This window comes from Anolis sagrei, chromosome 1 (assembly GCF_037176765.1).
Source record: "Anolis sagrei isolate rAnoSag1 chromosome 1, rAnoSag1.mat, whole genome shotgun sequence".
In the NCBI taxonomy this organism is placed as follows: Eukaryota; Metazoa; Chordata; class Lepidosauria; order Squamata; family Dactyloidae; genus Anolis; species Anolis sagrei.
Genome location: NC_090021.1, coordinates 277,472,931 through 277,545,019, shown reverse-complemented (window position 1 = coordinate 277,545,019; position 72,089 = coordinate 277,472,931). Strand labels below are relative to the sequence as shown.

Genomic DNA, 72,089 nt, shown 5'->3' with positions numbered 1-72,089 from the left:
CAATAATTCACTGATCTGTGGTCCTGCAATCATTTATTTATTTATTTATTTACTTTATTTGTATACTGCTCTTCTCAGCCCTTAGGCGACTCAGAGCGGTTTACAACAGTTTAGATATACACAATACAAAATCATTAGGCATTTAAATGCAATAGCATCACAAGTCATTAAACATCAGCATCAATACATCAATACATCAATATAACAAATCCATCAGGTTTAATCAGTGGAATCATTTTTCCACTTATCCCCATAACCCTGACTCCCCATACTTCCACTGTTCCATAATTTTGCCATTCCATCATCTTAACTTTAAAAATTCAAATATTTTTGTAAATTATATAATAAACAGCTTGCTAATAATAATGACAAGGTGGTGGTGATGGGGTGGGGTGGGGAAAAGTAGTACAGGAGGAGAATCTCTCCCTTTCACATCATTTCAATGCTGGCATGCCCGCACAGAAGCAGAACAAACCCATCACGCAAGGTAGATGATAGAAATACTGCAGGATTGGCAGCTATTGATGGGTTTTTGCTTGTCAATGCTGGGGGTGGATTAATTACAGCAAGGATACAAACTGACAGTGGATGCAAATGGACACATCCTCTAATAGGGACTTGCTTCAATGGTGGTTTGCCTCTCTTGTGCAATTAAGTTTTAGTGGAAACTTTTAAGGAGCTACCCAAGGTGCTGAACCAACTTTATGGGCAATTAGAATTCTAGAATCATTGTGTTGAAAGACACCTCGTGGGCCATCCAGCCCAACCCCTTGTCAAGAAGCAAGAAAAAATCGCATTGAAAGCACCCCCGACATATGGTCATCCAGCCTCTGCTTTAAAGCCTCCAAAGAAGGAGCCTCCACCATTCTTTGTAAAACTTCAGACTAAAACTCAAGCTGAATCACTGACATTGAAGGCTCTAGCACCAGGAACAGGCCCGTAGCCAGGATTTCGTTTCTGGGGGGGGGGGGGGGGGGGCTGAGTCTGAGTGAAAGAGGGTCTACCCTAGTCAACCTTTTGTATCATTACCCCAATACCCCCATGCATATGGGATATATTGAGTATGGTGATCAGATCATGATATGAATAAACATAACAGTTTAAATAATGTACCAGCCTTTTCGCGAACCACCATGAGAATTTCGGGGGGGGGGGGGGGGCTGAACCCCCTCAAGTGCCCCCCCCCCCCCGGCTACATGCCTGACCAGGAACATTACAATCAAGTAGTAAACAGTGGTAAGAGTGTAGGTTGAAAATGATCAAGGGTCTGGAGAACAAGCCCTATGAGGAGTGGCTTAAAGAGCTGGGCATGTTTAGCCTGAAGAAGAGAAGGCTGAGAGGAGACATGATAGCCATGTATAAATACGCGAGAGGAAGTCATGGGGAGGAGGGAGCAAGCTTGTTTTCTCCTGCCCTGGAGACTAGGACGCGGAACAATGGCTTCAAACTACAAGAAAGGAGATTCCATCTAAACATTAGGAAGAACTTCCTGATTGTGAGAGCCATTCAGCAGTGAAACACTCTGCCACAGAGTGTGGTGGAGGCTCCTTCTTTGGAAGCTTTTAAACAGAGGCTGGATGGTCATCTGTCGGGGGTGCTTTGAATGCAATTTTCCTGCTTCTTGGCAGGGGGTTGGACTGGATGGCGCATGAGGGCTCTTCTAACTCTATAATTCTATGATTCTATGAGGACCTTTGGGTGGGATGCAGCTGTGCATAACATTTGCAGAAGGAAACATATCAAAATAGCACGAGACTCAAAAGGGCTGGTTTAGAAAAAATAATTCAGGGTGACCCACACAGAGAAAGACATGCTGATAACTGTGTAGCTGTTTTCTAAAATCCATGTTACCTCTAGGGACCATATTAGACAAGAAGAGACAGCATGTTCCCAGAACACTCTCCTTTGCCTCATGGTAAACAGGGGCTGCTGCTTCTAGATTTCTCTTGCCTGCTTGTTTGTTTCCGCTGCTAGTTTCCAGTTTCAAAAATAACAGTGACACCCTTAGCTTAGAAGCCAGCTGCCTTCTGTGGCATTAATTTGTAAGAGTGCCATACTTGTCTGTTCCCAGATCCCCTCCCAATGAACACCGGCTGTGCAGCCTTACTGCTTGGCGTTAAGAGGTCCCAGATTTCTGGCAGGATTATACAGCAATAAAGAACTCCTTTCTCTCCCCTCAGCACCATAAACTTGATCCTGCTTCTGTTTGGTGACTCCTGTGAGAGGGCTGGAAATTAAGCAACAGGCAGCCTGAGAAATCCCGGTTTGTAGTTAAAGGTTACTGTGCGAATTATACAAACTTGCATGCAAAAGGTCATGCAGACAAGAAGAATATCCTTCAGCTGTCCAAATTTGGCATGGAAAGTCCCAATTATTCCTCCATCAACCCACTGTTCAGATGTTTTTAAAATGTCCATTTTTCTTTTCTATTCCCATTTTCCCTCACTGTCCTCAACTTTCTTAAATTGCTGCAACCTAAGTTCAAAGTACAAAAGTAGTTTATATTCAATTAACTCAGCATGGTGGAGAGTAGCAGAGTAGTGAAAGCTTGCTGTTCCCAGTAGACTTAGGCAAAAGCAAATTGCTGCAGCATCTCCTAGGCTGTGCATTTACCCCCATTAATAGGTAAAGGTAAAGGTTTTCCCCTGACATTAAGTCCAGTCATGTCTGACTCTGCGGGTTGGTGCTCATCTCCATTTCTAAACTGAAGAGCTGGCATTGTCCATAGACACCTCGAAGGTCATGTGGCTGGCATGACTGCAGAACTTGCTCATCAGAAGGTTGCTGGTTTGAATTCACGGATAGGGTGAGCACCTGTTGTTAGCCACAGCTTCTGCCAACCTAGCAGTTCGAAAATATGCAAAGTGAGTAGATCACTAGGTACCACTTCAGCGGGAAGGTAATGGTGCTCCATGCAGTCATGCTGGCCACATGACCTAGGAGGTGTCTACTGACAACGCCAGCTTTTCAGCTTAGAAATTGAGATGAGCACCACCCCCCAGAGTCAGACTCGACTAGACTTTATGTTATTGGGAAACCTATCTATCTATCTATCTATCTATCTATCTATCTATAAGGGTGGTGGTGGGGGGGGGGTATGAAGAAAAAAAAGAAAACATGGTTTGTTTTATTGGGTTTCTGATATGCACGAGGGAGATTGCCTAGAAACTCAACCTGACTGAAAGCTTATATTTGTATTGTTCAGAAGTCTATAAGATGAAGGCAGAGGTGAAGAGACTCAGATGGTATTAATCTTCAAAGCATCACGAATTATTCCGAAAGCAAATAACATCATATGAGCAACTCATGGCCTTCCTGGTCTTGCTGGACTCCAAGATCTGTCATCCCTGACCATTGGCCATTTCTGGTTTGGGGGTGATGAGACCTAAAGTTCAACAACAACTGGAGGACTGCAGTTTGCCTTCTCCTGATCAGTAGAATGGTTCTCCTGTCCCTGAAGCAACTAGCCAAGTTGGTTGCTTCAAGACATCTGTCTCTTTTTCTGGCTATATTCCATTTCCAAACAATTTCCCATCATTTCTTAGCTAAGCATGTGGAGTGTGTTGGCCACTAGGAATGATCAAATCTTCAAAATCAACTGAGCAAGCAACTTCAGCAAGTGCAAGAAATACGAGCAGATCATTTTTGCCCATTAGTGAGCAATCAATTCACACAGAAGATACTAATCAATTCACTCACTATTCACATCACATACCACTGTTTGTCACAGCATATTTGATGTTCATGCAGACCTCACAGTGTCTTATCATTTTAACAATGCAATACTCATCCTCAATTCCAAGTGAGCAAAAGTCTCTCATTTTGTGTCTTGTCCATCTCCACATTCAGTACAAACTCCTTTTTCTCTTTAGTGCTTCATAGCTCTGACCCATGATGATTTTATATTGTTCTTTCCTCTCCATGGCACTCTCCTCTCAATTCTATCTCATTCCTAACTTTCTGAAGTCTCCCCTTTGAGTTTTCATTGGGTTTGGATTTCTGACACTCTATGATCCGTATTTGGGTGACTTCAGCTTGCATAGCCAGGGGTTAAATGAATACTTTTTCATATATTGTGAAAGGAAGTATCCAGTATTTCCCTGAATACATCCATGTAGCCAGACTTTAGACTTCAGAAAAGTATATGGATTTATATATTTTTTCTAGAATGAAGAAGTTCACCACTGAAAGACAAGTGCAAGATATAAACTAGGGCAATGGTACTTGGAGCTAAAGGGTTCGGGGATGAAGCCAGTCACCTACTAAACTTCTTCTCAGTCTTCTGCACAGACAGATATACATCTACACTGGCCAAGACAACCAACTTATGTTGATAGTTTACAGATGAGGAATAGAGATATATGAGTAGCATATGATAATCCTTCTATGTAGTTTTATTGGAAATTTGATACTATTAAAAGGCATGGAGATCAAAATGCCCCCCTCCTTACTTTCTTTTAAAAAACAGCTTAAAACTTTATATGCTCTCAAGCATACAGTGGGGAGGAGGCATAAAATTTGGAGTATGAACAAAATAAAATGGAATGAACATGACACTCTGGTTAGGCTGGCTTTTAAATTGTTATAATCTGATGTTGTGAATAGTTTAATTTTGAAGTCTTGTTGTGTAATGTTTGGTGTCGTAATTTAACGTTTGTGATTTTCTGTTTAAATTTTTACAGTTTCTGTTTTTTGGATATTGGTATTGAATGTTTGCCTTTGTTTGTTGGAAACCACCCTGAGTCCCTACAGGGAGATAGGGCAGGGTACAAATAAAGTTTATTATTATTATTATTATTATTATTATTATTAGCATTATTGACACAAAAACACAGTATGTAACAGCAAACGAGAGCTATATGCTGGATTTCGTATCACAAAATCATAAAATCCAGCATATAGATCTTGTTTGTTGTGATAATAATATAATAATAATAATGATTTTAAAAACCCTTTGCAAATCATTGTGTTAGGAAAACTTTGTTGAATATTTCAAGTAAACATTATATTCCAAAACCCTGTTAGGGATGTCAGTACAAGAAGCATTTTATAGATTTGAGAAAAGTGATAATGAAAGATGGCTAATATATCAAGATTTATTGAAATGGGTAAATGGCCAATCTAAACTCAAAACAAGGGAAGAGCTGATGGCAGGGGATTAGAATATGAACTGTACAGACACTTATGGGAAAAATATAAAATAGACTTAAAACTATTTGGCTATGAACAAAACAAGTGACTTTGAGTTACAACTATATACTGATGACAATTTAATTAGTAAAATCTACATATTTTATTGAAAATGGAAACAGAAGTAATTAAAGACTGCATGGTTAAATGGGAGCAGAATTTTGTCTATAGTATAGAACTGGAAAAATGGGGGAAAATATGAGAGAAGGGTTTAAAATTTACAGTAACAAATAATCTATAAAATAATGTTTAGATGGTATTTAACCCTCCAAAAATATCAAAAATGTATAAAGGGGAAAATAATAAATATTAGAAATGTGAAGTTTATGAAGGGTCTTTTTACTATATGTGGTGGACCTGTAAAAAGGCTAAATCATTCCAGATGAAAATTTATGGGGTAATCCAAGAAATTCTTAAAACAAGAATCAACATCAAGCCAGAACTTACATAACTAGAACTATTGGATGATCAAATAAAAAAGGAACACGAGAGAATACGGCAGTACATTAACAGTGGCAAGAATTTTATATAGTCAAAAATGGAAAATGACAGAGATACCAACTGTAGAAAGTTGGGCAATCAAGATGTGGGAAATAATATAAATGGACAAATTAACAATGTTGTTGAAAGATTGGGCACATTTTCAGAAGTATGGAAACAATATTATAAATACATTTTGGAGGGAAAGGGAAATACTTTGTGTACAAGTTTGGAGACATAAAATATTGGAATATTAACTTGTAAATGTTAAAACATGGAAAAACAGACTGGTTCAAGATTGGGAAAGGAGTATTGCAGGGTTGTATACTCTCACCCAACCTATTCAACTTGTATGCAGAACACATCGGGCAATGTGCGGGGCTTGACAAATGCAAGGCTGGGGTGAAAATTGCTGGAAGAAACATTATTTATTATTTATTTATTTAAAAGTTTTGTATACCGACCTTCTCACCTCTCTTGAGGGACTCAGACCGGTTTCCAACCATAATATCACATACAGTCAATAAAACATCATAATTCATATTACAATAAAACATTAAAACAGCAATTACATTCAATAACTACAATGGTCAGTCATCACACTAAAATCATTGTTCATCATCCTCCATCCATATCTCAGGGTGTTGGCTCACTCGTCGAATGCCTGTCTCCATAACCACGTCTTCACTTGTTTCTTGAATGTCAGGATAGAAGGGGCGGTTCTGATCTCCAGTGGGAGAGAGTTCCAGAGTCGAGGGGCCACCACCGAGAAGGCCCTGTCCCTCATCCCCACCAGGCGCGCTTGTGAGGCCGATGGGACCGAGAGCAGGGCCTCTCCAGACGATCTTAATAATCTTGTTGGTTCATAGGGGAGAATACGTTCGGAGAGGTAAACAGGGCCGGAGTCGTTTAGGGCTTTATAGGTTAACACCAGCACTTTGAATTGTGCTCGGAAGCTAATTGGCAGCCAATGGAGCTGGTGTAACAGCGGAGTGGTGTGCTCCCTGTACCCAGCACCTATTAGTAGTCTGGCTGCCGAGCGTTGGACTAGCTTCAGCTTCCGGGCAGTCTTCAGAGGCAACCCTACGTAGAGAGCGTTGCAGTAGTCTAAATGGGATGTAACCAAAGTGTGGACCATTGTGGCCAAGTCAGACTTCCCAAGGTACGGGCGCAGCTGGCGCACAAGTTTTAATTGTGCAAAAGCTCCCCTGACCACCGCCGAAACCTGGGGCTCCAGGCTCAGCGATGAATCTAGGAGAACTCCCAAACTGCGAACCTGCGCCTTCAGGGGGAGTGTGACCCTGTCCAGCACAGGCTGTTCGGCCTTTCGACTGACCAGGAGTACCTCTGTCTTGTCTGGATTTAGTTTCAATCTGTTGTCCCTCATCCAGTCCGTTACAGCAGCCAAGCACCTTGGACAGCCTCCTTAGTAGCAGGTGGAAAGGAGTGACAGAGTTGGACATCATCTGCGTACAGATGACACCGTACCCTGAAACTCCGGATGATCTCTCCCAACGGCTTCATGTATATGTTAAACAACATAGGGGACAGTACTGAACCCTGCGGGACTCCACAGTACAATGGCCGATGGCACCACTTTGATGGCCGAAAGTGAGGAGGAGCTGAGGAGCCTTCTAACCAAGGTGAAAGAAGAAAGTGCAAAGGTTTAACTGCAAAAGTTGGGTTGCAGTTAAACCTTTAAAACAACCAAGATTATGGCAACAAGAATGATTGACAACTGGGAAATAGAGGGAGAAAACATGGAGGCAGTGACAGACATTGTATTTCTAGGTGCAAAATTTACTGCAGATGCAGACTGCAGCCAGGAAATCAGGAGACACTTACTTCTTGGGAGGAGATCAATGTCCAATCTTGATAAAACAGTGAAGAATAGAGACATCACACTGGCAATGAAGATCTGCATAGTTAAAGCAATGGTATTCCCCATAGTCACCTACGGATGTGAGAGCTGGACTTTAGGGAAGGCTGAGCGAAGGAAGATAGATGCTTTTGAACTCTGGTGTTGGAGGAAAGTTCTGAGAGTGCCTTGGACCGCCAAAAGATCCAACCAGTCCATACTTCAGGAAATAAAGCCTGACTGCTCATTGGAGGGAAGGATATCAGAGGCAAAGATGAAGTACTTTGGCCACATCATGAGAAGAAAGGAAAGCTTGGAGGAGACAGTGATGCTGGGGAAAATGGAAGGAAAAGGGAAGAGGGGCTGACAAAGGGCAAAATGAATGATGATATCCTTTGAAGTGACTGGTTTGACTCTGAAGGAGCTGGAGGTGGCAGCGACCGACAGGGAGCTCTGGTATGGGCTGGTCCATGAGGTCATGAAGAGTTGGAAGCGACCAAACAAATAAACAACAAACAATAACAAAATGTTAAAACAAGCAGAAGTAAACAATTTTCTGGATATAAAATGGAAAAAGTGTTACATTTATAGAGAAAGGGAAGCTGGAAATCCACTTTTAAAACTAATTTATGTATGAGGGTAGTTTTAGAGTTGTTGATAGAAATGTATGTTTATTGGGCTGTCATTATCTAAGTATGCCTATGTTTATATATTTATAAGTATTGTTACTTTTCATTGTGTGTGTTTTTATTGTTAAAATGTTAATTAAAAATAACCAAAAAAGAGTTAAAACCCTTGAATATCTACTGTAGACCTGTAGATTCTTCTCTTCACTAGCTCTTCTGCAACTTTAGTTCCTTTAGCAAAATGCCATCCCTTTCTTCTGAAGTAAACTTGGCTGAGAGGTGATTGTGTGTTATTTACACTTAAAGGGTTACTGCCAACTCCTCTATTTTTCCTTTACTTTTTTGAGCAGTAGGGACTGGGAGCAATGGGCATTCAACTTGCTTTCAGAGGAGGGAACTACTTTTTATCACGCTATTTGGTATGGCCAATCTGCACCTGATCTGTTATCGCAGCTTTCAAGCTTGGAACTTGGGCAAATATTTAAGCACATGAGCAAGACCGTCATATGGCTGGGCAAATGGCTCAACAGCTGTGGGATTCTAATCCAAGGTTTTTTTTTTAAATAAATGAAAAGCTTAATTGTAAGGCTAGTAGAGTAAAAAAAATGCTACACAAAAGAAAGAACATACTTATATTCTTCTAGACATTAAGTACTGTATTAGAATTCTAATGTTATAGGCCAAGATAAATGCAGTCTCCACTGAAGATTGTGAGCTAGGCTTTGGTGAAGCCAAAGGGGAAGGAGAGAAAGATTGTGGCAGGCAGACATGGCAAGGCTCCTTCTAATGTTAGATTAAAGTGATGAGAGGATGAAGTCCAGAAATAGGTCCCCTTTCTGCAATGTGTGTGCTACTCCATGAGTGGTGGCATAGAAATCAAATTAACAAAGCTATCAGTCAATCCAATACTGTAGTCAGTTCGCATTGAGACAGAACTCCTGATCCCTGGCTTCTTTTACTGAATTACTCAAGCAACTTCTATTAGAAACATTTGTAAATTCAGCCCGTGATTGGGGAAGAAGTGTCTTTAGGTCTTGGCCTAATCTGGAGTTGAGCCATTGATAATATGATCCTGTCTCTGTCATAGGATCATTGCCACATAGGAATATACAGCCATCTTTTTTATCTCTGGGAAGAGGAACTGGTCTGAGGAGAAGGGTGCCAATCAACCAAGGAAACGTGCTGTTTTTGGCACACCTGAGAGCACAGGAGTAGGGTGTTGACCATCAACATTGCTGCCCAAACACGAAAAGAAAAACAAGAAGAGACATGTGAGAGAATAATTTTCTCTTGGATCACTGCTGTCTAATAGGATAAAACTGAGATGAGAACTCCCTTTTGCTGAGAACTTGGGAATTTTGATAGCCATTTAAACAGGACTATGACTCTCCGTTGTTTTTCAAAATTCTCAATTTTTCCATCCCATTTCTGAAGATGTTTGTCAATTTTGATAAGTTTTTTTAATTAGACAGCAATAACAACAGAATATGGAAATGATACTTTTCAAAGTGCTGTAAAAATGAATTTCACAGATATCCTTTCTACCAGCATTGAGTTCTACTGGTTAATATTCATATTTCTGTTACATATGTGCCTCTAAATTCTCTCCCTCTTTCCTACTGGCTAAATTTCCATTATAGACTTCTTTTTATTCATGACAGTTTCCTCTTCTTTTCATCCATGGTTGTGCCTTGTACCTTCATGATATGACTACAACAACAATATTGTCATGGTGACGTCAAGTCTCTCTTTTAGACAAAACATAGCAGAAGAACAAAGGACTCAAATAGTTTGGACAGGTACCTTTAGGCTGTCAAATTTTCTCTTGTGTCACTAGCAGTGCCATGGGATTAAGCATTTCCTCTCAGATGGCACCCCAAATATCTGTGTCCTGAAGCAAGCAATCTTGCTCTTTCAACACTGTCATCTTTGAAATGAATTTCTGAGACGTAATTCTGGGCTTCAAGAGAAACAAAATACTACTGCCTGCCTCAGGCTGACCTCTCCTGTCTGCTAGCTTAGAGAATCAGGGATGTAGCATGTTTCAATTTAGGAATGCCATTGCTTTTGCATTCATAAGGTGCATCAGCAAAGAACTGCCTAATTACTAGTGGATTTAATAAAATTTAGCTATGGATACCATTCCCAATGGTAATTCATTATGGATATCAAACTATTATGTGCAAAACATTAGATCAGTTACCAATACTGTACCATTGCTCTCATGCTGATGGAGCTCTCTACATTTGTAAAACATGTTTTTCCCCCTTGACCAGCTTTTACACAATGGCAATGCCAAAATAAACCCAACCTACCACTTTTTGTCTTTACAAAGGTTATACCAACTAAGCTTAGTTGAAGTCCAGCATAAACAGTTTTTACCCAAGGCCAAAGACATATTGAAGGAATGGTTTCTCTATCAGGGTAAGCATTTTGGAAAGATATTCCCAGGTGCTCAGTGGTACACTCTGTAACTTACTCTAAAGTTGGCACACCTTTAGAAATATATTTTCTTTAATTTTGTAGTGTTTGAATTGTATTAGAACTACAAATCATTTCTTAACCCTAACCCTAACCCATTCCTTTTCTCTTTTTTTCAGGTTACATGTCACAGCCCAATCCTTGAATGACATACACACTTCAAATATTGACTTTTGGTTGGAAGCCTCTCTCTTGAAAGCTACACATTAGTTAAGAAGGCTCAAGGCACCATTTGAAATAGAACGAACTACAGGGCTGCACTACTAGATCTTGGGAAACTTATTTTGCATGCTTGATGTTGTTATGTGCCTTCAAGTTGACTCTGACTTATAATAACCCTATCATATGACATTCTTGGTGTTATTTATTTGGTGAGGGGGTTGTCTATCTCTTAAACTGAAATAATCTAGTGGGCTTCCATGACTCTGAGGGCATTTAAATCCTGGTTTCTTAGGGTTTGAGTCTAACACTCAAATCACTACATCATGCTGACTATAAATCTCCCAATCCCCTAGCCAGGATGGGATGAGCTTTCAAGTTCAGCAACTTGATTGACTCCAATGCATAGAAAACATTGCCTTCTTTGTCAACACAGCAGGCAGTTTTCCAATAAGACCCAACATGCTCAGGCCTGGCCGGAGATGTTTTGCTGTCCGAGGCAAAGCAGCATAACTTAAGGTGAATGGTCTCTCAGTATTAAAATAAAGTTTCTTATACTCAGACCTGACCCTTCAATACTACTTTGTAAAAATACTGTTAACAGAGTCTAAGCATCAGAAATAGCATTGAAGGACCACTTCCTAAATGAGATGATTAGAGCATCCATATCTCATTCAACAGTGACTGTGCCACATGTTCTTCTAACCAAGATAAGTATGAGATAGTTCTTTTCAGTTAAATAAGAGAGGGAGAATAGAAGTAAAGGGAGAATAATTGCATTAGGAATAAGTATATAACATTTGCAGAATAAATAATGCTACCTATAATTATGACAAAGTGAGAGGGAAGCAAGATGTACAAAGCCAAATAACTTAAAATGGGGGTTATGAAACCAGAATTTAGGTGATCTGGGAGGATTTTTTATTACTACCTTCCTTTTGATTTTTTTTGGTCATGGCAAATTGTGAAATAAAAATTTAGTCTTTTAAAACTGTTCATTACATGTTTCTATCCATACTAGTTTATGTAAAGGAAATCAATATCTAATGCAATAAAGTAAATTGTATGCAAAATTTGGGGTGTTTTCATTAGGACTCTCAAATGGGTTCATGGCTCTTAAAATGTTGAATACCACAGGATCAGATAACCTGTCAAGTCAGACAATAATTCTTCAGGCCTTACTCAGATTACAGTGCACACACACACAAAGTATGAATCCTACCCTAGATCAGGCCCAAGATCCATATCTTTCAGCACTAGTCTTAGGGTGAATCTACACTGTAGAATTAATGCAGTTTGATGCCATTTTCAGTACTTTGGCTCAATGCTGTGGAATCCTGGGAGTTGTAGTTTTACAAGGTATTTAGCCTTCTCTACCAAAGAGTGCTGGTGACGCACTGAGGATATCATAGCATTGAGTCATCGTAGTTAAAGCGAGGTCAAACTACATTAATTCTATAGTCTAGATGCACCTGTGGTGGGAACAAGCTAGGTCAGTGAAGACATCCTCTGGTCAGTGGTATCATAAAGCACATAACCTATAAGATTTCAGGACATCCATGGGCAAGCTACATGTGGGCAAGATAGCAAACCTTACTAATGAAGAAGAACACATGAATCAGAAAAGGTTGCAGCAGCTTGCTTTTGCTCAAATCCACTGTGCCCCCTCTTCTGCTTTCCTCCCTACTGAACTGAGTGCCAATTACTTCTGCACTACTTTTGCACTTACTGGGCAGCAACTGAACTAGGCTGAAGACAAAGGGAGAAAGTGAGATTTGGGAGGGGGGAGAAAAACTGGGATATTTTAAAAACAACAGTAATAGTGGGACAACAGAGGGTTATTCCAAACCAGGACATTTGAATGTCCTCCAAACCAGGACATTTGGAGGTTATGAGTACCAGCACTGCTAGTAGCTCCTGTGTTTACAGAAGGGTACTGTTAAAAACTCAAGAACTGCAGCAAAGACAGAACAGAAACACAGCTCAGCACAGTAGTAAATAGGAATTTGTAGTCATTGCCTGTTCCACGAACACAAAACTGTTTAAGAAATGTGTGGGAAAGGGATAGGGGCAGGATATTTTATTGTTCCTCCCTTTGAAATCATATCAATATGACTTATATTGACCAGTTGTATAATGTGAAATTCTTCAATGAAGAAGGAGTGAGGAAATCCCTTCTTGGCACTCTGGAACATCTGAGACCAGAGGTTGTACTCAAGTTTTCCGGTTTGGGGAGGGATATCCAAATGGAAAAAAGAAAACAGAATCATGGGTTGAAGGTTTGCAGTAGTTTTGTACACCCGGTCATTCTGGAACAGTATGTCTCCCTGCATGATCACCAGAATCTCAAACTAGATAACATATTTTTCCGGAAGCTTAAGTAGTTCTAACTGCTGTGTTAAATAATAATTGCTGTAATTCCTTCTAACCCTTTGGACTTCACATTAAACACACACTAAGCAAGATGGGATCCATAAAAATGAATGTTGCCATTAGTGAGTCCAGAAACATAAACTGGCTCTCACTGTTAACTGTTGAGAAGTGAGAGAGTCAAGAAAAGGCAAAAGATGCCAGCCCCAAATTCTAAGAGGTATGGAGGACAAAAGGAGAAGGGTTTGGAGTTGCTTGGAGAGAAACAGTCATCTTATTTTTAGATAACTGATTTGGGTCACCTTGAAATTCATGGGACAATATATTATAAATGTTTGGAGATTTGACTTTTTATTGAACCTAGTGCCTTGTGGGAGGTGGCTTCCACCAGCATTTTAATTACTATTATTGTTCCAGTATAAATCACACATGGGGGGACGTTTCTTTCAGGAGCTACAGGGGAGATTCTAAGCACGTCACATCACAGATCCAGCATGCTTATGGCAGGCAGCATTATTTCTAGCACACCCAGTCAGTGCAAAATGATGACAAAATGGGAGTTTTAGTCAAGCTTTTTCAGGCAAACCAAACCCAGCAAATTGGCATTAGGGAAATCATTGGAGTGAAGGAATGATGTTCTTCTGTACCATATATCAATTCAGTCCCTAACAGCTTGTAATACAAGTTCATGATTGGCAGTCTCCAGCAGCCCCTTCTGTTTCCTACTAGAAACTGTGTCAATTTTCAGCACTACCCAGATTATGTACTATCCTGGAGCCATCAAAAGTTCTGCCCTCCTACATATCCTAGTTTTATTTTAGTTACATAATGAAATTATTAGGAAAGAGCCTAAGCATGCCCCAAATGCATTACGCATAAAGCTACAGCAGCATGGACCAAAGTGTTTTGGCTGCAATCTTAATATATTTGAATACTTATTTAATAGGACTCCATGGGAACTCTAGAATATTTATAGCCAGCTGCCCCTCATTGCTATCATGTTGCAACTGGCCTAGAACAAAGCAGGGTTGCTACAATTTTCTCAAATGAGGTAATATGTTTCTTTTGTGTCAGTGGTATAGATGTTTTACTTATTGGAAACTAGGGCTATGGGCTATCTGTAGGAAACTCTTCACTACTTTACTATGGGTGACAGAATTATGATTCCAAGAAAAAAAGACAATTGCTAGACAGGTTTTCTGAAAACTTTTGCCTCCCATGTTTAGACTTCTGAAATAGAAAAATCTTCATATGTCATATATTGATCATTAAATGTGCACACTCAGAAGTGGCTTTGAGTGCAATATGGCTTGCAGCTACCTTTTTGGCAGGAATGGTGGAATAAGGCAGACTGAATCCAGAAACAAGACTGTGGGAAATTTTATTGAGTTATAAGCAGAGCATATGAACAAAATGGTCTCAGTAAGCCTTCTGTAAATACATTATCTGCTCCAAGGAATCAGGTGTATAAAACAGGAGAACAGATCTGGCCCAGCTTCCAAAGGAATAAAAGTAAGATTACAGAACATATTGCGGCATGCCCTCAGGTCAACTTTCACTGCTATCCTCTGATGCTGGGAGAATATGACTTGCCCAAGGTTACATAGTAGCTTTCCACAGTTGAGCAGGGATTTGGACCCTGGCCTCCCAGAGTCATCGTCCAATAATCAAATTGCTATACCATGCTGGCACTTGTTATGGGACATACAAGCATTTTTGCACACAACAACTTCCTTAGCTCCACTCAGCTTGAAGGTAACACCCCCTTGTAAGCCTTGCTTGGAGCCAAAGCTCTTAGGGATAATAATTAGGTTTGCTTTCTGAGTAATCCTTGCTACTGCATCTGTTAGCTGGTTTAAAGCTTGAAGGACAAGATAAGCTTGCACTTTCTTCTGGTGTGATCCCCTGCCACTGCTACTCCAACTCAACTTATGTTTAAAACTGTACATTTCAGTTACAATTCTTATTATGATTTTTCATTTTTTTAAAAAAAAGACAGAGGGTCAAACAACACATGATGGGAAAGATTTGTATTTAGAACTTCTAATGTATGTTTATTTTCCTTAAAAAGATTTGCAGCCCTCCACTTCCCCCAGTGGATTGGGGCAGCAATGTAGGGGAAGATTAACCCCTTCATCCTAAAGTAAATGGTATCAAAGATGGTCCAGATTCCTAGTTTCTGAGCCAACCTAACACATTCAAGGCCATCTGAAAATATAAATGTGCCCTGGAGACAATAGATCTGCTTCATCAAGGGAAAAGGGGGCACTGTTGTACAGGAAATATAGAAGAGGAAAATTAGAATCACATCTTTGCAAACGTGGTGGAAATTCACCTATATACAAGATAGCAGGTTTTTACAATGTATCTGACCTGGATTATTTTATCTCCCCTTTGAAGACTTTCAATTGCCTTGGATAGTTAGGAGGCAGGATATTAGAACAAAAGGAAGGAACCTTGTATTGAAGAAGCAACAGAAAGAGTTCTGGCAATCTGTTAACATCAAGTTCTCTTTCCAGATTTTCCCATCTACCTCCCTTCCCTGTTGGTTCAGATCGATCCATTCTTCTTTGTTTCCCTTCCCATAGCCAAGATGTGCCAAGCTGTTTATTGCAAGCCCACCCTGTTGCTGAAGGAAGCAATCTTGACTGTTTGGACATATAACAACTCATATCAGTGTATGCATGAAGACAGCAACAAAAGATAGATATCATTTGTTACATTTCACCAAAGTCCAGAACTTCAGCTTGAAGGCAAGATATAGGGCATATGTTTAAATATGGCACTCTGAAAACCAGGATAGAAGGGTGAGATCGGAATTGAGCTACCCCTCCCATGCCAGTAACAGTACTTACAGCATTATGCCTTCATTTGTGATATTCTCATTCTTGTGTGAAATACACTACTAGACAAAGCAATCTGACATTCTTTAAGCTAACAGGCAGTCTATCATTCACCATTTCATGCCAAAGTACTGCATTTACTCGAAACTAATGCGACATTGAATCTAATGTGCACCTCAATTTAAAAAAAACTGAAAAGAAAAAAAGTATTTGCTGGCAAATGTAATGCAGTGGTAAAAAGTGCACTCTTTGTAAGGTGTGAATTACAGTAGCTGCATGCTTATAATTTCTTCTTTACAAACAAATGTGTTAAAACACCAAAGCTTTCAGCAAAGGACATGAAAACAATCAAGCTGGCTAATTGCAACATTCACACTTTCCTCCAACAAGAATTCTTTCTCCCGCCCGGACTGTATGGCCATGTTCTAGAAGCATTCTCTCCTGACGTTTCACCCACATTTATGGCAGGCAACCTCAGAGGTTGTGAGGTATATTGGAAACTAGGCAAAGGAGGTTTATATATCTTGTCTGATCAGGGCCAGCTAATACCTCCCAATAACCCCGGGCAGGAATCAGTCAGGCCTTGAAGCTACAAGGCTTTTCAATGATAATATAGCCAGCCTTATATGCTGACTGCCACCTTGATCAAGGTGATTAATCACAACATTCACACTTGTCTCCAACAGACAAGAGTTCTTTCTTCCACCCTGTATCTTCCACAGATATATAAACCTCACTTGCCCAGTTTCCAACAAATCTCACAATCTCTGAGGATGCCTGCCATAGATGTGGGCAAGAAGTTAGGAGAGAATGCTTCTGGAACATGACCATACAGCATGGAAAACTCACAGCAATCCCAAAGATAAAACCTTGGAGGTATATCTATGCTGTAGAACGAATCCACTTTAACTGCCCTGGCTCAATGCAATGGTTTCATGGGGGGTGTAGTTTGGGATCATGGGGGATGTCAAATAATGCTGATGCCTCACCATACAAATCCCAGCATTGCATAGCATTGAACCATGGCAATTAAATTAGAGGTGATGTCCTTCAAATAGCAGCTCCAGGGGCTCCTGAAGTAGTTTCCCCTTTTGCTTTGGCTCAGCACTAAGATTATCATATTTCACTAATAATGCACACCATAATTTTGGGAAGGTAATTTAGCAAAAAAAAAAAAAAAAAAAAAAAAAGAAAGAAAAAAGAAAAAGAGCATTAGATTCCAGTAAATACAGTATTCATCTAGCAGGATTTTCCCCCAAATTGGCACCCTTCAAACAAGCTGGACTACAAACGCTTTTGCAACAGGAGACACAATCTGTTATCTTGGAAGAAGAGATGGGATCTGTAGTCTTATAGAACCATAGTGTACCAGGCTCAGAAGGCTGATCTTTGCTGATCTTGCCAGTTCTACTTGGAGCCGCTGTAATAAATTGTATGGATGGGGCTAAAATTCTACACACATTTACTTGGGATTAAGTGCTTTTGAATCCAATGGGTCTCCTGAGTAGACATCTATACAGTTGCACTGAGGGGAAAGATACTGAGGATTTGGGGCACATTTGTAGTGCTTCTTTGTGTCATAAATTTTATGGAATGCAGTATGTATTCTTCTCTAGGTCTTCAGTACTATGATTTTCATTCCATATGCGGGGCAGTGTTTCAGGCCCAAAGGTGGCCTTTACAGATTCAATACTGGTGATGATTCTGGGATAGAGAGAGGATGGTGTAGTCTCTTCAGCCTACATGCAGAACCTGCTGGCAGGACAGTAAAAATCAACCTGAATTTTCACATGTTCAGTGAACCGCAGGATTGCCTTTCAAATGGGAATTGTTGGGTCCCCCAAATTTCCCATGAAGTGAACTCTGGAGCCACGTGGCTGCTCTGAGAATATGGATCAGTGGAGTCCTTCAGCGTTGGTTTGTAAATAATCTAAAGCATGGCATCTTAAGCTGTGGGTCCCAACTCCAAATGGGGTCCCCTTGGCTCAATGTTGGGCATGCGTTTCAGACCAGAACACCCTTCCCCACCACCTAAGCATTTAGATCAGGCACGGGCAAACTTGGGCCCTCCAGGTGTTTGGGACTTCAACTCCCACAATTCCTAATAGCCTCAGGCCCCTCCCCTTCTTTCTTTTTCACTTAAGTGGCTGAACTACGGTTAGGTGGATCTGTAATTGGTTAAGTGAATGAACCTAGATGGTGCTCACCAATGCTTCCTCTTCATCCTGGAAAGAAGTGATGAGCGGAGTGCCACAGGGTTCCGTCCTGGGCCCGGTCCTGTTCAACATCTTTATTAATGACTTAGATGAAGGGTTAAAAGGCACGGTCATCAAGTTTGCGGATGACACCAAATTGGGAGGGATAGCCAATACTCCAGAGGGCAGGAGCAGGATTCAAAATGATCTTGATAGATTAGAGAGATGGGCCGAAACTAACAAAATGAAGTTCAACAGTGACAAAGGTAAGATATTCAACTTAGGACGAAAAAATGAAATGCAAAGATACAGAATGGGGGACGCCTGGCTTGAGAGAAGTACATGTGAAAAAGATCTTGAAGTTCTCGTGCTTGAGTGAACAATGTGATGTGGCTGCTTAAATAAACAATGGGATTTTGGCCTGCATAAATAGGAGTCTAGTGTCTAGATCCAGGAAAGTCATGCTACCCCTCTATTCCGCCTTGGTCAGACCACACTTGTAATACTGTGTCCAATTCTGGACACCACAATTGAAAGGAGATATTGATAAGCTAGAATGTGTCCAGAGGAAGATGACTAAAATGATCAAGGGTCTGGGGTCAAGCCCTGTGAGGAGCGGCTTAGAGATGGGGATGTTTAGCCTGAAGAAGAGAAGGGTTAGAGGAGACATGATGGCCATGTATAAGTATGTGAGAGGAAATCGTAGGGAAGAGGGAGCAGGCTTGGTGCCCTGGAGACTAGGGTACAGAACAATGGCTTCAAACTACAGGAAAGGAGATTCCATCTGAACATGAAGAACTTCCTAACTGTGAGAGCTGTTCAGCAGTGGAACTCTCTGCCCTGGAGTGTTGTGATGGCTGCTTCTTTGGAGGCTTTCAAACAGAGGCTGGATGGCTATCTGTCGGGGATGCTTTGAATGTGACTGTCCTGTTTCTCAGCAGGGCGCTGGACTGGATGACCCATGAGGTTGCTTCCAACTCTATGATTCTATGAGGCTGTTAGAAATGGTGGGAGTTGAAGCCCAAAACACCTGGTGAGCCCAAGTTTGCTCATACCTGATCTCATCAGACTAAAGCAGTGGTTCTCAGCCTGTGGGTCCTGAGATGTTTTGGCCTTCAACTTCCAGAAATCCTAACAGCGGGTAAATTGGCTGGGATTTTTGGGAGTTGTAGGCCAAAATACCTGGGAACCCACAGGTTGAGAACCAATGCACTAAAGCAGGGGTCCTCAAACTTTTTGAACAGAGGGCCAGGTCACAGTCCCTCAAACTGTTGGAGGACTGGATTATAATTTGAAAAAAGCATGAATGAATTCCTATGCACATGAGACATATCTTATTTGTAGTGCAAAAAACAAAAACAATACAATAATTAAAATGAAGAACAATTTTAACAAATATAGACTTATTAGATTTTCAGTGGGAAGTGTGGGCCTGGTTTTGGCTGAAGAGATAGGATTGTTGTTGTTGCTGTGTGCTTTCAAGTCATTTCAGACTTAGGTTGACCCTGAGTGAGGGCAGGGTAAATGACTTTGGAGGGCAGGCCTTAGTTTGAGAACCCCTGCACTAAAGAATGACTCCACTTGATTCCAGTTGCTGCCTCCTGCAGAATTCTGGGGTTTGTCTTTTAGGGGGAAGCCTTTGCCAGCCTCCCTAAACGACAAACCCTAGAATTCTGCAGGAGACAGAAACCGGATTTAAAGTGGATTCATTCTCTAGTGTAGGCACTCACAAACTGCGGGCCTCCAGCTGTTTGGGCTTCCAACTCCCAGAAGCCCTAACGAGTTTGTCCAATTGTCAGGACTTCTGGGAGTTGAAGGCCCAAACAGCTGGCGGGCCGCAGTTTGAGGATGCCTGCTCTAGTGTGAGGAGGTCCTAGAAAGTGGCGGCGGACCCTTTAAGAGAGCAGAAGCTCAGGAGAAGCTCGCCCAGCTGGAAGCCTCGAAGTGGCCCGCTGGCTGGAGCAGCTTGGCCTCCTTTCTTCCGGTGGGGCCGCTCTCATTGCCAGCCGCCGCTGCCGCTTTGGCTCCGTGTGGGAAGCATTGCCCCGTCCAAAAAGCACCACAGTCCATCACAGCGCCCTTGTCATTCGGTCCTAGAGAGAGGAAGGAAGGAGTGAGGGAGGGAAGTGAGGCTGCTTCTCCCGGAAAAGAAGGAGCAGACTAGAGTGTGGGCGCCTTCTCCACCGCTCTCCCCCTCCCCTGCCCGCTTTGAGCACGGACAGGGCGACTCAGAGGGCGCGTTCCCAGGCTGCCCTTCTTTGCCCGCCCGCTTGCTTGAGCCGCCTCTGAAAGGAAAGAGGAAGCGGGGGCAGCGCGCGACGGAGAAGAGAGGGAAGAAAGCAGGCAGGCGGGCGGGCGGGCGCGCGCAACAACACACACATCACTCGGAAGCGCGCGCGCGGGGAGAAGGAGGAGGAGGAGGAGGAGGAGGAGGAGGAGGAGGAGGAGAAGCCCAAGCTCCGCGCGGGTCGCCTTCTTGGCCGGCCGCGCGTGCGTAGTGCGGGGCGGGGGGGCTGAGCCTGGCCAAAGGAGTTCAGCCCCGAGGAGAGTGACGGTGAGAGGGAGGGAGGGAGGTGATGGTCCTCCTCCTCCTCCTCTTTGCCGGGACCGAGGGAGCCTGAGGTGCGGGCAGAAGGGAGATGCAGCACCGGCAGAGGCAGCCGGGAGCCCCAGAGATGAGCCGGGGGTCCTCCACAGCCACGCCTGGAGCGGCGCTGGTTCTCCTCAGGTAGCTCGAAGGTGGGACGTGGCGGGCGGGCTCCAGACCCTTTGGCCTGGGGAGGGAGCAGGCGAGGGGCAGCCGGAACCCCCCCCCCCCTCTCTGGCATACTTTGCCTCCCCGTCTTTCAGTCTCTCTCTCCCAACCCCCCTCCTTAATTTGGAGCATGAGTCAGTGCGACCTGATTCTCCCCTGCCTGCCCCCCGGGATGAGTTGTCAGGGCATGTTCGGTTTTCCCCTCCTTGGGGGCACACCCTCCAGCTGCCCCAAGGGCGAGGAGTTCGGAGGGGCGTCCTCGAGGCAACTTGGCGGGGGCTTTGAGGGAAGGCGCGGGTCCCCACAGGCTCCCTCTTGGACGCCCGCCTTTGGTGTTCCTGCCTTCGAAGGAGCGCTCGGGTCCGGACTGACTCTCCATTCGCGGTCTCTGAAGCGCTGTCCTCACTCCTTGCCCTCGCAGGCTTGTTCAGGACGGGCCCCTTTGCATTTGGAGAGCCTAGCCACATGTTCAGGGCGGCAGGCAGCACATAAGGCTGGATCAAAACGGGTGCATAATGCTGAAAGGTTTTAGGGATGGATCCACAGGTATGGGGAGGCGGAGGGGGGCGAAGAAGGCTGCACCCAGACACTGGCTTTGTTAAGCCAAGGGGAAGTTTTGCAGAAATTGTTTGGTCTTCCTTATGCTAGGTCCAGAAGAGCCTGAGCAGAGCACAGTGGGGTAGTCGCATGGCATGGGTCAGCAAGAGCAGTCGCAGCACAGGGAGCCTCTTAGGGATTGTGTTGCCCAAGGCTTTCATGGCCGGAATCACTGGGTTGCTGTGAGTTTTCCGGGCTGTATGGCCATGTTCCAGAAGCATTCTCTCCTGACGTTTCGCCCACATCTATGGCAGGCAACCTCAGAGGTTGTGAGGCATATTGGAAACTAGGCAAAGGAGGTTTATATATCCGTGGAAGGTCCAGGGTGGGAGAAAGAACTTATCTGATCAGGGCCAGCTAACACCTCCCAACAACCCCAGGCAGGAATCAGCCAGGCCTTGAAGCTGTAAGGCTTTTCAATGCTACTATAGCCAGCCTTATATGCTGACTGCTGTCTGTTGAAGACATTCACACTTGTCTCCAACAGACAAGAGTTCTTTCTCCCACCCTGGACCTTCCACAGATATATAAACCTCCCTTGCCTAGTTTCCAACAGACCTCACAACCTCTGAGGATGCCTGACATAGATGTGGGCGAAATGTCAGGAGAGAATGCATCTGAAACATGGCCATACAGCACAGAAAACTCACAGCAACCCACTCATAGGGATTCCTTCTGTCACCTGCAAAATGGTTGGGAGCAAAGGTCCTGGGGTGGGAAGGAGGAGGGTCTGGGGGATTCCACTCCTGTGGGGGTTCTGCAGGGCTACTGTTCATTTTCACTACCCTCTATTTTCCAAGCCAATTAGAGTAATAGCTGAAGTCTCCAAACTCCCTGCTTCAATCAGACCTTTCATTTTTGAGCCCCCCCCCCCCTCCATCCCAAATTTTTCCCTGGTGGAATCAGATTTCCTTGACTTTCACTTCCAAAAACGGTGCCAGTTGCTCTTTAATTTACTGTTGAAGTGTTCAAGGGTTTTTTTTTTCTGAAAGAAGCCCCAGCTAAGAAAGAAAGGAAGGGAAGGGAAATGGTTTTAATTGATTTTTCATTTTAGTTGGTGTGTTTAATGGTTTTAATTTATTTTAAGTTCATAGTTATATGTAGTAATTAGTTATTATGATTTCTTTGTGTACTGTATGTGGTATTTGATTTTTGCCATTAGTATGTTGTAAACCACTTCGAGTCTCCCCAGGGGTGAGAAAAGCGATATATAAATGCAATAAGTAAATAATAAATAAAATTATTCTTCTTCAAATACTGAAAGGCAAAAATGCACCGCTTATCCTCCTTTTCTGCCTTTGTCTGGGCTTTTTAGGGCAATAATTTTGGGGGCACCCATCATAGGTGCCCCTGAAATGGGGCATCTTTGTACCCAGAAGAGGTCTGCAATACAGAAATATGTGCAATGTAAATGCCCTTCCAGACAATAAGTTTGTGGAATTGTAACAAAAAGAAAGTTGTTTCTGATTGTGTAGGGCGTCACTGGCATGTTTGTTCAGTAGAGCTGTTTCCTCTGAATTGCTGTCTCACCAAATAGCAATATTGGTTGGGAAGAGGCCAGTTTTCCCCTGTTTAGCATGGCCATTGCCAATGTGTATGATCGCTGCTTTCAATGTGATTGGTGAGATTCATGGACAAATTTTGAATCAAACATATGTCCTTATCTGAATGCCTAAAAGCCAGGTCTCAATCTGCAAAAGGAGACTAATTGAACAGCTGAACATTTGGAAGATTTAAGTTAAAAGAAGGGAAAATTTGGTGCTAATTTTACAGTTTTTCAATTGAGAATAAGCAGTTCGAAATCTCATACACATTTCTAGCTACTTCCCTTGACAGACACATCATCCAATCTGTGCTCCTTCTGTTACAACATTTCTTTGTGTAGCAACTCTGTCCCCAAACTATTGCAGGTGAATTGGATGTATCACCACTTTCCTTGAATTGGGGTTTGTAGAATCATTCAGCAAAGGCTAAAATGCAATATAGGCAAGTGGTGTATTGTTCTTCCCTCTCACTGTGAACATGCTTCTTAGTCATAATATTTTTTTTAAAAAAAACTCAAAATCCAATAACAAGAAAGACAGCAATAAAAACATGCCTGCATTGAAATTGAGAGTAAAAACAGCTTTAAGCTAAAACAGATTGAACGGTTTGTGAAAATATGTCTTCACTTGGCACTGAAATGATATGCAGGACATTGCCAAGCAAACCTTGCTTGGGAGGGCATGCTAAAGCTAGAGTGCTATCACTAAAGAGGTCCTCTCTCTTATAGCCACCCACCACACCTTCCTTAGTTAGTGCATATAGAGAAGGGTCATCTAGGAAGATAGCAGGCTTGTGGAAATTACAGGTGGAGAGAAGCTGTTCTTAAGATATATTGTTGCCAGACTCTGTCAAAGCAGTTACCTAGAATTGAGCTTGTTGATGAATTGGAATGGAGGACAGTGAAGATTGCATAGCATAGACTTGTTGAACTCCTATTTGCCTGATACCAGTATCCCAGCAGCTATACTCTGCATTAACTGGAATGCCTGGCCTGTTTTCAGTATTAGCTCCACATTCAGTACATTGCAATAGTCCAATTATATATTTTAAAAAACCATGTGTTAGTAGCGAGGTGGCCTGTGCAGCAAAGTAGGATAGTTGTATTAAAGCTATTTGATGATCTGGAAGCAACCAGCTATTTTGAGCACTATAAAGAAGATTCTTCTGGCTGTTGATAGCTATTGAAAATAATTGGGCAAGGGCTTTTGGTGTTGGAAAGACCTGCTAGAAATACCTCTATAGATGTAAAGAAGACAGGTATGGAAATTGAGATAGAAATCAGACAGAACTGTGCAACCGTGAGAGTGAGGAAGAGAGGATTAAGATAAAAGCTGATGGTCATGATAGCAAATTGTTTGCATTCTTTAAGGCTAAAGTTAGGTATGCATGAAATGATTCTTATGCTTCAAAGAACCGTTTTTGAGTCTTCATAGTTACTTCTTTCATTTAGATTTATAGCCTGCCCAATTCCAGAGAATGAAGATTGATGCAGTGTTGTACAGTATGTCCCGCTTCAGACTCTCTTCAGTCTCCAGAGCTCCATAGTTCTGTTTACCCATTTCTTCTAAATTTTTAATCATAAATCCAAGAACTAAAATGACCACGGGATGTGGGAAAAGGAAAATAACCTAACCAATATATACTCATTTTACATATTTATTTTACTTGTAATATTTATGGGCCATATTAGACTCCACAAAGGTCCTGGCTAATAATCACTCTTGATACCTTGTCAGATATCACCTGAAAGTTAAATAAGGGATAACTTCAGTTCTCTGCCCCGTTTCTTCTTAGGATGGAATAGCAGGGACTGTTGGCTTTTGTACAGAACAACCAGAGGAAGGAGCAGTTATTGCTTTACTTACTTGAAGATTTGCTCTTTCATACATTTTCCACAGCAAGAAGCTGAATTCCCTTCTTTCTTTGGATCCCAACTGTGGTAGATTAAAAATGGTCTCGAAGCCATTTCATGGAAGAAGTATCAAGTCAGAGAGGTTTAAGACTCCGGCCACCCACTAATCCCTTCTTTGCTAATCTGTCCCTGAATTCTTTATTTTGGCAAACATGTGATTCATTCTCATGTTTTGGAGAAAAGTCAGCAACTAAAACTCAAAAGCATTTTAGTATGATGTGACTAAAAAGATAAGGACTCTGATACACCCTTTTGGGGGAAAAATCCAGCGAAGTAACACTGCTGTTCACACATCTGAACCTTGCATTGCCATCTGATCCATTGCACATTCCAGAAATGTGCACAGGTTCTTGCTGCTTCCCACATTTTGCTTTTGAAATGGAAAGCCAAGACGAACGTGTACTTTAAATTAAGACACCAGCTCATTTACAGCTCCAAACCAGGACATTTCCTTCCTCTCTGTAATCCCAGCCATTCCTCACCCCCTCCTTCTCCAGCAAATGCATCATCAAATATGTTCATACCATTTCTCCTTCCTTTCCATATTTGGCATCTCCCCTAAACAGTTCCTCTTCTACTTACTTCCTAAGGAACAATTTCTCTTCCTGTGAATAATTTTCCTTCCCTTGCTCCCTTTCCCCAAACTTCTGCTGGGTTGAATTACTTGAACTAACTAAAATAAACAATTCCCTATCCTATTTAAGTTAAAGTGGGAGGAGATGAGAGGATGAATTTAACTTAATAACATGTATATTCTGAAATGAAGGTCCCCAGAGTCATAAGTTAGATAAGAAAATGGCAGGGGACATCCCATACATTGGTGCCAAATAAGTTTACAGACCAAATAGAATAGCAGCTATTTCAAAGAAAGAGATTGGAAATGGTAATGTATGTGAAGAATGTACTTTATGATAGTAAAGAAAGACTTCTAATAGTTGGCAGGGGTCATCAAAAGTCAGTCTAAGCTGTATTAGTCAAACACAGCAGAATCAATCTATATGGTACTTACTTTTGGACGTGAGGATTTAAGCTGACTTGCTGCGATTTGAACTTTTTAGCAGATTTACTTGTATTGGTCACAAGAAAGGGGTGGGGACAATTTCTCTAGCAAGATTCAAATCAACTCCACTGCCTATCTTGATATTAATCAGAGCTTTAACTGAAAGCCAACGTTCTCAACACATGGACTCTCTTCCTCAGCATTAGTCTAACTAACATAAAAGCAATTACTAAACACATATGTCTAGGAAGAATTGAGAGGGAGAGGAAATCTTGAATAAACCAGTCACCAACAAGATTATTAATGCCTTGGAACAGATTGAAGTTATTCAGTCAAATACTATTTATTTTCTTGCAGGCAGATTTTGCCACATCATAGAGCCTATGAGCACATTTTGGGGCTTTTTCTCAACACCGATTACCTTCCATTAAATTCAACACCCCCCTCCTCAATTGTGTTGGATAACAATGCCTTACAACAGAGATCCTGAGTAACTCTGCTGTGCCCTGTTGTTCTGTGGTCCCTTGGCTGGGCAGGAAGTAAAACTGTGTCCTTAAGTTCCTTAAGTTTTCTATTTTCCCTTGCCTGCAAGATAGCGGCATTTCATTTCAAGAGACAAAGTTATCATTCAGCCAGGCAGTTAATGCAAGCAGCAAAGCCACAGTTGCTCACTTCTAGTAGGGCTTGTTTGTACAAGAAACAACTTCATGTCTGTAATAGGCATGTCTACCTGCCTGCCTTTGGGTAAAAACAGCTGAGCAGAGGAAGAAAGGGAAAGAGAGAAAGAACTTGGTTGACTGGTTAGACAGATGACACTCTGATCTTTAGGATGTCTCTGTACCCATGCTTTCCAGTGTGAAAGTCTCTGGATTGCAAGCATGCCCGGAAATACTGTAATTGAGACAAGTCTTGAATATTGGACCTTAATTGGCACCACATGCCCTCTGACCTTGTAAGCTAAACTAGGTCAGATCTAGTTAGTGCTTGAATGGGAGATTGTCAGCAAATACCATATGCTATAGGCTATATTTCAGAGAAAGGAACTGGCAAAACCACCTCCGAGTATTTCTTGCCTAAGAAAACCCTATGACAGATGACTTGAAGGCATATATTCACAGACTGGTTTTCCAGTCCTCAGAGTATGGAAAATGATTGTTGCTGCTTAGTGATGGGAGAAAGAGGCTCTATATTTTTCAGGGAACTATTTGTCATGTGAGCTTTACAAATGCAGGGAGAAACAATCCCAGCTAACTATGTTTTTTTTAATGAGGTGGGGGGCGGGGGGCATTTATTTGCATTTAACATTGTTGCCAGTCAGATCCAAAGGAAGAAGGGATGAAGTGAATTATTATTGAGAATACTATGGTGTGGAACATTCTCCTCTGGTATCAGAATCACATCTGGCACAAATGTCAGCACATTCTTTCACCTGAGATAACAGTAGCAACTGGTGCATATACCTCATGTAGTGATATGCCATTTGTGTAGTTGCACTCTATAGTTCAAAATTAATATAGGAAGAATCACATGTACTAGTTACACATGATGAGTAAATGACTGTTCAGGTCATCCAGCAGCTCGTGGTTTCACTGCCTCTTTGCTGTACTTACATTCAGAATCCAGCAGGGGATACAGATTTGTCAAAAATGAACCTCTGTTGAAATCAAGAATAGAAACTATTTCCATTAATTTAGTGGGTTATTTACATAGATCTAGCAAGACGACACAGGCAGAATAGGCTCATCTTGTTCTTTGTTCCTATATACCTTTACAGAGGAAGAATAGCATTACTTTGAAAAGCTGCTACTAATTCTATAATTTCTAAACAGGATTTCCCATAAAAATTGGTTCATATTCTACATCATGACATAGTCCATTATGAGTGAGATAATTGTCTGAGGTGGCAGATGCTGGAGAGCAAGCATAGTGGTATTGAAGAAGAAAACTGCTGACTGCCCACCATTCCTTAATTCATCCTGCTGGCTTCAGGTGAAGTAGAGACCATCCTTGGCTAGTGATGGTTCCCATGTGAATCCATTCCAAGGTTTCATTAGCTTTAAAGGAACTATCCAGGGTGCTGAATACACTTAAGGGATATGGTTCAGCACCTTGGATGATTCTGTTAAAAGTCTGGACTAAAACCAGGAATGAATTCAATACCACACAGATATAGAGACATTAGCTGGTCTATTCTCTTTCTAGTGCAGAAAAAGATAGCTGACTTGACTACCAGTCCAGTTAGCTTTTCTACATAGAAGATGGGAAAGGGCACTATCTTGTTTTTCACTTCAGGGGGTAATTTTTTTTAAGATGCTACAATTCAACATAAAGCTAGGCAGCTTTAAATTAATTGAGATGGGGATTCCTCCAATCCATGTATTGAAGGGAAAGGAAGAACAGCTTTTCAGATGACAATGTTGAGAATGGTAGGTGCTGGTTGGGGGATCCTAGAGATTGCGATCTAAAAGTAACTTTTCGAAGCTGTGAGACAAACCAACATGATTGATTTGCTGGTGTGATTCTGGTAACTGTGGCATACAATACACAGAGGATAGTGGTACACACATCTGATTCCAAATTGTGAGTGGAGCCAGTGCTTCCTTTTGCTGTTTTATTGTGGCTTATATGCTCTTGGCAGAGATGGAAAGAATATTTGTATGTTTTATTACATTCAGTTAAAAGAGCTTGTCTCAAATAGCAAGGCAACCTGCCAGGGAAATACAGAATAGTGGCAAGATGCTTTGCGTTTCTTTTACATGTCTTGAACATTTGTTTGTTGTAAAACACATGCATTTGGAGCAGAAAACATGTTTTTTGCACTGAAAACTCATCTTTTGCATAGTAAACAGTGTGATCTATTCATATATATTGTTATTTGCACACAAATTGTGAATTTTGGATAGGCAACAACAATCATTTCATACCAAAATTTTATTTCTGTGCAAAAAAGCAGGCTGTGTTTGTTATTTTTTGCACAGAAGAAAGTCCTGACGTAATAGTAATAATGCCAATGAAATCCTCACATTCTCATGGAGTAGTGAAAAAACGGTTGACATGATGGATTCATATAAGTAAATGTGTACGTATCTGGTTCTGAATGATAATGACCCTGAGAAACACAGGGCTAAAGTCCCACTTTATCAGTGTGGTTTGCTAGACTCATTTAGTTGGGCACATGTTTGGAAAACATCTAGGAAACATTTGGTTTCCCCAATATTTGAAATACAGCTCCTATGATTCCTTATCATGTGCAACATTTGTTGGAGCTGGGTTGAATGGCAAGCACGGCAGGATCCCCATCACTGATCTAACATAACCACTTTATTAATGTTATCTTATTAAACATCTGTAATAAAGAAAATTATCACAGTTCCCTAACACAGCCGGTCCTCCTGTCACTTTTAGGACATTTATCATGATGTTACTCTGAAAATGGTTGGTTCCATTCCTGTCTTCTTTTCCGTCTACTGTTTTAATCCTGATCTCTATTTTTCTGTTCTCCAGGCAATATATGTATATGTATACACATGTACATGCAAACATATACACACACAAACACACATATGGCTTCAAGTTGCCTGTTGACTTACAGCAACCTCATGAATTTCATAGGGTCTTCTTAGGCAAGGTGGTTTCGTCAGATCTTTTCTCTGAAATATAGACTACAGCACCTTGTTTTCATTAGTTTAATCTCCATCCAAGTTCATTGGTTTAATCTCCATCCAAGTACTAACCAGGTCTGACCCTACATAGCTTTCAAGGTTAAAGGGGATCTGGTATCTAAGCCTTATGATAAATATACCCAGCTCTTTTAACAGTTCATAGGACTTGATTTCCAAATTCTGCATCAATTGCTTTCCTTTCCTCAAATTTTCCAACATGGCAGTGTCTTCTTTAAATTGTGAAGTGGTTTTTGAAGTCAGCTTCTACTTCTCATTGACCAATAGTGATGTAGTGACTTGCCTTGCCGAATTATGGAGAAGAAGGTAAAAGAAATATGGTTGCCTCTTCTGATGAGCCAAAAGGATTAGGAGGTTCATAAACCTAAAATAATAATTCTTAGTAAAGTACAATGGTCTCCACAGATAGAAGGTGCTGTAAGTTAAATAATCTATTCTTCCATTTTTGAAGTATAGTTTTAAGATCTGTTTTGTGCAGACTAGAAGTAAGTAGGTGAAAGAAGAAAGCGCAAAAGCTGGGTTACAGTTAAACATAAAAAACCCCAGGATTATGGCAACAAGATTGACAACTGGGAAATAGAGGGAGAAAACGTGGAGGCAGTGACAGACTTTGTATTTTTAGGTGCAAAGGTTACTGCAGACGCAGACTGCAGCCAGGAAATCAGGAGATGCTTACTTCTTGGGAAGAGAGCAATGTCCAATCTCGATAAAATAGTGAAGAGTAGAGACATCACACTGGCAATGAAGATCCGCATAGTTAAAGCAATGGTATTCCCCATAGTCACCTACGGATGTGAGAGCTGGACCATTAGGAAGGCTGAGCGAAGGAAGATAGATGCTTTTGAACTGTGGTGCTGGAGGAAAGTTCTGAGAGTGCCTTGGACAGTGAGAAGATCCAACCAGTCCATACTTCAAGAAATAAAGCTTGACTGCTCATTGGAGGGAAGAATAGTAGAGGCCAAGATGAAGTACTTTGGCCACATCATGAGAAGAAAGGAAAGCTTAGAGAAGAGTATGATGCTGGGGAAAATGGAAGGAAAAAGGAAGAGGGGCCGACCAAGGGCAAAGCGGATGGATGGTATCCTTGAAGTGACTGGATTGACCTTGAAGGGGCTGGGGTGGTGATGGCATGGACTGGTCCATGAAGTCATGAAGAGTCGGAAATGACTGAACGAATGAACAACAACAGAAGTATGTTGTAGTTTATCCAAACCAAGATATTCCCCCTCTCTTTGATAAATGCTATGGTTTAAATTCACAGTGTGCAGGTACTTGGGAATACATTATTTTATTTGTCTGAAAGGCATGTGCTGCCCTCCAGTCTGGGAATTGCAAGTTTAGTATTACATAGGAAAGGCGTGGATGTTGGATAATGGGCAGGATTGTATAATAGATATTCCAATTATAGATTGAGAGTTTTAGATATGATAATGGGTACATTCAGGTGTCTTGACTATACAAAAGTGTCTTTGCAGAGAGAGTGATTTCTCTATTAGCTTGTGTGTGCCTTCTGGTAAATATACTGCAGTTGTGACTTCAAAATGCTGCAGTAGCTTTTATTTTCGGAGGAAGAATTTGGAATTGTGACCCCAGTGTCAGCTTGAGCCATGTGTGTCCTCATGTTCCTCTCTGTACACAAAACGCTGTGTGGGGTGTGTATGCAAGCTTGCCTGGAGTGGGGTCCCTTTCCGTTCTCTTTCTTTTGGCATCCTAAATCTCCCAGAGCTCTTGCTATTGACAGTCATGTTTAGTGTCAGACCCAAAGTCCTGAGTCACTGTATTGTTTCCATGGCAACAGGCTTGTTCATTATAATCAGTTTTAGGGGTAGTGAAAATGTAGTACAGATGCTGCTTGGAATTGGGCTACTGCCAGAATCATATTGGCAAGAAAGATATGCAGGATTTTATTGCGTTGAGTGAAGGACTCATACTTTATCCTCAATGATATCAGCAGGTAGCGTTGTGTGAAATCCTGCCTCTTGGGGGTTACAGACTGGCAAGGCTCTCTGCATGAGAGAAGAAAGATATGCCCTTTTTAACTGTGCATCCTGACAGTGCCATTTACATACCTCACCTGTTGCTGTGAAATTGCTACTTTTCCATGATTGTTGTTGCTAGCAAAGCAAGAACCTAAAGAAAGTATCAATGCATAAAGCTGTATGTATAAAGGTGGGATAGATTGGGGGAAGACAGTGAAGTGAGCTATGCCAGCTGGCATCAGGTGCCACACTATCTGGGAATCTCCTGTGTGGGGTAGTGAGAGTAATTCCCAAGTGGTGAGTTCTGTGCTGGCACAGAAAAACAAAACCAGAATAAATTATTTCATTAGTAGTATCAGCATGAAGCGCTAAGTTAAAAGCCATCTGCTAATTAATTATACCCACTTCTGTTTTTTTGCCCTCCATATGTGGTGGGTTGAAATGCCTTCCCCAGTAGGGACACAGTCAGCATTGGCATGGAAAAAAAGCAAAACAAATCAACCCAGAAAACAAGCTGAAGCCAAAAAACAATTAATGAGAAATGCAGAATCCATTTAAAATACAGAGTAAAAGACAAAATGGCCAGTATCAGTAGGAATGTGCAGGGCAGGAAGGGAGGGGGCAGGAAGAGATGGCCATGCAAAATAAAGCAAACATTCAGACCTTTCAGTGTTGTACTGCTTTTAGCAGGCTTTGGTTTCATATATGCACTCCTATAGCTCTGCGGTGTTAAGTGAACACTTTAAAAATGTGAGGTAAGGCTGGTGTGTGATTCATAGAGCAAAATACCTTGTCTGTCCAGAGATGAGTCACTCATGTCAATTGAGGAGAAAGCTTCATGCGTTTTTTCTCCTCATTCTGCTCAGTTTGGGATGGACAGTGCCCACTGCCTAAGGAAGAGGTGGGGAATCACATAGCAACCAAATTGCTGTTGAATGGCAAGTGACACACATTGATCCAGGCTGTTGGGAGTTGCAGTACATTGATAACCAGTAGGGTGCAAGATTCACACTCCTGGCCTAAAATAAAAAAATGGTAACACTTGACTTGTTTTGTCACTACCACAAAACACTGCTGTATGCACTGTACATGCTTGAGTTTTGTTGTAGTACACCCTTTCAAGAAGAATGTGACAGCATATTATACCACATGATTTTTTAAAATAGTGATCTATACATGGTTGTTTTTCTTTTTCTTTTCTCTGAGCCAGAGAGGAGTATGAAGTTAGAGGGATGAGAGAAAACAACTTCATCTAGTTTTTTCACTCCATCCAGGATGTTCCTATCTCTATATAAATTAGGGTGGAAAGTCTGTGGTCCTTCAGATCTTGATTGACAGAAACTCAGCTGATATAGAGAGGGTTGGCAAAGTCCTCTTTTTTTTTCTATTCCCATGACACCAACAAAGATATTGGGATTTTTTTTTTTAAAATTGCCCAAATTGCTGACAGAACCCATCAAAAGCAGTTTCTACCCCATAAAGTCCTCTCCCATAAAATAACAGGGAAGTTAATCCAAATCTAAATACAAACCAAAAGTCATTTCTGATCAATTTGGCTGCCTGGAACATTTTGGTGTGACCTCTCTTTGGGAGGGGACATTGGAGTTCCTGTCTTCAACATTGTCATCAAACCATCATATAGAAAATGCTGGGGGAATATATGAATTGCAGTACAACAGCCTTGGGCTGGACCATCCATGATGTATAACACGATGAAAGCATAATATGTATGAATAGCATGAGCAGTACTCTTATCAATCACTTTGTAGCAATGTAAACCTTCCGATTAGATTAATTACAATATGTATTCCTGTCCATGACTTTGAGGAAACTGTCCTACTTTGGAGCTAAACTTCTTCATGCATTATTTGAAGTCCTGCATTGCTAGGGGCAATTTTAAATGTGTCATGGAAAACTAAGATGATGTTTGCTTTAAATGGTTACAGTTAACACACACCATGTGTGTGCTGCTCCATGCAGCACACAGATGGGTAATATAGAGAAAGGTCTGGGTCTTTGGTGAAAAACATAATGGCTTGATAGCATGTACAGCAGTTCTAAGTGAAATGTGGCACTGCATCAGTTTTAAAATTGTATTAGTTGGTCAAGCATAAGCTCTAAAGAAATTAAGGTCTGTCTTATTAGCCAGTCTTGGCCAATGATGACACCCCCTTTTTGGAAATTCTGTGTAGCATGAACCTCAAGTTCAGAAGTTTGAAAAAAAATGACTTACAGTACTTGCATGCTCCCTGTTGAATTGCCCTGTTATTGTCATCAAAAGCACATGTATTGAAATAGGATTGCTATTATTTTGAGGGGGGAAAAAGGAGATAAAGTTACCAGCTACAGTGGAATCTCTACTTATGAGCATGCCAACTTAAGAGCACTTTGAGTTATGAACTGTTGCTTGGCCCAGGTTTTGCTTTGCATAAGAGCAGATTTTGAGTTAAGAGCTAGCGCCTGAGGGAATGCTAGTGCAAGAGTAGAATCATAGAATCAAAGAGTTGGAAGAGACCTCATGGGCCATCCAGTCCAACCCCTGCCAAGAAGCAGGAATATTGCATTCAAATCACCCCTGACAGCTGGCCATCCAACCTCTGTCTAAAAGCTTCCAAAGAAGAAGCCTCCACCACACTCCGGGGCAGAGAGTTCAACTGCTGAAAAGCTCTCACAGTCAGGAAGTTCTTCCTCGTGTTCAGATGGAATCTCCTCTCTTGTACTTTGAAGCCATTGTTCCACATCCTAGTCTCCAAGGAAGCAGAAAACAAGCTTGCTCCCTCCTCCCTGTGGCTTCCTCTCACATATTTATACATGGCTATCATATCTCCTCTCAGCCTTCTCTTCTTCAGGCTAAACATGCCCAGCTCCTTAAGCTGCTCCTCATAGGGCTTGTTCTCCAGACCCTTGATCATTTTAGCCGTCCTCCTCTGGACACATTCCAGCTTGTCAATATCTCTCCTGAATTGTGGTGCCCAGAATTGGACACAATATTCCAGGTGTGGTCTAACCAAAGCGGAATAGAGGGGTAGCATTACTTCCCTAGATCTAGACACTATGCTCCTATTGATGCAGGCCAAAATCCCATTGGCTTTTTTTGCCGCCACATCACATTGTTGGCTCATGTTTAACTTGTTGTCCACAAGGACTCCAAGATCTTTTTCACACGTACTGCTCTCGAGCCAGGCGTCCCCCATTTTGTATCTTTGCATTTCGTTTTTCCTGTCAAAGTGGAGTATCTTGCATTTGTCACTGTTGAACTTCATTTTGTTAGTTTTGGCCCATCTCTCTAATCTGTCAAGATCGTTTTGAATCCTGCTCCTGTCCACTGGAGTATTGGCTATCCCTCCCAATTTGGTGTCGTCTGCAAACTTGATGATCATGCCTTCTAGCCCTTCATCTAGGTCATTAATAAAGATGTTGAACAGGACCGGGCCCAGGACGGAACCCTGCGGCACTCCACTTGTCACTTCTTTCCAAGATGAAGAGGAAGCATTGGTGAGCACCCTCTGGGTTCGTCCATTTAACCAATTACAGATCCACCTCACCGTACTTTTGCCTAGCCCACATTGGACTAGTTTCCTTGCCAGAAGGTCATGGGGGACCTTGTCGAAGGCCTTACTGAAATCCAGGTATGCCACATCCACAGCATTCCCTGCATCTATCCAGCTTGTAACTCTATCGAAAAAAGAGATCAGATTAGTCTGGCATGACTTGTTTTTGATAAATCCATGTTGACTATTAGCGATGACCGCATTTGTTTCTAAGTGTTTGTAGACCACTTCCTTAACAATCTTTTCCAGAATCTTGCCTGGTATCGACGTGAGGCTGACCGGACAGTAATTGTTTGGGTCATCCTTTTTTCCCTTCTTGAAGATTGGGACCACATTGGCCCTCCTCCAATCTGCTGAACTTCTCCCGTTCTCCAAGAACTCTCAAAGATGATTGCCAATGGTTCCGAAATGACTTCCGCTAGTTCCTTCAGTACTCTTGGATGTAGTTGATCTGGCCCTGGGACTTGAACTCATTTAGAGTGGCCAGTACAGGGCTTCAAGGTAGCAATACTTGTCCACTTTGGGAGATGGCTGTTCACTTTGCTATTGTCCGCTTTGAGGAACTTTGGGTTAGTTGATTTTGTATGGTTTTTATTCCTGGTATGTTTGACTTCATGAATTGAGAGTGGGAGAGAGAGCAAGGGAGGGAGGGAGGCTAGAATGAGTACAGTATGAAGATACTTCTGACTTTTTATTTTGTACTTTGCACTTCCTTGCCGCAACTTTGTGCTTCTACCATTTAAAGTTGAGCTTTCTTTTTTTATTGTTCCATGTGAATGTCCATTTAAAAATTATTTGTTATTTATAAAGTACATTTTCTTACAAAAAATGGGGGGGGGGTTCAGAGGGCTGGAATGGATTAATACCATTTCGAAGGGAAAATTCTCTTTGAGATAAAAGCATTTTGAGTTAAGAGCTCAGTCATGAAACAAATTAAACTTTTAAATAAAAGGTATCACTGTATATCAAACTACCTATTTACCCCTTAAAAAGGCAGCACCAGTTGCAGTGTTGGTAGACTTGGCAGTGGGTGGGTTTTGCCCCCAAAGTCCCCCAACTAACTATCAGCCTAATTAAGTTGCCCAACTCTGTTGCTATTTTGGGGGGCAGGGGGCAGGCAATCTTCTTGCTGATGTAACTGTATGATAGTCTTGGTGGCACTGAGAAGGAAGAGAGCTTAACCAACCTGTGGATAAAACAGGGTACTTCAGTTTCTTTAAAACAGTGATTCCCAACCTTTTTTTTGACCAGGGACCACTCTCCAACATTACTACCAAAAAGGTTAGAAATCAGTTGGGTGCTGATTCAGAAAATTGCATTGGATGGACCACATTAGCTCTAGTTTCCGATACAGAACATATGCCATTCAGAAGTCACCATCTGCTTGCCCACAGAAAGCCACATTTAATAAACCTTGGCACTATAAGAGGGTTTTGCAAAACCAGTCGCTTTTGTTGCAACGGTGTAGTAATGGTGAGGCCGCGGACCATATTTTAGTTCTTGCAGACCACTGGTGATCCACAGAACACATGATGGGAACCACTGCTTTCAAAGAAACTTCCACTAATCTGAGGAGTCTCTTTTTCTAACAAAAAACTGTGATTGTGAGGCTGACACAATTGAGTGATATTGATTTCTGTGAAAAAGCACTTTTGATCGAACCTAGTCAAGACTTTGTTTTTGATCGTATTTGATATCACGTTCCGGCAGAATGTAGACCTGCTGGCATTTCCTTGGGAACGGAAGTGTTTTGCACCAAGTGGTCTTCAGGACTTATGTCTAGCCTTGGACAAAGACCAAGAGCTGTATGACAGACCCCTTTAGCTTATATTCCTGTGCTATGCTGTGCCGAATATTATGAGATCTACTGCTTTCCCAGCAGTTTAGCATTTCACCTCTCATAAATGCTGCTTCTGAAGCAAACAACAGTTGCAATAAAAATAAAAAAGTACAACTTGACAGTAAAAATGTGTAGAGATTCAAGGATAGAATGAAAGACATGAAATGATACTGGGCATGGGTATAAGATCTATGAATGGGATCTTTCTTGGCTTCAAATAAATGTTAAGAACAACTAGATTATCTATGTGTGAGAGTGGGTACATATGTACAATTAATGTCAGAATCACAGTACTCAGAAAAGGGTATGCTCCCTTCAGTGCTGTTTTCCCAATTGATATTGCCCATGTTAATGCCAATATTCCCCCTCTATGGACATAAATGTCCAAGATATTACAGACACTGTATGTCTTGTGTGGGACAAATGGGAATATTGGGGCATGAAATAGATTTTCTTTTGAGCATGTTTCTTGTCCTATTCTGACTTGCTTGTAGTTGCTTTTCATCTTTTAAGAGCCCCCGACCCTGTGGGATAATGCTTGTTTGGTTCTAAGATAAGAATTTCTGCTTCTGGCATTGCTGTACCACAGGGTAGCAAACTGCCTCTTTGACCCATTAAAAAAAACCTCCAAGAGGCTTCAGGAAGATAGAAATACAGCTTCACATTTTCCTGACTTCTTTTGGTGACTCACCATGAGGTATTTTGTATACCTAACTGCAGTTAGTAATCAGTCTTTAGGCTGCTTTATTAAGAACTAAAAAAAAATCTCCTTGCTCATCAATAACCTTCTAAGATTTTCTCATGGTTCCTAGTCACCCATCTTGGAGAATATATATATATATATAGAGAGAGAGAGAGAGAGAAAGAGAGAGAGGCAAATTTGATATGCAAGAGAGGTGCAGACTACTAAAATTGTAATTGCATACATGGCAGTGCATTAATTTCCTGTGCAGATAGGACACAGTTTTTACTGATATAGGACAGGACCTTCCATAGCTGTTGAGTGTGCTATTACATAGTATATGAGAATCTTCTGGTTCGGGATAGGACTTTGATGACAATGCAAATTGCAGACATCTAAACACAGAGTCCTTATCTCTCAAGTTCTTCCTAAAGTCAGATGAATCTGTTTCATCCAAAGTTGTTTTCTCCTTTAGGTTTATGCTTATACAGATTATATAGTTTTAGCTGTTTTTAATTTGAACAAACATTTGCACTCTAAACTGTTTGTGCAAATGATATTATATACAATGAAATAATGGAGGCATTGTGAACTCAAAAAGTTGATTTCTAGTGAATCCTTTTTGTATTCTCATTACATTCATGCTTATATCAGTGTAAGATGAGAAGTTCCAAACTTTATAAAAGAAGGGCCAGTATGGAAGAAAAACACCAGAGGGCAGAAGAGAGCACTTTGCGGCTCAACTACTTTTAACATGAGAACTTGGGTGAGATCTTGATTTTTGTGCTGCTGTGTTTCTCCTTCAATACAAAAAAGGAGAACTTATGTGTTCAGAAACTTTTGATATATTGTGGGAAGCTATGTTGGAAATTTTGTGGACTTGGAGACCTTGCTGTACAGTGAAACATTCTGATTCAAATGACAAGACCGTGCACCTCAGAATTAGCCGTCTACTGGCAGCTGCCCTGTTTTACTAGAAAAGGCATTTGTGTTTTAAATGAATGCTGTTGTTTCCAGGAGTTTTCCTAAAGTGAAGCAGCCATCTTCCTTGGGCCACAGAGGGGGAAAGCAAGCCACTGAGAAGTGAATGATACTCTATTTAAACAATGGCAAAAAGAATTATCAACATTTATTTGGCAAGGAAAAAAGCTAAGGGTCAGATTTAAAGAACTACAAGGCATCAGGAAAAGAGGAGGACTGGGTCTTCCTAGTCTCAAAACATTCCAAGTCTCAAAATCTACGATCAAGCATGCTTTTGGTTGAAGAATTGGTTGTTCCTGAGAAATGAATGTTTACTACAACTAGCAGGAAAAGGTCTGAAATTTGGGATCATGCCTATTTATGCTTTGATAAAACAAAGGCAGACTCTAATTTGAATAAACACTACATAAGGAAATCCCTATTACAAGTGTAGAATAAGTATAAGAACATATTTTATTCCAAGAAGTCTTTTTGTGCTCTCCCCATGAAACTTTGTTTAGAAAGGAAATGGCCCTGAAAGATAAATGGCTGATTTATAAATACTTGTTGATGTTGGACAATGAACAATTTAGAATAAAGATGAGAGAGAAATGACTGTCTGAAGGCTTCCCAATACAATGGTTTGCCTACAAACCATTGTATTGAATGATTCAAAATGAACAAAAATATATTTGGATTTGTAATTGATAAACCTGAACTTGAAATTATTCTAGACTCTGGAGATGACCACTTAATGGCCCAGTCTAGGAGTTTGGATCATATGATGTTCATGTTTTTACTAGGTGTTTTTAATTTTTATACTTCATGTTTAAATGTCCTATTATGTTATGGTGAATTTGTCCTATTGTATTTTATGCTTAGTCATATGCTGTTTGATTTATGATTTGGTTTATGAATGTAAGGCATTGAATTTTGCCACCATGTTTTGTAAACCACTTTGAGTCCCCCAAGGGTGAGAAAAGTGGTATATAAATACTGTAAATAAATAAATAAATGGCTAAATTGTGTAAATTGTTGTTAAAATATGAAATGGAGGAGGATCAGGTGAAATAATGTATGGTTAAGTGGGCACAACATTTTGGTAGACCAATACAAATGGAACAATGGGGAATGGTCTGGACAAAGACCATTACACTGAGTAATGACTTAAAATGTCTATAAAATCATGTATATATGGTTTTTGACACTGAAAAGAATTGCTAAGATGTATAAAAATAGTTCTAGTGATTGTTGGAAATGTGGGGGGAAAGGTGGGCACCTTTTACCATATGTGATGGTCATGTAAAAGAACCCAGAAATATTGGGCACCAACACGTATGTTTTTAGATGGAATTGTTGAATTTGAGATGAAACCTGAGCTCTACCTGCTTGGAATGTTAAATGATGTTAGACAGGAAATGTGGAAGGTTACTCTATACATGACAATGGCAGCAAGACTTTCCTATGCTCAAAGATGGAAAGACTCAATTATTCTGACGCAAGAGGATTTGCTCATGAAAATATGTGAACTTGCAGAAATGGATAAACTTAATGGTAATCAAGGAGAGATCTCTAATCAACTTTAAGAAAGACTGGGGCCAATTCATTGTGTTTCTCCAGACCTCAATCACCATTTTTTTTTTTACTAGAAGAGTATTATTATGTGAGGAAAGGATGTATCAGTAGTCCTTTTTCATTTAATGGGTATAGAACAGGGGTCCTCAAACTTTTTAAACAGAGGGCCAGGTCACAGTTCCTCAAACTCTTGGAGGGCCGGATTATAATTTGAAGAAAAAAAAACATGAATGAATTCTTATGCACACTGCACATATCTTATTTGTAGTGCAAAAGACACTTAAAAAAATACAATAATTAAAATGAAGAACAATTTTAACAAATATAGACTTATTAGTATTTCAATGAGAAGCATGGGCCTACTTTTGGCTGATGAGATAGGATTGTTGTTGTTGTTGTTGTTGTTGTTGTTGTGTGCTTTCAAGTCATTTCAGACTTAGATTGACCCTGACCAAGGGCCGGGTAAATGACCTTGGAGGGCCGCATCCGGCCCCCGGGCCTTAGTTTGAGGACCCCTGGTATAGAATATTGAGAGACTATAACTATCGGACAGAAAATGTAAAGCCCTTAGTTTAGACAATGTAGATTGTATGTAGTTAATGTTATTTGATGCTTTGAATGTAGTAGTAATATCTCTATTTTATTCTAGAAAAAAGTATTTTAAACTTTTTTGTTAGTTAGGCCTTTTATATGTAGGTTTTGTATTAATTTGTTTAAATAAAAATTAATTCTATATTTTAAAAAAAGAGAAATGATAGTTGTCCTTTTTCACTTTATCATCAGAAACATAACTGTACAGGTCAGGCAAAATATTTTTGGTATGATCTGAGACCAGGGATCCAGTTGACTACTTTCTCTTAGTATGAACCTACCATTTATTGAGCCCAACTATAGCAGTCCTCCACTCAGTTCTTTGCAGCACTGAATAAGTTAATTCCCTTAATCAAGCACTGAACCCCTTAATCAAGGGAGATTTGGTTTGGCCTTCTTCAGAAAAATTGAGACCTTCCAGTTTTGGAAGGTAAGGGCCAGCCCTGGTTAGCGTTTGGATGAACACCAGGTGCTGTGGGCTATATTTCAGGAGAAAGAACTGGCACGTTTGAGCACTCTTTGCCTAAAAAAATCCTGGAGAATTTATGGAGTTATCATAAGTCAACAGGCACCTGAAGGCACACAAACACTCTTTGGGTAGCATTTGAACTGGATGTTAATGCTTTCTTTCTACATTTTATGGGAGACACCTGTTTCTTACTCTCATTTTTATTATGTGATTTGAGATGTTCTGTTGAGTGTAATGCATTGTTATTACTAGGTCTGGGTAACAACGGAAAAAATTGTTTCTAAAATCGATTTGTATTTGGGTTTTTTTTTGTTTCGATATTTAAAATAATTACAAAATTTTCCTTTTAAAAAGTTCGATATTTACGAAATTTCGTAAATGGTAAAAATTAACGAATCGATTTCCGAAACAATAACGAATCGATTCGTTAATGGCGGACGCGACCGCGAAATACGCTAAAAAACCTCCAAAACCTTCTGAAGCTTCCCTCTCCCTCTGTTGTTGACTGTTGGTGTGATATTATAATTTTTTTTCACTAATTAAACCATAAAACTGGCCCAGACATGCGGAAATAATAATGAAACGACCTCAAAACAATAACGAAACGAATACAATATTGAAATACGAAGCATTTACAAAACGTTTTTGAAAATTCGTTTTTTTTAATAATTGCTCCAGAATGGTTCGTTATTGTTTTGTAATTGAAAAAATTAACGAATTATTAACGAATTACGAATTAACGAAACGAAACCGCCCAGCCCTAGTTATTACCCCTGCTTGAACCGTATAACAAAGTGGAAGGTGATATTAATAAATATTGTAAATAATAAATGAGAACCAGCATTGTGGAGTGGTTGAGTGTTGGAAACCAGGGTTTAATCCCCCCATCAGCTATTGAAACCTACTGAGTGGCCTTGGGGAAATCACACTCTTTAAGCCTCAGAAGAAGACAGGTACAAACTCCTTCTGAACAAATTTTGCCAAGAAAACCTCATGACAGATTTGCTCTGGGGCCAGCAATAGCTAGAAATTATTTGAAGGCACACAAGAACAAATAATAAATGCAAAGGAAAGCGAAGAATTAAGTGATTAATCATATGGATACGGACCCAAGCATAGTGTTCAGCATCACTAAGTGCAAGAATTTTAGATTCTGTCAACAATAACATCCTCAGTAGAATGACGCTTGGAAAACTTTTTAAATAGTAAAGCTCCGATAACTCCATAATCACCATAGGCAATGGCCATTTTGAATTTGGCATTCTAAGTGTTGTAATCCAATAATCTTTTAACCTGGTATATCTACGATCCAGGTTGAATGGACATAGTGAGATAAAATGTGTGCTTTTGGGGTAAAAGGGAATAGGTTATAGATGTGGTTACAAAAGGATCTGTGAAGTGTTTACACTGTTCTGATGGCTTAACACTAGTGTAGAGGAAAGCTGTGAGGCAAGCAGCTGTAGAAGCTGTAGTAGCTTGTGTGTTTCTAACCAGTTATGCCTCTTGGGAATATCTTACTGTGAAATTAAAAATTTGGCTCCTCTACCCATATGCAAGGTCACTAAGCAACAGCATATATTTAAAGATGAGTGCACAAGACATTCTAGAACAGTGGTTCTCAACGTGTCAGTCCCCAGATGTTTTAGCCTTGAACTCCCAGAAATCCTAACAGCTGGTTAACTGGCTGGGATTTCTGGGAGTTGTAGGCCAAAACACCTGAGGACGCACTGGTTGAGATCCACTGTTCTAGAAGTAGGGCTGAAAGTTTAACTTTTTATGGGTAGCATAAAAATTTTCACATAGTTTGCCAGGCTAAATATAAACTGAACAATGGTAAAGATGTGTTGTTGTGTGCCTTCAAATAATTTCAGACTTATAGTGACCACAAGGGAAACCTATCATAATGTTTTCTTGTCAAGCTTTGTTTGACGGGCTTCTGCCATTGTCTTCCTCTGTGGCTCACGCAATGTGGGTATCCGCTACACAAGGATTCAAACCCTGCCCAATGTTCAAACCAATACATAATGCTGGCTCTCCAAAACTATGCTGGATATAGTTAATGGTGGGGCATTTGCTCAGCATTTCATAAGCACTCCAATTTATCCTGAACAAGCTATGAACAGACAGTCCCCAATTTATGAACAAGATAGGTCCTGTAGGTTTGTTCTTAAATTGGATTTATATGTAAGTTGAAACAGATACATTTTAACGTGTAACTCTAGTCTCCCTCATTCATTCTGTCTCATACGCACACACAGGCACACACATTTTGGATAACACAAGGAAGTGTTAACACCCTCATGGTGTTTGCTTTGCTGTCTGTGCCCCTGTTCAGAAGATTTCAACTCACTTTCTGTCCCTATGATAATTTAATTTGGGGAAAGATTGCTTGTTGTGGAAACAAGCATTGGCAAGGGAGCATCAGTGGATGATAACTCTTCCTGGAGCGAATCTCCCTTCTGAGGGGTAGACTTCTCTCACTTTGTATTGTCTCACTCCCAGTCTTAACTATGAGTCATTTGTAAGTCAGATGTTTGTAACTTGGGGACTGACTACTTGAAATGAGGCTTGCTAAACAAGCCATGGATCTCCACTCTATAACTGGGTCATCATCTTGCTTTCTCTGGTTTGTTGAAAGGGAACATATTGAGTGGGAATTGCTCAATGACACGATTTCAAACTGGAGATGCTGACTGCTGCTTTGGCTGAACAGTATTCACTGGCCTGCTGTTTCTGGTGGACAGACTGGGTCTCCCATGAAACCCAGTGTCATATAAATGCATTCAGTAGCTTTAATCCAACATCTTTGCAGCATGGCCTAAACATCCACAGGTAGACCTGTGCTACACAGAGACATATACTTTTATATCAACTAAACACATTGGCATTTTTCCATCTTTAGTTTTTATGTAACAAAGTGGACTTTAATAGAATATAATGGTTCCATTTTAATATGTTTGCATGACATTAGGATGGTTTTTGAAACTGTTATTTTTAAATGGGCAGAAATTGATAGAACTGGGAATACCTAAAAATCTGCTCTATGTTAAAAAATATATATTTTAAAAAATTAGGTAGATACTGTCTTTTTCCTAGCCTGTCGCAGACTTTTTAGTGCCTAAATACCTTCTCTTGTCCTCTTCCCATGCTATACAAAGACATTTGAATTATAGTCTATTGTGTGGGTGGAGAAGTTTACTTGTCTCTCTTTGAAAGCATAAAATGTATATGATAACTATATCAATTCAGAATCTAATTTTCTATTTGGATAGCCTACAAAACAACCTGCCATGGGCATGTCTTGGTGGTGTAGCTTCTACAATGCCCCTTAATTTATGGTATTCACCTCTGCTAATGTTAATTTGGTTGGTCTGGGTTAAAACTGTCATCTTACTTTGTGGCCACATCTGCTTCTTGTCTTGCATGGTTTTCCTTATTCATTATTCTAGGAAGAAAATGTCTTTTTTCCTTAGCATACGTTAGCACTGGGACAAAATCCCGATAAACAAAAACACGAGCGCTTCAAACCAGCCGCTGGGACCACAAAAACCAGCCCTGTCCTGTCCTTATATAACTGGCACAGATGAGACCTGCAACCTATTTTCCCTCCTCCCCACCTTTCCCCAGGCATGCCACAGTCTGCCAACAACAGAGTCCTCTCTTGGGAGAAATCACCAGGAACTTTGTGCTTTTCCAGCCCCGTCAGGAATTTTAATATGCTAAAGCCACAGGAGCTTTGAGGTTGAACAGGCCCTGCATACTAACATACCCTCACCCACTGCAGTTTCCTGAAGCTGCACTGTGTGTCGAGATGTCAGTTTCAGAAAAAAAAATCTCCTTTGCCTTGTTGCCTGTCAGTTGCAGTTCTTGTTCTGCCATCGGGAGTAGGTGGTGTTGGGACTTAATGGGGGTGAAGGGAGAGAGCCTGTAAAGGTCACATAATATTTGCATGTGTACGAATTACACCAGTGAAACAAAATGTTAGGGTGTTTCAGCACTATTCAGAGGTACTATTATGGATCAAAGGCTGTGCAGGGAGCTTTTAGAGGGGGGATGGAACAAGCCTTATATCAGAGAGAGAAAGAGAGACTGTAAGAGGGGAAATGGAAAACAACTGGCCAAGGAGACCATTCTTAGCGGGCTAACTTGCAGCAGAGGCAGTTTAAAAATATTTGGATAAATTAATCTGGGATTTGCCTGCATTTGCTGTCAGCATTTTATGTCCAACCTCTAAACCTCAACAGCCTGGCCCAGTGAGCTTTAGCTGCTACTGATGTGTAAACAGCCATTTCTCACTGTAGCAGCAAAAACATCCTCTTTGCTTTGGAAGTGGGACACAGATGTCCCACTCCACACTACTTGCTCAGTATTTCCTCTTAGGGCTACCTCATGTATTATGTAGTGGGAAATCTGTTTGCCACCAATCATACAATTCTCAGTGGTACTCTTGCTGAGTCTCGTTTCTGAATGGATGTAATGCATAACACCTGTATTTGCAAACATGTGTTTTGTCATGTCCATACAATTTTTAAATTTAAAATGCAAAACCCAAAGCATTTTTGCAGATGAAATGTGTGCATGTTGTGGTGCAGACTCAGATGCAAGGAAAAGGGCCATGTTTTCACTCCTAAGTCAATGAATGGTCAGCAGGTTGTGGCAGAATGTACACTACCATCGTCCTTGCCTCCAAAGTGCTGTGTAAATACATCACAGGGATCAGCATCCTATAGCTCTCCAGATGATGTTGGACTACAGCTCACATCATTGCTTTTCATTGGCTGTGCTGGTTAGGGATAATAAAGGTTTAAGCCCCAAAAGAAGAAGCTACCAGGATGGAGGATGTCTCTTGTTTTAGTTGCAATCAAGAAAGAATCTGGGTAAAATATAAAAGCTAAATTACATGAGATGTCAAACACACAATATACATGAAGTTGCATGATTTGTAAATATGAGCCATTGAAAGTTTCTATCCATGTTGGGATAGTGGTTTTATAGTGATGTGTATCATAGACCTAACTCCCCTCCTCCACCCCTGAAGCTGCAATTTACACTTGAAAAAACAGTCATGCAAGTTCAGGTGATGTGTTTCGCCATATGTGTGGTTTGGTTCAGAAAGATCACAATGCAAATTGAGTAGGGAGAATTTGGGGTCAGTTGCTATCTCTCAGCCTAACTACTTCAGGATTGTTGTAAAGATGAACCACGTAGATTGCTTAGTATCTTTGAAAGAGCAGTAGGATGAAAATACAGTTAATAATGAAATAGTTTTCACGTGAAGCAAAACCACACCATACTAAGGGGAAAGGCTGTGCTGAGAAGCAGGAAATCTCACTAAGGATCATAGGCAAATGCAACAATGTAATAATGTGGTGGGGTATATCCAATTAGATGCCCGTTAGCAGTGCACATGTTGTAAGCTAAATTCAGAAAAAGATAAAGAAGCATATGCATGTACTGATGAATACAAACTGTTGTGCATACCTGCTTTGGCATGGTGCCAGTTCTCTGGAGATAATGGAAGAGGAATCTAAACAGGAAACAAAATATATTCAGCACACAACCCTGAATCAACAAGCCTAGAGGTTTCTCCAAATGTAAACTCAACTGATACCCCCCCCCCCCCCCCGAAGTCCTAACATAAAAACAAACCATAACTATGGACTCATTGTTGAAAGGTGTACCACAGTGGAAAAAATATCTCCAAATGCCTTGACAATTGAAGACTGTAGGCATAGTGCAGCATTCAATGACAGGAGCTAATAAAATTGATGGGAAGAAACAAAAGCCAGTTTCATCATTCTCAATCAATTTCATTGTACATATCAAAAGCTAGCTTGTCAGAGAAGTAGATTGCAATTATTGCTCTCCACATTTGCAGGTTCAATTTCAACAGATTTATTTGCAGATTTGATTAATATGTTCTCTCTAGGAATCTCCAGTCCTCCAGTGCAACTCTAGGGTCAACTTCTGCCAGGCTTTTGTCAGTTCTCCAGTATAATTCTGTAGTCAATATCCAGCAGAGCTGGATCATAAGTCACGCTGAAGGACCAAGGTATTTCTAATGAGGTGTTCACTCACTCAATTAAAAAAAATTAGTGATTTTTAATCACAGTTTTTCCACTTTCACAGAGGTCTAGCACCAAACTCTGCCTTATTTATATCCTAATATGAGGAACATGAAAACACATTCTTCTTTATAGTCATGTCATTGATACTTATGGGATACAGGGTTGTGACTCTAAACTTGGAAATATACTCCCCCTTTTTTGCAATGCTTTTTTTGGGTCTCTGGATAGAGATACCTAAGTACAAAGTATTAGTAACATAAATGGATTGGAAACAATACTTTTCAGACCCTTTCTACAACTACGGTTTCTAGGTATTTTGCTGAATGATAGAGAAGAGGCAGAGATACATATACACAATTACAATTTAAACATACATGTGTTAACATACATTTAAACATGCATTGTTGTCATTGTCAGTAGCAGAAAATAAATAAATATATGTAGAGCATGGGATAGTTCAAGAAAGAACCCTGCCCACTCCGTTCTGTTCAAAGTAGCACTGTCGTAAGGTTGATGTGATTTGCTTCACTTGAAGGGAATTGAGTTCTAATAGTAAACTCCATGTGGTTTTGGTTTGGAAAAATTGGAATGATCTGTGTGAATCAGGGCCTCTTTTTGCTATCATATCCACAGAGCAATGTGGTTCCAGTACAGGGTGATGAAGGCAGAAGCAGCATGAATGATTCAGCTTTTCATGCATGCAGCAATATGGTAATGCTCTTGCTTTAGTCTGACCTGCCTGACCATAAAGTAGAAACTTCCTGATAGAGTCTTAACTGGCTTCCCTGATAATCATGAGATGATGGAAAGAGGATCAATCATATTTTTAGTTGACAACAGTTTATACACTCTATTGGCAAGCAAGCAGGAAAGTTTGCGATCTGGATGGACACTTAATATGGAAAACTATAACTTAAGGAAGCAAGCTTGCTTTGCAGAGGCCAAGCAAATTCCTATTTTTCTTAGCTCTCTATGATTGTGATGATAAAGAATTTGTTAATACCAAGAGATTATTCTTTTGATAAAAGGAAAAGAATAGAGTTGCAAGGTGGATTTGTACAACGCTGAATTATGAAGACATGCCTTCTTAATACCAGCATGTACATTACATGCTGTGTGGCTTTCAGGTGGTTAGGAAAGTAGAGACTTCTAGGACATTCCCCCTCATATTTCAGGTGGCAAGGGTCATTGAGTAAGTATGATGGTAGAACTCCCAGTGTCATCCTGCCTCTTACTAAGCAGTTTGAACCCTGACTTCAAAACAGGAACGATTTCAGCATCATGTTCAAAAGCAGCCTCAGGTAAAAGAAAACTAAACTCTGTACTTACTGTATCTCTCATAGACAGCATTTTGAAGGATGGGACCAAAAGAGCAGGTACAGTGAAGTCAACTATAAGTATTCTGAAATTTGATCTGTCAGTTAAGGCAATACAGACATTCAGTGGCCAGTACAAAATTGTAAAGTTTGACCCATCTCAACTTGAATTTGTATTGGGTACTGATGATTCTAGAGTCCTCCAGCTGAGGACTAATAAGTACCCATTTTTTTGACCAGTTACATTTGTAGCAACAACAACAACATTATTTATTACCTATTTCTCTCAGTGGAGCTGTATTCTTCAGAAGCGTGCTTCTAAAACAGATTTCTTGTTGAGTCTTTTCAGCCTTGCAAGGTTTATAGTATGCATATACAATTTAAAAGTTGACAGAATTCCCCTTCCCCACATCTTACTTATCCTCTGTAGTTCCAATCCAGAACAAAAAGCAGTACTTTGATCTTGTTTGCCTTACCTGCCCCATAGCCCCCTTCTCTTAATTTTTAATCTGGTGCAGAGGTTCATCTTCAGATGTTTGGTTGAAAAATCCTGCTTTCATTCCAACAGTGATTTAGTGTCAGGATCCAAGAGTAAGATACCAACCAGAATCTTGGGCATAGTCAAAGTTTATGGAGCTAGCTCAGCCACTTGGCATATTAATCTACTAACAAAACTAGTTTGAACTTTTATTTTAAAATTTTATTTTTTATTTTGGATATTTATACCTGACCTCTCATCTGGCATAGGAGTTAAAGATGCATATAAAATCATACAAAAAGCTTGATAATTGAAATGTTAAAGCACAATCAAGGAAGTTATATTAAAATCTCATCAGATTTTTAAAAGGGTAAAACCATTTTAAAACATAATAACAGTATAATTAAAAATATGACACATACAAATATGACATGAAAATTACTCCCTACAGTGATCCATGAACACATTATCCATGGCTTCACTTTGTCACGCTCCAAGAAATATTCCCTCCCAAAGTGTTTGTGGGCCTCTCTAGGTCCTCTAGTTTTTTTTGTTGTTGTTGTGTCAGGAGCAACCGCTCCTGTTGTGAGAGAATTGGCCATCTGCAAGGACGTTGCCCAGGGGACGCCTGGATGATTTTTGATGTTTTATCATCCTTGTGGGAGGCTTCTCTCATGTCCCCGCATGAGGAGCTGGAGCTAATAGAGGGAGCTCATCCGCCTCTCCCCGGATTCGAACCTGCGACCTGTCGGTCTTCAGTCCTGCTGGCACAGTGCTTTAACCCACTGTGCCACCGGGGGCTCCAGGTCCTCTAGTACTGTTCTATTATATGTGCCTATTCAAAGTGTAATCAAAATATAGAGTTTGTTATGTGCAGTTTTAGGTGTCCCTTGCATATATGTGGATTGTATTGTAATCACCAAATGCCTATTTTGCCTCACATGAAAAGAGAGATATCGGGGCCAGCCTAGACTACCATGAAAGAAAATGCCACAGTCTGGAAACAATCACTGAGAACACTCTTTCCCATGTATTCATCAGATGGTCTTGTAATGGTGGTGAGACTGAGGGAAAGCTTTTCCTAAAGGATCTTAGACTATGGCAGGTTCATATAAAGAGAAACCTCCTATATTTTGTTCAGGCCTTTATAGATGTTCACCAGAACCATGGATGGCATCAGAAGCATGTCAATAACCAGTGGAACCATTTCAACAAGGGAGTTATATATTCCCTGTAAATGCTCATAACCAGTATTCTGGCTACAACATTTTGGACCTGTTGAAGTTTCTGAATAGTTTCCAAAGACAGTCCCATGTAGAGTGAGTCACAATAGTCCAAATGAGAGGTAATCAAAACATATGTCACCATAGCCCAATCTGACATCTCGATGACTGGGCACAGCTGGCACACTTGTTTTAATTGTACAAATGCTGTCCTGGCCACCATTGAAACCTGGGCATCAATGCTTACAGTTGAATCCAGGAATACTCCAAAATTGTGAGCATAAGATTTCAGAGGAGTATATGCCTGTTTAGCATAGGCTGTATCTATATTATCTCCCTTTCTGCTGATGACGAGTATCTCTTTCTTGTTTGGATTAAGCTTCATTTTGTTTACCCTGATTTGCTACATTGCTAACAACAGATACTGGTTCAGTACTGAAACAACTTCCTCGGAATAAGATGTATAATATGTCTTCAGCATATGGTGACACTGAATCTTCATTTCATTAATCCATATCTGACAAAACACCTAATTCCTAAGTCTTTCCTGGTATTCTTGGCCCAGAAGAGCTTCATTTCAATCGCATTTATTATTATTCACAGTTTTGCATATCCATGTGATGACCCCATGGATACAGGGTCATCTGGATTATATGTCATGCTGGGGTCATTCACCACTCAGTGGCATTAACAGCTCATTGCTTGAGAGTTCTTGCTGTCCCTTAAGCAGGAGTCAAACTGTAATGGATAACCCTAATGACTTACATTTCTTAGATTGTGGGTTCTCTAAACCAATGCATCTGGTGGACACTAGTTTGCTTACCATTAGCATGTGTCATACTGGGTGTCTTAACATTCAGGTGTCCAGTGCCCTTTTTTATAGGCATATCCTCTAAATATTTATTTCTAGCAAACATAGAAATGTAATTCTGCATTTCGGATCAACATTGTTTACACAATGAGATAGGATTTGATCCTGAGGGTATGGGGATAAGGCAGCCTGCCATTCAAGAAGAACCACTTTATGATAGGAGAAGGAGCCTAACTTAAGGACACCATTTCAAGGCCTTTCCCTCAGATCCCAAGCCAAGCCTAGAATGCAGAAGGGAACAATTTACCTCTCACAAGTGAAGAGGGTCCATAAAGTAATTGCACCCTTGAGTGCGATCAAAATTCAGAAGTATTCAGTATACCAAGAGGCATACAAATACTGAACAGTCAGTGTGACACTGTTAATTTATTATATATAAAAACAGTATTCAAAAAGTTCATGGTTATACCAGAGATAATAAGAGGGAAATAAGCCAAAATTATGTTCTGTTTTCATTAGCAGAGAACAGTGCTGGATTGAAAGTTGCTCTGCACCATTAAATTCCATCCAGTTTCTGGTTTTCATAGTCATGATAAGTGAAAAATTCCCCGCGAAGTTGTCAGTGGAATCTCAAGTGCCAAATGAGATCAAATGAGATCAAATAGATTTTCAGAGACCAAGGGGCTGTATTTCTGTACCCAACATAATTTCTCTCACACTCTCCAGCACCTTTTTTGCCCTAGGACTTCATCACATTGAGCTGGAGAAATTGAGGAAAAGTGGGAGAAAGGGTCAAGTTTCATGGGGTTCTGCCTTTAAAGAAGGCAAAGAATGTATTTATTCCCATCCCATTAAGATCGCCTCCTCCAGCTTCTAACTCAACCATCAGTTTAATTCCCATCACATGGGTAGGTGATGATTCCTTCAATTTCAAGGATACCAGCACACTTTCTAAAACATGCATCCTTTAAGGCAGCTCTGCCTTCAAACCACTTTGACTGAAACAGAAGCACCTAAAGGAAGTGGCTTTAAATTAAACCCCATCTTTCCCAGAGATTTTGCATTGGCAATCATAGGAAGTGGTTTTAAATTAACCCTTTCCCCAAGCCTCTGCATTGATGATCTGGGGAAATGGAAACTTTGGCTCCTCCTACACACAGTGTCACTGTCTTATTTACAAGCAGACAACAAAAGCTAGTAATAGTGATTGACATCACAATGAGAAATTGTCCTTTTTTTGTCTCTATGCAGAGAATTTAAAAATAAGTCATTTGCCAATCGACTTAGGAATCGATGGAAAAACCAACACTTTAGAAATGGCAAAATATCTCACCGCCACAGCTGAAGCTTGTGTTGTGTGAAGGGCACGGTGGGTTGCCATTTTTTAAATGTGTAGAAATGCTGAATTTATTGTGTGTGATAAAGTCATATGGCAATGTGCTTACATTTTACCTAACTCATAAATAAGTTTATTGTTTTGGGAGTGAAGTGTTAGTATATCTTGTTCTTAGCCCTCGGTGATAGGTTAGGCTTGAATGGTCTTCCTCTGTGCTTTGTGGGTAAGGATTTGAACACAGAGTGTAGCAGCTAGATCAGTGGTTCTCAACCAAGGTGTTTTGGCCTATAACACCCAGAAATCCCAGCCAGTTTACCAGCTATTAAGCCAAAACATCTAGCGACCCACAGGGTGAGAACTACGGATCTAGATGATATTCCAACTGCTGTAGCACATTGGATTTCTGGCTTTCACTGTTAACATTACTTGAAAAATGAATTTCCGCCTTTTCTGATCCATCTTGAACATTGCATATTTTTTTATTAGAGCACATATTAAAATACACCAGGTTGATAAACATAGCTTTGGTCTGTCTTGGAATGTAGTCTCAATATTCTCGAAGTTGCAAAATAATACTGTTTTTTAAAAAATCTCCAAATGTAGATTCCATAGATGTATACAATTATTCATTAGTTGTGCTAAAGACATGGCTGGGAGGAAGTCAGTACTCTAGGAAGTGCTTTCCACTCTGTCTGAAATTACACACTATGACCCTTTCATTTTGGATAATATGCATTCTGGGAGTCTTATATTCACCAAGGCTGATTCTCTTGTATTGCAGATACTAAAGCCACCTGTAAAGAAGAATCTTCATGAAGGTGACCAGCCATGCAATGTTCCTGGAAGGCTGTCCTCCTACTTGCTTTGGCCTCCATTGCTATCCAGTACACAGCCATCCGCACCTTCACAACCAAGTCCTTCCACAGTTGCCCTGTACCTAACCCAATGAACTGCAGTCTGAATCAGGAGGCTGAATCAGCAGATAGATTGTGTGATGAAAGCCCCACTTTTGCTTACAACCTTTCCAAGAAGACACATGTTTTGATCTTGGCCACCACCAGAAGTGGCTCCTCTTTTGTCGGGCAACTTTTTAATCAACACTTTGATGTTTTCTATTTATTTGAGCCCCTCTACCATGTCCAGTACACCTTGATCCCAAAGCTGACGCAGACAAAGGGCTCCACGGACCGACGGATCATGCTGGGTGCTGGCAGAGATTTGCTGAGGAGTCTGTATGACTGTGATCTCTACTTCTTGGAAAACTACATCAAACCACAGCCAGTGAACCATACAACAGACAGGCTGTTCCGCAGGGGTGCCAGCAAAGCTCTATGTTCCCCACCAGTTTGTGAAACCTTGACGCCCATTGATATTCCTTTGGAAGAAGGGGACTGTGTGAAAAAGTGTGGTACTTTGAACCTTACACTGGCCACTGAATCTTGCAAAGACCATGGGCATGTTGCTATCAAAACTGTGAGAGTGCCAGAAGTCAATGATCTTCGAGCTTTGGTAGATGACCCCAGGCTCAACCTGAAAATTATACAACTGGTAAGGGACCCTAGGGGTATTCTAGCTTCCAGGAGTGAAACTTTCAGAGACACCTATAGACTGTGGCGGATCTGGGATGGCACAGGCAGGAAACCCTATAACCTGGATGTGACACAACTCACCACAGTCTGTGAGGACTTTTTGAACTCTGTTTCCACTGGACTAAGCCGACCACCTTGGCTGAAGGGCAAGTACATGCTGGTGAGATATGAAGACTTGGCCAGAAATCCCTTAAAAAAGACTGAAGAAATGTATGAATTCCTGGGTATCGCAATGGATAGCAATGTGGAACGATGGATACAGAACAACACAAGAGGGGACAGATCTGCAGCTAAGCACAAATACGGGACTGTCCGAAACTCAGCAGCAACTGCAGAGAAGTGGCGGTTCCGTCTCTCCTATGAGATTGTGGCATTTACGCAGAATGCATGCCAGCAGGTGTTGGTACAGCTGGGTTACAAACTGGTGTCCTCTGAGAAGGAATTAAAGAACCTCTCTATTAGCCTTGTGGAAGATAAGGATTTCTCACCCTTCTGGTAACACAGACATTAGGGAGCTCGTATTCTTATGCTGAGACGAGCCATTTGTAACTGTTGCCTTACTTTCTCCCCTCCCTCTTAACTTTCTGAAATTTGCACTAATTCTTGAATGGGGGTCCAAAAATGAGTTAAGATCAAGAAGGTGCCCCCTCTCAGACCATGGTATGGATAATGGGTCTCTTTTAGAGCAAGAGCTAAACAATAAACTGTGGACAGGTAGCAATGTTTACAAATTACACAACATAACAATGTATAAAAAGGAAAAGAAGTAACCCTCAGGTTTTCCATGCTGAAGGACACCTGAGGGGTTCTACTTTTGCACTGTTTACTTTTACAATGTAAGAGGTAACTATAAATATATATAAATATATATGTCTAATTTATGAATAGTGTTGTCATCTCCCACCTAATTCTTCCTGATTATGAGCAGGTTTTACTGTTAGCTGAATGTGGAATAATCTCCTTGTTTTTAATCTTGTTTTGATATGTCTGAGTCATGTTATCAGGCTGGTCGCTGATCCATGGTTTGTTTAATAACACCTATGACATTTCTTTGTGCCAAAAAAGAAAAAAGAAAGTGGTTTGCTGAACAGCAACAACAAAACCTTAATGCTTTATCTCTGTGTTTTCTGCAAATAAAGAATTCAATCAGATCAATTGTTCCTGGAGGGTGAAATTCACCAGGCCAGGCTTAATCATCAGACCATTTACTTCCTCTCAGGACAGATGTGAACATTGTTAAGTCTTGTGATGGGGCAGAACGGGAGGGATATAACTGCTTTACTGTTGAAGATCCAAGAAGGATAGCAGAAAGAAGGACATTATGTAAACTGATAATCTCACTGGACTGTAAATGACAACGTGGATGCTCCAGGGTCTTTATGAATTAATACTAGAAATAGTTAATTCAGTATAACAGCCCAGTACTCTCTCACCCTGTTTAGCAATGCCTCTCTGCATAAAACTTATTTTTCACCTTTATTTTTGCCTGGAACTCCCATGTATATTAGGGAAGGATTTGTAGCTCAGTGGGAGAGCATACGTCTGTATGTACGGTATAGTGGCCCAGGTTCAATCTCAAGCATATCCAGATCTGAGGTAGCAAAGATCTGAGGTAGCAAATTTGGCGAATACTTCTGCTTGAAATAATAGGAAAGCTCTTGCCAGCCAGACAAGGATTATGTTGGAACACAGAGACCCTGTGATCTAACTCAGTGCAAACAGCTTCATATGCTCATTTGTTAACTACCTTCAGATCATTTGCTTTGTTAGTCTTAAAACTGCAAATCCACCCCTGCATCCAACAATAGCCTTAGTTCTTCCCAGTTTAAGGGCCCTTCCACATAGCCATATAACTCAGAATATCAAGGCAGATAATTCACAATATCTGCTTTGAACTGGGTTATCTGAGTCCACACTGCCATATAACCCAGTTCGAAGCAAATAATGTGGGATTTTATACAGCTGTGTGGAAGGAACCTAAGTGTTTACAGCATTCCTGCCAGAATGTTAGGGACACATCTACACTGGAATTTTAAAACAGATTCTAACTTGTGTAGCTGTCTTAAATTTTGAAAGAATCTGGCATCTGGACTTTGATGATGGTTTCTGGTTCTCCACAATATCCCACCGGCTCCCTCAGAATTCAACGGATAATAGGTTACTTGTGAGAAGTCATGATGTTAACATCAAAATGATTTCAAAGAAAAACAATGTTTATTTAATTACACAATAGCTGTATTATTATTATTATTATTATTATTATTATTATTATTATTATTATTTGCTTTATTTCTATACCACATTTTTCAGCCCAAACAGGCGACTCAATGCGGTTTACAAGGTACAAATTATCATAACAGTGTCAGTGCAATTAAAAACACAACAAATGTAACAACAGGATCAACAACACCGATCCACAACAATTAACAAACAACATGAAACAAACATAGCGCCTCAATGAAATCAGATCCGAACTCATAATCCTTGTGCCATTCCTATGTTCCATTTACCGTCTTCCTATGTTCGGTTGCACTGTTTAACCAAACGCTTGTTCATAAAGCCAGGTCTTGACCTTTCTCCGAAACGCCAGCAATGATGGTGCCTGTCTGATGTCTACCGGTAAGGCATTCCATAGCCGAGGGGCCACCACTGAGAAGCTGTAAAGAAGCATTCCTTCTCGGTAGAGAATACTGGGCATTGTAGTGTTACTTGGCCTTCCTTAATAGATAGTTGCCAGTAGTCTTATAATAAAAACAATTAGAACAACTTCGGCCAATGTGTACAAAAATGTTATGGAAGCCACACAAAGGCTTACCTTGTTCAGCACCTTGTTTCCTCAATCTGGGTACAGATGCAGGAGGCCCACAAAGGGGGGCATGAGGGCAACAGCTCTCTTCAGCTCTTAATACCCAGTGAGTGACAACTGGGTATCATGATTAGTAGGTACTGATAGTAGTACCCTTTATTTACAAAAGTTTGTCTCACTCATTTTTGAAGAACTGGAGAAGAACCCTCCTCAGTTGTAAGTAGTCTGACATTGTCTTCAGACTGTAGCCCATCCCGCTGACGTCAGAAAGTCTGCAAATAGGGCATGTGCACAAGAGGATTTGCACTCCATCAATGGCTCCTGAGAGGATGCCAGTCTACACCTGTTCATCCATAAAGATACGGGTCACTTCTATCTTTTTGGAATAGTTTGTTCCCCACTACCTAGGTTTGATTACCTACCACCTTGGGATTGGAACACTACTAATGTGGCCGTCACACTCTTCTCTACAATCGTCTCTTGGCTTCTGCAACTCAACAGTCTTGGTTCCACAGAATACACAAAATAATTTGAAAGAGATTCAGGAGAGGCTCTGCACGTTTTATTGTATAGATTAAGTTTTGTGTAATTCACAGAAAAACACAAGAAGATTTGCTTTCTACTAAACAGAAAATGTACAGTTAGCCCTCCATATCCCCAGATGAAAGCATACACAATTTAAAGATATTGTAGTTCCATGCCTTCAAGTAGTATTCAACTGATGCTGATCCTGATCCTAAGGAAATCCTACCATGGGGCTGAGAATGTGTTGTTCTCCCAAGGTCACACAGTGGATTTCCATAGCCAAGTGGGAATTGAACTCTGGTCTCAAGGGAAATCATTCCAAGTTCAAACCACTGGAACCAATCCCAGTGAATATTAGGGGCGCACTGTCCTTGTTACTTTTTACATTTACTTCTGATGTTCATAGCAATGACTGCTGAGTTGTGAGACAAAGGCATACATTTCTCCATGACAACGGGACTGTATGGAAGTGCATTTTGAGAAGTCTTGTTTCAGTTGGTGTGATCAAGCTTTGGTTTGTGAATGTGTTCATTAAGGCTACTGTGTTTTCTCCTTTGAAAATCAGGATAAAATACAGAAGAATATATCACATAGGGTCTCAGATGTCTAATTAAAATCAGCCCTTGATTAGTATTTTTTTAAAAATGAAACTGTACATGGCTATGCAAGATTGATTTATCCTTCTATGTAGGTACCTTCCTTAGAAATTACATTTTTCCATTGCAAGACAAGAAGAAAGACCTCTCCAGAAATCATGCCTACTGTAAGCATGTGTACAGCCAATCCTAGGAATGTCCACCCAGAAATAAATCCTAGTAAGATCATTGGCAAGATCAAGGGCAAGATGGGTGGATGTTATCCTTGAAGTAACTGGCTTGACCGTGAAGGAGCTGGGGGTGACAATGGTTGACAGGAAGCTCTGGCGTGGGCTGATCCATGAGGTCACGAAGAGTCAGAAGTGACTGAATGAATAAACAACAACAAATATTATTGGGGCTTATGCTCAGGTAAGACTAAAAACTGCAGTCTAAGGATATATCTACACTCTAGAATTCATGCAGCTTGACACCACTTTAATTGCCATGGCTCAATGCTGTGGAATCCTAGGAGTTGTAGTTTTACAAGATCTTAGTCTTCTATGCCAAAGAGTGCTGGTGCTCCACCAGACTACACATTTCAGAATTCCATAACATTGAGCAATTAATATGATATCAAACTGGCTGTTTTTTAAAAAGGTGATAATGATGATGATGATTATTAGTCTGACTGGAACAACAACAGATCTTTAATTTAACTTTAACAGTTCTTGGCAGTTGTTCAGTGTTAAACCTGTATCCAGTGTCAGTAGTTTCTTTTTAATCACTTTATTTTATAATTCATTCAAAGTTTTGAAACAGACTAGGAACTGAAAAGCCTCTAAACTAGTCCTTTTATTGCAAGTGTTTAGTGCCAGTGCTAATGCTTAACTTCTTTTTTGTGTTCCTTGAAAAGTGTGCTTTTGTGTTTTTATATTACTATTTGTTCAGATTTAATTATAAGTAATAACTAGGGAAAATGAATAAAATTAACTTATTCTTATTTTCATCTCCGGCAGTACGTATATGTATAGTCCACATGTATAGGCATAATAGGCATAATAAGCATAATAGGCATAATAAGCAATAAAAACGTTATTTTATTGAAAATTGTAAATCATATCAAAGTCTAATAACGTTCAATCGCTAATGTTAGAAAGCATTAAAACATAGTTTATCAAGCTTCCTAATACTTAAATGCTTTACAATATTAATGTAATAAATAGAATTCATGTTTTCATTAAAACATGAATTCAACAAACAAACATACACACATCGTACATTGGTTTAAAGAAGTAAACAAGTTTTTAAAAACCTGATTTTTTTCCAACCCTGTACAATTTTTAGAGCCAGCCTAAGAGTGCATCTTCATTGTAGAATTAATGTTGTTTGACACCACTTTAATTGCCATGGCTCGATGTTACGAAATCATGGGAACTGTAGTTCTTCTCTGTCAAATAAAGCTAGTGCCTCATCAAACTGCAAATCCGTGTATTTCATAACATTGAACTACAGATATAGAAGTGGTGTCAAATTCTATTAATTGTGCAGTGTACATGGTCTCTAAGGACTATTTTCTTTTGAATTATTTATTCATAGTCAAATTTATGCAAATTTAATTGATTGATCAATCAGTTAGAATTCACAGAACTGCTTAACAACTGATTTCTGTACTCGAATGACAGCCCTAATTTTGTACACTTAAAAGACTCAGCATGTATAAATAAAAATCATTACTGTTGTGTTTGTGATAACAGAGCACCTCAGTCCCAGAGGCCATTTGCCAAAGTGGAAAAGAGACACAAAAGTGAGAAGCTCACGTGGCACACTGACTCTTACAAGAAACTCATTTATTCCTTTGACTATTGTCTAATTTCAAGTTTAAGCAGCAGAAGTACTCCATCTCAAAAAGGTAAAGCCAGTTCTGATATGTAATCCATGGTGGTTGTATGCTTCCATGCTATCCTGCTAGATCAACGGTGTCAAACTTGTAGCCTTTAGGTGTTTTGGACTACAGCCTCTAGAATTACTGCCCATTGAACAAGCTGGCTAGGGTTTCCAGGACTTGCAGGCCCAAACATCTGGAGGGCCACACGTTTAATACTTCTATTCTAGCTGGCTGTTTTTTTTAAAAATTAAAATGGGAAAAGGAGATTTCTATAACTTATACAAAATCTTGCTGAAAATGATCTTTTAGCTTCAGCTTCCTGGTACCCCGAGATAATTATTGCCACCAAAAAGGGGATACAGTGTTCCTTCACCTATCATGGGTGTTACGTTCCAGGACTACCCGTGAAAAGTGAAAATCTGTGAAGTAGGGACACTATATATGTATATCAAGTTCTGATGGTGAGTCAGAAGCGAGGAGAGATTTAAAGGCACCACACACCTTTTTTGCTAGCTATCTCTGCTTTGCTTTGCAATCTCTCGTGATTAGCTGCTTTTCTCCTGATGTGGAGGGTGAAACCCCCTTCCACACTCCATCATTGCCAAGGGGCGGGATTAGAACACCGCTCTGGGCAACGACAACCATTCATAAACAGTGAGGAAAAACCCTGTGAAACAGCAAGTCCGTGAAAAGAGAACTGCGAAGTAGTGAGGGAACACTGTAACAGATTTGTTGTTGTGTGCCTTCAAATTGTTTCCCTCATATGATGACTCTAATGTGAATTGTGGGGTTTCCTTGGCAAGAATAGTTCAGTTTGCCTTCCTCTGACCCTGAGAATATGCCCAAGGTCATATCTCCATGACTTAGCAGGGATTTGAACCCTGGTGTATAGAGTTATACTCCAATTCTCCCACCATTGTACCACAGTAGTGCTCCTAACCTCGCAAAAAACTAAACCTGATTATAGATTAGACCGCATAGTTTTGACCTATGTTAAGCATTCCTTGAAATATTTGTTTTTGCATTGAAGTAGCACACAAATCTTGGCACATGAAATCTTTTCTTTGGCATCTTTGGCATATAGCAAAGACATGATTTATTAAGCTCCTATTGGACTGTTATACATGAACAGACAACATTTATCTTCACAGGTCACAGGTTAAGGCAACCTAATATAAATCATATTGCTCTGGTGCAAGTTAATACACCTCTATTTCAGCAGCCAACAAAAATACCTCATCACTTTAGTTGTCATGTTGACATCATATGAAATCTTGGGATTTGTAGTTTGTGTACTTGTATTCTATACTGTAGAGCAAGCACACCTTCACACTGAAGTTCATTCAGTGTGGTGATTTCTGCATTCAGAATCCAAACAGAATATACAAGTTGGAGAAAAACTAACCAACATGGCTAAACTTGTGACATAGCTCTTATTACTGAACTACCTGCCTTTTATGTGTAATATACCTTTCTTGGTATTACTTTGCTTGGTCTTGGGCTTTTTGTTTTGCTTCTATTGTGCTCTAAGAATAGACAGTATGTTTGGACAACCAGAAAGCCATTGCTCTGTTCAAAAGAATAGATCAACTTTTTGTAATGTGTCTGCAGTATTATTGGAATTGGAGGGATACACCTCTGGAGGAACTATGTTGCATAGACCAAAATAGAGCATCTTCCAACCAAGTTTAAAACCAGAACTTGGATAAATTACTTGTTAAAGTACAGTTGGCAACTGGCCATGCTAACTGAAAGACCCTAGGAACGGTCAGTTGCTAAAGTCTGCTTTAGCTGCAGCGACTGGCTTCCTTGTGGCAAATTTGCCAGTGCTCCATCTAGCTGGATGAAAAAAAAAACTGGCATGATGATGATGATGATGATGATGATGATGATGATGATATATTACCTGTCCCTCCTCGGGGCTTAACATGGGGCACAACACAGTTAAAATACATTACGACACTAAAATACTTTCAATAAAACACATATATTAACACATATTTCTATAAAATACATGGAACAAAGATTAAAATAACCATAGAATGTGAATTTAAAATGCATAATTAAGGACATGAGACATAGTTCCTGAACCCATACATCTCTGCTAGAGTCACAGCATTGATGGGTTGGGGAGACATAATTCTATTTTTGATTCCAGAAAGCATCAAAATATGGGGCAAAAAATCCCAGAACCTCATAGCAAGTCCACACACAGACCTGTCAGTCTTGGGAAAATAATTAACTTTATTTATTTATATTCTGCTCTATCTCCTCTAGGGGACTCAGGGTGGATAATGGTCCTCTGTCATCATTACACTTTCCTTTGAAGCAGATTAAGATGGGGGATGGGGGACATCCAGCAGAATAAAAAACATATTGATCCTAAAAAGAAAATTCTCTCAGAGATGCGCTGGACCTTGTATGCGCACATGTGGAGATCCCAATGTGCCCACAAGCAGATTTCTTATCTCTCTCTTCACCCAACTGTTAATTCAAGCTCTGCTTAATATTATAAGAAAGAAAGGAATAGTTGCAGAGAATTCTAATTCAACTGTTTTGGGCTTTTAAAATACATGCGCTGGAGCACTCCACACAGGGGGGTGGGAAGGAAGTCACACATTTTCTATGACTTCAGGGATATCCAGACATACTAAGGTCACATTTTTGGGCAGAAACAGTTTTTAGCACACCTTATAGACACATGCTATTCAGCTGTTAACCCAATTCCACCCGCACTTTCCCTAAAAGTTGTTTAGGCACTCCCCCCCCCACTTTTATCCTGGCTAGTTCTGGGTTTACTACATGTGTAGAAGGGCCTTATGATGTCCAGCCACTATGGCATCACTAGGGGGGAGGAGGGGGAAGACTAAATCAGATGACACCATCAGAGAGCTGACACCAACATGACTGTCTAGAACAATTTATGCAGAGTTTCAGCAGAAGCATATCATTTTTACATTTTAAAAAATCCCTGTAGTTAGATAAGGCACAAAAACATTTTTGTAAGCTTACATGTAGTGTATTACAATATCTACAGCTGTTTTAAAAACGTGGACCCAATTTAGAATTGCTATATCCTTGCAACTACAAACTGCCCATAAATGAAACTTTTAGCACTGGGACATAGGGTTTCAAATGACTGCTGTTAGATGCCTCTCCCAGTGCACAATCAGCCCCTGTACAAGGATAAAATTCTGTGCTAATTGCTTTTTAATTGTCCAAAGAATGCACTCTGGTTAGAGCTTTCCTTATTATCCAATTATAACGAAACTTCAGATCTCGTGGTTTCATCTGCGCAGAAATGCAGCAACTTTTAAAAATATAGCTGCTGATTTTGAAAAATCTTCTGTTATTTTAGCGAGAATATTATGGTCTGGTTGGGTACAGGAGGAGGTCCATGGAAGTGACATTATGAGTTACTGTACTGGGTGACACCAGCCCTAATAACACCACTATCCAGTCAATTTTGCTCTATGATAGAGCTGGAAAACTTACAAAAGACTTGCAATTTCTCAAGGTTAAAAATGAGGAAAAAAGTTTGTCTTTAAACTGCAATCCAAGGCAAGTGTAGTTAGGAAGTGACAAATGCTAGGAGACAACTGGAACTAACCAGGACTTCACTGTTTGGGTGCAGTTTGATGAAGGTCTCCCTGTGCCCCATAAAGTACCAGAGGCGATTATCACTGGGTCTCTTCTCCTGTCTTATGAAACACTTTATATTTGGACAAATCTCATAACAGTATTAAGCTGGGGCCTGGGAGCAAATGCACTTGCAGGCGGAAAACACTGGAGCTTAGTACTGGCTGCTTAAATGGAAACCTAAATGAAGAGAAGGGAGACAGCACCATTCCATTAATTTATTCTTCAGTGGCCTTTAAAAGGGCAGGGGCAGCAATTGCTGCAAAGTGTGCCCATCCCAATGGGGATGCTCTGCAAGGTGCCCCCGCCTCCAGCCAGAAAGATGGAAACCCATTTTAAGTGGGAATGTCTGTGAAAGGTCAGCAGAAAAATGAGTTTGGTGGCCTCTTTTCTTGGCTTGCAGAAAAATGAGTGGAGCCTTATAAATCATGTCTGTTGTCAAGAGAAGGCAACCATGCAGGAGAATGGAGAGGAAAGAAGTCGCTTGCAAGTTTTGTTTCTATTAAAGCTCCTCAATGCCCTACAAACCTCCAGCGGCAACTTTGTAAAATGTGTGCCAGTCACCTGCTGGTCAGTGCAGCAGGCCGAGGGAACTCTTAGCACCGATAGTGCAAAAAGACACTCTTGAACCTTTCTCACATTCTTGAACCTTTCTCAGGGCGAATTTCTCACACTTATTCTTTTATCCAGTCAAGCAGACAAACATGCAGGCAAGTAGGGAATCGGCTGTAGTCTAAAAACTCTGTCTAAAGCCAGTGTAATGTTTTCTTGTTGTTAGCTACTTTCAAATTGGCTCTGACCTATGACCACACTCTCATAGGGCCCTTCCACACAGCCCTATATCCAAGAATATCAAGGCAGAACATCCCACATTATCTGAGTGTGGACTCAGATAACCTAGTTCAAAGCAGATATTGCGGGATTTTCTGCCTTGATATTCTGAGATATAGGGCTGTGTGGAAGGACCCATAGTGTTTTCTTGGCAAGATTTGTTCAGAGGGGGTTTACCTTTGCCTTCTTTATTCTACAGCAGACATGTAGCCGGGGGGGGGGGGGGGGTTTGGGGGGCTTCAGCCCCCCCCCAAATTCTCATGGTGGTCCGCGAGAAGGCCTTACTGGTACATTATTTAAACTGTTATGTTTATTCATATCATGATCTGATCACCATGCTCAATATATCCCATATGCATGGGGGTATTGGGGTAACGATACAAAAGGTTTGCTAAGGTAGACCCTCTTTCACTCAGACTCAGCCCCCCCCCCCCGAATCAAACTCAGCTCCCCCTGAAACAAAATCCTGGCTGCTCCACAGATTACCTGCTCCACAGATTACCAGGTGGGTTTCCATGGTTGAGTGGGGATTCAAACACTGGTCTGTTGGAGTCCTAGTCTTACCCTCAAACCACTGCACTTCATACTAGTGAAGAAAAACAATCCACATTTGTGTAGTTACCGTAGGTCAGACTTGTCTGCAAACAGTTGTGCATAGGGCCCACACTGGTAATCTGCAGTATAATCAAGGGAAGCCCTTCATGTTGCCTCACAGACCCAAAAAGGGAAACGATCTGGTCTACAATTAATTTCAATTTTGGGGGTGAAATGTGGGTATATTGGCAAGGGAGGTAATCTATCAAACTTTGATTCTAAACCTCTCCAAGAAGATCGAAATGCAAACTTCCTTTGAATGAGCCTTGGTAGGCAACCTCTGAGGATACTTGATACAGATGCAGGCAAAATGTCAGGAGAGAATGCTTTTAGAACATGGCCATACAGCCTGGAAAACCTACAGCAACCTAGTGATTCTGGCCATGAAAGCCTTCGACAATAGATTAGCTATGGTGAACTGGTAATATATCAAAACTGCAATTCCTGAAGAATAAAATATTTTTTAAAATACTGTAAAAGTTTAATGCAAGAGGATTAATGGCAAGAAAAAGAGAACTGAGGCACATTTCAATACTGCCCTCACAACGATCTAATGCAGGAATCTGACAGTTCCCATCTCACATTAAAATGCCTTAAGGCATTTCTTCACAAATCAGGAGCTCTAAAGACGATTGCTATCCATGCTCTGGTTACATCCCGTTTAGACTACTGCAACGCTCTCTACGTGGGGTTGCCTTTGAAGACGGCCCGGAAGCTCCAATTAGTCCAACGCTCGGCAGCCATGATACTAACTGGAGCGGAGCGCAGGGAGCATACAACTCCTCTGCTGCACCAGCTCCACTGGCTGCCGATCTGCTGCCGGGCTCAATTCAGAGTGCTGGCGCTGGCCTTTAAAGCCCTAAACGGTTCTGGCCCAACTTACCTATCCGAACGTATCTCAGCCTATCAGCCCACCAAGACCCTAAGATCTTCTGGGGGGGGGGGGGGCTGCTCTCTATCCCGCCTGCTTCACAGGTGTGTCTGGCGGGGACGAGAGACAGGGCCTTTTCTGTGGTGGCCCCGCGGCTATGGAATGCCCTCCCCATGGAGGTAAGAACAGCCCCCTCACTGATGGTTTTCCGGAAAAGACTAAAAACCTGGATGTTCGAGCAGGCGTTTGGTTAACTCAGTGCAATAAGTGTAATGATTGAAGGACTGGCAATTTGGACGACGAAACTGGATCGCGATTTTAGTCAAGAGATGAATTGGATTGTTTATTGATATATGTATTGTGGATCGTGTTTTTATGCTTTTAAACTGTATACTGTTGTTTGTTATAAGTTGTTGTAAACCGCATTGAGTCACCGGCTAGGCTGAGAAACGGCGGTATACAAGTATAGCAAATAAATAAATAAACTCCAAAACCTCAGTTTCTATACACTTTAAAAGCAGTTTAAAGACAGATCCCCATGTGGAACCACCGGAAGTGGCCTTGCGTCATATAGTGGGCTTTATGTTTTTAAAATGTGTAGAAACTGTGGGGAACCTTTGTCTGATAGCTCCCAAGTAGAAATGGAATTAACTTGCAGGCTATTCCTCTCGTATACCCTCTAACTGTCTTGATTTCACAGGAAGAGTCTTGAAGAGTCTTGATTCATGCTCAATTACTCCATTTTTTGGCGGAATTTAAAATGTTCTCCTCCCACTTTCCTTCCTATATCCTCAGCTTAATTCAGTTGCAGCAAGTCCGAAGTTGCACCAAATTGTCTCAGAAGGGGGAAAGGGGTGGATTCTTCCCGGTCAGTTTAGGCAAAAGGAAACAGCTCCAGCCTCTCTCAGATTATGTGTTCTCACACATTAATAATGTTTGCCATTTTGACTACACTCTTGATGTTGCTTGGCCACACGTATCTTTGTGAAATTTTGGGTGATATGTCTTTATATTCAACTCAGGCAGCCTATGCAGCAGGGTTGCATTTATAATGATATTCAATAGAGTTCTAGAGGATCAACAGAAACACCCCGTCTCAACAAAACCTATTCCACAGGATGAACTAGGATTTTTTTGGATTTGCCAAATGCAAGTCCAAAATCTAATTGAGATGGATCTAGATATTCTGTCTAAATGGACTGGAGTACTTCAGCACTGTTATTTGGATCAGAAAGGCAACTTTAACTATGGGCCCACAGTAGTTAATTTATTTTGGTTCCAGTTAAGAGATTTATCTGTAATTAAGTTAGCATTGTTTGGATCCAACCAGCCAACTCTCCTGAGCATCACTGATTACTAATGCAAAGGAGTAGTAGTTTCTGTTCTGCAGTAACTACATTAGTTGATTGATCCATAACTATTTATTCAAACTAATTCAGATACTTTTTTTGGGTAAGCATTAAGTTTAGAAAACTTTTATAGGCTGCATTGGCATACTTGATGCAGGAACACAGAAAAACTGCATAGAAAATTCCCTCTGCAATTAATTTTAACTACGTCAAAACTTTCTAGATGGCTCTTATAATGAGAACAGTGCTGTGCTCTTTACCCCTAAAATGTATTGCTACATTGGACAATAGAAATGCAAAAATTGGTATTCCATCTAGCTTCGGTCCTAATTGCTCCTAATATTAGTGTACAATATGACCTCCATATCCCCAGGAACAGTATTTGTGGATTCATTTATCCTCATATGACAAGTATGCCCTCTTTAGGCATTTCCTAGGTCCGTCAGTAAGACTCTATGTTATTCTTGGGCCAGATACCCTTCATTTCAATAGGGTTTATCATTATAGTTTCATATGTTCATGTATCCCCTGCGGATACAGCGGTCATACTATAATTTATTCTGTTTTCACATTCATTATTTTAAAAAAAATTGATTTCCCCTTGCTCACATACTAAGATAGGAATGGGAGATAGGCAGAGCCGGGCTCTGTCTCCTAATGAGTGGAAACATGTTATAAACACAGTAACATGATTGCTAGAAACTGGGAACTTGGAGAATAATTTCTTAAGTGAAGAACAAAATCAATTGAAGTCTATAATCAGTCACAGGGATGGTTGATAAGAAACGGAGTCAGCTTTCAAAAAAATCTTTTGGTAATGATGGGGAAAATCACTCTGAAAAGAAGCAAAAATTTGTATCTGTTCAGAGCAGGGACAGGAATGATCCAGGAGCCAAAGGACTTTCTGTGCCTCATACAACCATACTCCCACAAATTCACCTGATCTTCTCTGATTGAAAGAACTAAGCAAGATCAAGTCTTAGTTGATGGATGGAAGATCACCAACTCATACAAAAACAGGGATCAGAAATTATTCTTTCCTGGATAGGGCTAGGAAATTAATCTTCCTGAAATATTGAGGAGCCATTTCTGACAGTTTAAAATAAGGGCTAGAAGGAATAATAATCTAATTCAGTATAAGATAGTATCCTGTGTTACTTGTGTTTCTAATTTTGAACTTGGAAATGTTAGACTTTAGACTACAACTTTTTGAACCTGTCAGCCCTGCTAAATAGGCAGTGGCTGTTAAGTGGCCCATAAGTAATGGCCATACAGGTTGGGAATACTAGCACTTGTGATCACACACACACACACTTCCTCGCTTTCCCAAGGTCTGTTTATCTTCAATGATGTTCTCAAGACCAAAATTCCTGTTTACATTCAGTGAAGTCCTCCAGCTGCAATTCTATGTAATATTGTAATGCTGTCATATTCAATAATACTTCACTGGCTGAGTTATGGTATCACTGGTAATGAGCATAATCCTCCTCATCTTATCTACATTATTTTGTATAAATGTATTTATATTTGTTAAACTAAATGGAAGCCTGGAAACTCCTTTGTTTATGCTAATGGTAGTAAAGTAAAAGTAACAGTTTCCTCTTGACATTAAGTCTAGTCATGTTCAACTCTGAGGGGTGATGCTCATCTCCATTTCTAAGCTGAAGAGCTGGCGTTGTCCATAGATGCCTCATAGTCATGTGGCTGGCATGACTGCATGGAGTGTCATTACCTTCCTGCCGGAACAGTACCTATTGATATGCTCACATATGCATGTTTTCAAACTGCTAGGTTGGCAGAAGCTGGGGCTAACAGTGGGAGTTCACTCCATTCACCAGATTTGAACTGCTGACTTTCTGGTCAGCAAATTCAGCAGCTCAGCAGTTTAACCCACTGCATCACCGGGGTTCTGATGGTAATAATGGTAGTACTTGTGGATTATAAATCAAAGATTCAATCAGCCAATGTTTCAATTCTGTCTGGGAATGCTGGGAGCTGTAGTCTTAATGTACAACTTCTTCAAGCTTTGAAGATGGCCCTCAGAGATCCTTCCTTGCTTTTGCAGCCAAGGATGAGTAGCTTATGACCTCCCTCCCAAACTACAGTACAGTATATGTGGGGAATATTTACCTGGATTTCATGTGGATATGTGAAATGACTGATAGCAAACCCTATTGAAATGAAGGACCTCTAGACTGAGAATATAATGGAGTCATGCTGCAGACTAGAAAATGCCTAGGGAAAACATATTTTGTTATAAATTGATAAACGAAACTGTGGATACCAGTACCAAGGATACTGGGATGGTGGTGGTATTGCCTCTCAATCCTGTTAGTTTTTGAAGTATACAATGTCTGTGTTTAATAACTGAAGAGTACCCATATGCTATTCTTTTGCAACCCACCCATCCCTCCCTGTAGCAAGGCTATCCACTCTACATTATTTTAATGTTTATTTCATCCAGTGGAAGGCAAGGATAAAGCACAACAAACAGTTTACATTTTAAAGTTTATGGTCTTTAAAATATAGAGGTTAATATTCTCTACAATATACTGGAACACAAATCCTTCACCCCAAATCTGTAGGTAAGGGGAGTAACCATAAGAAAACCAGGCTCAAAAGGTTATGGTTTAACAGTGAAGCAGGGATGTTTTTTTCACCCTGTTTCCTAATTCAAAAGGGTCTTCTAGAAGGCACTGCTAGAGACGCAGTTTATTTTCTGGGTCAGCTTCCGTTGGGTGATGATTTTCAAAGTAGCAATGCCTGAAAGCAAAGTGTGGGAGGGATTTATCTGAAAAGCGGAGGAGGACTTTCTTTCCTGGAACCCTGGGTTCCTTAAAACTTTTCCCTATCCAAGATATGTTGTTGGTTAAAGTGGAGTACTGAGTGGAGCATATCCTCCTTTGTGATAAAATGTGTTGCTGCACCAAATATCAGTTTCTGTTTTCATTTCTTCCTTTAATTTCTAATATCCAAAGGAGTCCACTTTGCCTTGCTGCATGTTTGAGGCCTCCTTGCTTATGAATCCTTTCACATATGACATGGAAAAGTGTCAGTGAGCATCTCTTCTGCTGCTAGACCCGTGTGTTGTTAATTTTGAGAAAGCAAAATGTTAGCAGAAAATGAAATGCACATTTTCACCAATACTAATTTTATGTATTGATTATAGCGTCTTTGGATGTAAAAAAAAAGCATTTGTTTGAAAAGTCATAGGAACTAACAAAGGAGGCATTAAGGAAGGTGGTGTCTTCCTTTCTTTTGTTCATCAAGAAAACTGCTAAACAAAATAGAGTCCTTTTCATCACTTAACAAAGCATTAGAGCTTTGCCTTTAAAACTTGCAAAATTAAATGAAGGAAGAATAAACTAGGTAAATAGACAGTGAAACCTTAGAATATTATGCCATCATTGCAGCATCAAACCAGTATGGCTTGGGTCCAAGTTATTTGAATGAGTGAAGGGTAGCCATATTCCTCACAAAGTAAGAAGGTTTTTTTTTATTATTTGGGGTTGGGGGAGAGGTTAGCATTGGTTGTCACAGTTAGGAAGCATAGCTATATTTTACACACTCATCTCCCAGAGCAGGATCTCATTCGGGACTTCCATTGCTATTTTCCACCTTCCCCACAGATCTGAGCTCAAAAGGTATCAGTGCTGTATGTTTGGGGCAAAAGCCAGGTGTTTGCTGTGCTACTTCTCAGTTTGAAAACTTGATCTGTAATTCCTACCCAGCCTAATTTACTCACATGTGGGGAAAGACCGTGCCTCAAGATAGCAGTGGGCTAACTTGAGAAGTGCCAGCTACTTGTGAGCCCACCTCCATTTTCAGAATTTCTCCTCCTTTAATCTCTCCTGAATTTAGTCACTCTGGGACTTTACTCTTGAAACTTTCAGCTACAAGTTCTTACTGGCAGCATTAGAGGGTAAGCTTGGGTTTGGGAAACAGCTCTTGAAATTCTTCATGTTTCTGTACTCTTCATGAGAAATGGCATTTATGCAGAAAAGACTTGGCTGCATTTCTACAGACATCTTTTTGAACCTTAAACACACCGACTACAGGCAGAGGACAGGAAATTGGGATTGGCTTGGAGCAATAGTGCTGAGGGAAGAAGAATCTTCTTCTTTCTGAAGTTGCTTTTTGAAATGAAATTGCCTTTCCAGCCCTCACCAAAAGCTGATATAAACCCTATGGGTGGTGTGGTGGAAGACAGAAGTGCAATATATTTTTTCTTTAATTTTTTTTTCAGTAGGAATTTAGAGCTTTTATAACCCGATCTTCTCGACCTCCGAGGAGGGACTCATTCTAGTGTGTGTGTGAAGCAAAGCTGCCCCAAAAATTGATTATCTGAGTTCATTTTGGAATAAATGTAACCAATTACCAGTGGACTCCAAGAGTCATCACGAGCTTACGATTCTGTGTGTGCCCAAAGGAAGTTCTGCTAGTTTCTATTATTTTCTCCTCCTCAAGTCTATCATCCAGTGGGCCAAAGAGGGGTAGCATGACCAAAGAAACTGGATATGTACTTCTTCATTCACACAAGTATCCTGTGACTTTGATGCCATTGTAGCAAGACAGCCCATGCCTTGCTTTTTCCTCCTTGGCAGAGAGACCTTGGGATGTCATGAATCCTGTGCTTGTTAAGCTCCAGTGAACCATGGAGCACTGCTAGCAAATTGCTGCAGTAGTGTAGGATACTTTTCTTCCTGCAAGAGTTCTTTACTCTACATAAGGAAAACACACACATCCAAAGTGGGAGAGAGAATACAAACTAATCATATTATTTGACCAGAGGTGACTGGGGAAGTTAGCTAGAAAAATGGTTTTCTACTATACTTTTATGAATCAGCTTGCT

The 72,089-nt window shown here is 40.6% G+C and overlaps 1 protein-coding gene across 2 annotated transcripts; it reads left to right on the top strand.

Moving 5' to 3' along the window:
- Window positions 1-20,638: 20,638 nt before the first annotated feature.
- On the top strand, window positions 20,639-55,314 carry CHST1 (carbohydrate sulfotransferase 1). 2 transcript variants are annotated; one of them, XM_060764116.2, is made up of 2 exons: window positions 20,639-20,930; window positions 53,352-55,314. In XM_060764116.2, exon 2 carries the CDS (start codon window positions 53,399-53,401, stop codon window positions 54,656-54,658), a length of 1,260 nt encoding a protein of 419 aa, XP_060620099.1. In that variant the 5' UTR covers window positions 20,639-20,930; window positions 53,352-53,398; the 3' UTR covers window positions 54,659-55,314. The 2 variants fall into 2 exon arrangements, with proteins under 2 accessions (XP_060620099.1, XP_060620107.1); XM_060764124.2 differs by having other exon boundaries at window positions 20,639-20,941.
- Window positions 55,315-72,089: the final 16,775 nt, after the last annotated feature.

What these genes read in the sequence shown, in the direction of transcription:
- CHST1 (XM_060764116.2), top strand. Translation starts at nt 53,399, where the DNA reads ATGCAATGTTCCTGGAAGGCTGTCCTCCTACTTGCTTTGGCCTCCATT.